Source organism: Pyrus communis, chromosome 13 (genome assembly GCF_041283825.1).
Source record: "Pyrus communis isolate YQ-2024b chromosome 13, ASM4128382v1, whole genome shotgun sequence".
Lineage (NCBI taxonomy): Eukaryota > Viridiplantae > Streptophyta > Magnoliopsida > Rosales > Rosaceae > Pyrus > Pyrus communis.
In genome coordinates, this window is record NC_142577.1 from 13,610,704 (window position 1) to 13,682,792 (window position 72,089).

At 36.7% G+C, this 72,089-nt stretch overlaps 2 protein-coding genes and 1 long non-coding RNA gene across 5 annotated transcripts; 1 reads left to right on the top strand and 2 right to left on the bottom strand.

The window, feature by feature from the left end:
- Window positions 1–3,088: 3,088 nt before the first annotated feature.
- LOC137737488 (mannosyl-oligosaccharide 1,2-alpha-mannosidase MNS1) lies at window positions 3,089–10,653 on the top strand. The gene is made up of 14 exons (XM_068476983.2): window positions 3,089–3,411; window positions 3,565–3,612; window positions 3,725–3,877; window positions 4,001–4,113; window positions 4,382–4,447; window positions 4,591–4,762; window positions 5,694–5,783; window positions 5,986–6,110; window positions 6,831–6,896; window positions 7,127–7,235; window positions 7,319–7,417; window positions 8,784–8,864; window positions 8,938–9,108; window positions 9,977–10,653. Exons 1-14 carry the CDS (start codon window positions 3,223–3,225, stop codon window positions 10,217–10,219), a joined length of 1,725 nt encoding a protein of 574 aa, XP_068333084.2. The 5' UTR covers window positions 3,089–3,222; the 3' UTR covers window positions 10,220–10,653.
- Window positions 10,654–15,876: 5,223 nt separating this feature from the next.
- On the bottom strand, window positions 15,877–20,372 carry LOC137744518 (uncharacterized). The gene is made up of 2 exons (XM_088682429.1): window positions 17,118–20,372; window positions 15,877–16,420 (listed from the first exon to the last, which is right to left on the bottom strand). The coding sequence occupies exons 1-2, from the start codon at window positions 19,458–19,460 to the stop codon at window positions 16,415–16,417; spliced, it is 2,349 nt and encodes a 782-aa protein (XP_088538555.1). The 5' UTR covers window positions 19,461–20,372; the 3' UTR covers window positions 15,877–16,414.
- A 956-nt stretch (window positions 20,373–21,328) lies between these two features.
- LOC148691804 (uncharacterized) lies at window positions 21,329–26,133 on the bottom strand. Of its 3 annotated transcripts, XR_015955162.1 has the most exons (7): window positions 25,987–26,133; window positions 25,291–25,364; window positions 24,612–24,766; window positions 23,450–24,072; window positions 23,155–23,256; window positions 22,520–22,652; window positions 21,329–21,957 (listed from the first exon to the last, which is right to left on the bottom strand). It is a non-coding gene; the product is annotated as an uncharacterized LOC148691804 (long non-coding RNA). The 3 variants fall into 3 exon arrangements; XR_015955161.1 differs by lacking the exon at window positions 23,155–23,256; XR_015955163.1 differs by lacking the exon at window positions 23,155–23,256 and having other exon boundaries at window positions 25,912–26,133.
- Window positions 26,134–72,089: the final 45,956 nt, after the last annotated feature.

Here is a 72,089-nt window from a genome sequence, read left to right on the forward strand (position 1 = left end):
AATGAGGGAACTACTCGAGTTTGATTTCTCAGCTGCAGTAGATAAAAGTGGTTAAGGATAAAGCTGCCAAGATTGGAGCTGTTGAAGATGAACTGTTAGATAAGCAAACTGTTGAGTGCGAAGAGCTGCATAGCCTAAGGTCATCCAAGCTGCTAATGAGTAGTCTGTTTTGTTTAGCATGTGTCAGATTTTGATGACATTCATGCAAGTTTATCAATTTGCTAGAAATTTAATAAACTATTTTCTACGCTTTACTCCATCTTTGTTTTTCTTGAATCTACTTGCTTGAAGTGTCGTGCAAAATGTTTAGCCATGGACCATCAGTTGGGCACACTACTTTGAAAAAAGCAGACTATCCCACGAGTCACTATGGCCGTGAGGTTTGGCTTCTTGGAGCATTGAGCTGTTGAGTTCATCATGAGCTGTTGCCCCTGACCATGTGTTGCTTAAGTGTTTTGAGTCTTTGATCTTTTGAGTTACGGGACCTACATCTCAACATGATAAAGATCTACAGGACATGAAAATCATTAACCAATCATATGATAAGTGTGCAATTGCATGGAATTTTACGGGTAATGATTCAAAAGAATACTTTGCACTTTATGTAACCAGTTCCGTAGGTTGTGTAGCAAGTATCACAACACTTTAGGAATCAACTGTAGTTACCCAAAGGGTTGTTCAACACTCAGCAGTATTAAACCTCATAGTCTGCGTAGCATGTCGGCAGCGGGTAAAGTTTTACATGAACACTAAGATTGCTAACTACTCACATAAAAAATGTGTAGTTGTCTAAATCTTCATGGGCAGAGGTCTTGCACTTAGCGTCTCTTTTGGTATAGACTTTGGTTACCACAAAATTAAATCCTTAAGTTAGCTAAGACTTGAAAAAGACTATTGTGGCTAATATCAGGATGACTAGCGCAGGGACATTAATTTACCATCTCCCAACATGTGAGCATTGTATACCATTTAACGGGGTGTAAAGGGATTGGTTTACCCTCTCCCAATCGGAGAGCATACCTAGATGGGTGTCGGGAAATTAGTTTACGCTCTCACACTGGAAAGCAGACCTAGTTGTGTCTCAAAAATTAGTTTACCCTCTCAAACTGGAGAGTATGGAAGCTATTGTGAGCATGTAGTTAAGACAGGCTTATGAACGACTTCTTATATCTTCGTCGAAAATAGGAAAAGTGTATCAAACTCTGCTAGAAGGTAGAAACTGCAAGACATCTTAAATAATCCTTGCAAGGTTTTGTCCGTCGATCTATTTGAGTCTTCGAGCTTTAATATGGCTGGATAGGGTTTAGGTAGTGATGACGGAATGCAAGATTCGTCGTTTTAGAGCCTTCCTTGCGGGTAGGGGTGCAGACTTGTCTTAGGGACTAAGCCTCCGAACTGAAATTGCCATATTTTGGCCGTTTTGTTGTAGCTGGAGATGATATGCTGCTGGTAGGCTGCAACGCAAGTGATAATCTTCTTGCGTTCTTCCTCTGCCAAGTCTAGGTTTGTGGCCATCTCCTTTCTGCTTTGCTTAGGGCTTGGGAGAGTCTTTATAGTAAACAAAAAATATGCACATAATCAAATTATCACATAAAATCATAACAACTTTCAAATTTAGGGATTCTACTATAAGAACTCTCTCATTGGAGACAATATTCCTTATGGGACACAAATATCCTCTTTAAGTCTTTAGATGAGTACTCAAAGGTGGTGTTGGGAGTCCTTAAATAGGGACTCCAATTAGAGATGCCCTTAAGACTAAAAGGGAATCTTTGTGTCCCTAAAGGAATATTGCCTCCAATGGGAGAGTCCTTATAGTAAAATCCCTAAATTTGAAGTTTTTATGATTTTATGTGATAATTTGATTAGGTGCACATTTTTCGTTTATGTTAACCTTTTTTTAAATAATTAAAAGCATTAATAGCATAAAGGCTTCAATCAACATTGGGGCCCTGTCTTTCACTCAAGATTATGTCTTTATACAGTACCTATATGTGGGTACATACGCTATATATCTGGTGTATCCCTATACTTTAGGGATTCAATTTCAAATTTGTTGGAGATTTGTTTTATTCCTATTTTATACGCTGGTTGTCCCTATTTAGGGACTTCATTGGAGCTGCTATTAGATTCTAAAGGTATCAAGAAACAAGATGTACCAGAAATCCAATGTACCATAACCATAAAACCAAATGTACTCATATTATAGGTAATCAAACGTACCAATATAATCAAATGATCATATAATCAAACGTATCTCTAATAAAACTATAGGAAAATGTTTAATCAAATTCTTAAAAAAAAAAAAAACATATGTTTAATCAATGTAATTAAAAAACAAGGCGCTCATATTAAAATGGCCCTTTCTTTTTTAGAATTATTATTCTTTTATTATAAATCATCCAAGAAACAAAAATTCATTTAAATCATAATAAAGTATAAATTAATTAATTTTTAATAATAGATAAACTAAAACGAGCCATTTACCACACAAGTTAGCGTGGGACAAGGACACAAGAGGCTAGTGTTTATAATAAGAGTAATGTTAGGAAGATTAGCTATCTAGACAAGGACACAAGTGGCTAGTGTTTATAATAAAAGTAATGTTAAGAGGATTAACTATTTAGACCAAGTTTTCTAAATTATATGATGTGTTTGATTAACGTGTTTATTTTCTATTAGTGACACATATCATAATTTGCAAATTTAATTTAAAAAGTTGATTACCTAGCATTATCTTTATTTAAAGTGCTTCTAATTAAAACGCTTATTATTATTATTTTTGAACAAACGATATTATCTACATTGAAGGGAGAGGGGTTGACTTAGCTTCATAATGGGCTAGCAATAATGTGGTTCAAATTCACCTTTGTTAAAAATCGAACCTAAGACCTCTCACTTACAAGTGAAAATAAATATCACTAAACCGTAATAATAAGTCATAATTAAAACGCTTATTAACAAAAGTTTTTGACAGAAACAATCGCAAACGGCTTTTCCCGGTTCAGGGTCTGGTAAGGCCCACGACAATCAGCCCAGTCCACGTAGACTCACTACGGCAACAACCATTTTTCCCACTTCAAAACCCAACCAACGACTTTTCCGTTCCTTTCCTTTCCCAGTTTGGCAACCAATCAAACTCCCTCATTTCTCCCTCCAATCTCACTCGCTCTCTTTTTTCTATTTTTTGGTTTTCTTATTTATTTAAAAAATTAAATAAAAATGCGGAAGAAATCATCATCTTCTTCGCCCTCATCACTGCCGTCGCAATCGTTGTGGCGGAGATGGTGGAGATATCTTCACCCGCGGTATCACCTGAAGAGGTCGCAGCTGTTGCCACTCATCGTCCTCTCCTTCGTCGCCCTCACATGGCTGCTCTCTGCCCTCCAATCGCTCAGCGGAGACCACCAGGTTCTTTTTTCATTTACTAACTGTTTAATTTATTTTCGGAATCATTTTATTTACTAGAATGCATGCAGCAATATGCATCAATTTGAATCGAATTAACGAGTAATTTTGTGAAAAATGGAAAATGTGTGATTTCTGGGGTTTTTATTTGGATAGGTAGCGGTGTCGAGGTTGAATAAGGAACTCAAAACTTTAAAGAATCAGGTAAAGAGCAGTTGTAATATCTTCTAGAAGTTAAAGAGTGTCGTAGAATTGATTTGAATTCGGCATTGTGATTTTTGTGGGTCGTAATTTGGTTGAAAATTGAAAATCGCAGCTAGAGAGTGTGAAGAAGCATTTAAGAGGTTGGAGCATTGTTGAGGAAGATGATGATCCTCTCAATTTCGAACGGAGAAGGGCGGTTAAAGATGCTATGATTCATGCCTGGACTTATTACGAGATGTATGCATGGGGTCATGATGAACTCAAGGTATGCTTATTAGTAATGCTTCATGTACCACATTTAAAAGCGTATTCTGCGGGTCCCTTGTGCTTTGCTTATTAGTGGATTGGAATACTGCAACTCTAACAACTTAGCACTCATTCTAAACAGCCACAGACAAGAAATTCCGTTGATAGTTTTGGCGGCCTTGGTGCAACTCTAGTGGATTCTCTTGATACATTGTATATAATGGGTCTTGACCAGCAATTCCAAAGAGCTAGAGAGTGAGTTTCTAATGGTTTTACTTGTTTTCGCCATAGATCGTAGTTTCTCCATATGCATGCCTGACATGTAACATAAATATGTAACTGTAAAAATACACATTTAGATTGTGAAAACGCAATTGTAATTTCAAATGGTTTTCTTGACTGGTTACTTTTTTCTCAACTAGTCTTAGCTGTAATATTGTATCAGTTATTTTGGTTAAGGCTCTACTTTATGGATTAGGTTTGTTTTGAGATGACTAATACTGTTGATCTTAAATAATTGCAGGTGGGTTGCAAACTCATTGAATTTCAACAAGAATTATGAGGCTAGTGTTTTTGAGACAACCATAAGGTTGCATTAGAAGGTTTAATTGTGTTTTTCATAATTACTATGTTACTTATTTCTTTTCTCACAAATTCCCGAATATTTCAGTCCATTTCTCCTGGTCATCTCCAGTGACTGACTCTTATTGTGGCTACTTTTGTTGATTATAGAGTTATAGGCGGACTTCTTAGCGCGTATGATCTCTCTGATGACGACATTTTCCTTGAAAAGGCAAGAGATATTGCAGATAGGTTGCTTCCTGCATGGAATACACCTTCCGGAATCCCCTATAACATAATAAACTTGATGTATGGGGATGCCAAGAACCCTCGGTGGACAGGGGTGAGTTCCATGCTTCTTTTTGTTTGTGATGGGTGTTCTTACACTGTTCTTCCCTGGCCATCGTTGGCTTTGTTCTGCCCCTTGACATTTTTACTTTTTAAGTCAAACCATCAAGTTGTTCATATTTATTTATCTTAAAAGTGTAGTTTTGATTATTAACAACTGAGTAAATTTACAAGATTAAAGAATGCTCAAGTAATAGTTCAGCTTTGTATTTTATGCTGCCTCTTCCCAGGCTAAATGGGGACTCTATTGTGAGTTTGAACTATGAATTGATTTGATAGAGGGTATCAACGATTGTGTGCTTTGCTAATTAGACTGCTTATAGTTGAGCTGTTTTCTCCTGTGATCTCTACTCCTTTTATCCTCTACTCCTTTTATCACGAATTGTTAGACAAGTTAGAACTGTTAAACTTCATAGCAATATCTTTCTGTCAATAAAAAAAGACTATTATGATAAGTTCTAACGTGAAAAACTATTCTTTATATGAAATCAGTCTAATGCTTCATAATGAAAAACATGTTTTACACATTGTTTGATATATCTGCTGTACATCTTCTTAGGGGTGAGGGTGTATATTTTTAAGTTGATCTGCATTTCTTCATTACAAGGGCTAGTAAAAAGAAATAAATGTTTCAACGAGTGTTTCATGACTATATATGTGCTGTGTAAATTCCCTTAACTGTTCTAGCATGCTCTCTTTCTTATAGGACAGTAGAGAATTCTTTATGAGAAAAATTCCTGAACTTCTGTAATCTCTGAATTACTACATCTCCACTTGGCATTACGTAGATTGTGATGTCTGTGTTCAAGGGTTGCAACCAGTGTATGTTGCTATGTTGAAGTAGGCATCGAACTGGAATCGGTTAAGTATCTATTTACAGCATCATACATTATCTTTCTTTGAATTTATATACTTCTTCTTGCTAGGGAAAAAGTATTCTGGCAGATGCTGGTTCAGAGCAGCTTGAATTTATTGCTCTATCTCAAAGGACGAAAGATCCCAAGTACCAGCAGAAGGTGCTCTTTAATGTTTTAACAATGTAGCTCAGAAATTAGTTATATATGTGCCTATCTGATGAAAAGAATTATCAGTACCATGGCATCATTGTTAATATTCCCATCTCAGTTTAATTTCTTTTGACTGCACAGAAATTGTAAATGACTGAGACATAAATCTTTGCTTCCTTTTCTCTATGAATTGTTTGCATGCTGATATCAGGTGGAATATGTCATCAAAGAGCTTCATAAAATATTCCCCACTGATGGATTGCTTCCCATATATATCAATCCTCTCACTGGAGAAACTTCATACTCAAAAATTACATTTGGTGCCATGGGTGATAGGTATGAAACTTAAACATCACTGTAATCTGTATTTGGTTAGTGTCATGGATGATAGGTATGACTTCAAATTAATGTTAAAGGAAGGCAATCACAGTTATGTTTCTAGTTCAAGCTAGCGCTTAGTTCCCTGATCTGCAGTCCTGAAACTGTACGTTGTGAATTAAATATAATAATTTGGACTATTATTTGTATTCTACTTTATGACTTGAAATTGAATGATTATTGATAGAGGTTTCTATTAGCAACCTGAATACGAGCTATTGAAGGAAGTTTTGGGTTGCGAAGGAAAACCGTTCATTTTGAACAATTTTAGTTGCTGAAATATATGAAATCACAGTATGGATTTTGTCTGCTAAAAGGTTCATTTTAGAACACCATGACGGTTTTGTCAGTTTCAGATGTCATGATCTTTTAGAATTTTTTCGTGTTTCTTGTTTACAAATTGTTAGTAGATTAGAAATTTAAAATCCAATTCTTTAAATAAATAATATTGGCCTTGTATATCTGATCTTCTTCTACGTTTATTATTTTTGGATAAGAAACAAAAATTATATTGAAACTAGTGGAAATGTACAACGTATTGAAAGGAAACCCAATAGCCCATTATTTATCTGATTAATTGAAAAAATATATTTACCCGGAAACTTTAGGAGGGTTGATAATGTTATATCCACATGTATGGCTGGCCAATTGATTTGCAGAATGTCTTTTTGGATGCAGTTTTTATGAATATTTACTTAAGGCTTGGATACAAGGGAACAAAACTGAAGCAGTAAAGAACTACAGGTGAGAAGCTGTAGAACATCAGTATGATGTAATTTTATAAATTATATTGACATAGTTCAGCACCCTGTTATCAACATTTCCCGTTAGTAATGGTGACGCATGTCACTCTTTTGCCTTTGCTCTTTCCTCATTTCTTATGATGATATGTTATGGCCTTTGTTAATGTAATCTAAGGCAGTTAGTTGAATATTTGTTGTGACAAAATCTTTGCCTATGAATACTGGAATTAGAGAAATGTGGGAGACGTCAATGAAAGGTCTGAAAAGCTTGATTCGGAGGACGACGCCATCCTCATTTGCATATATATGTGAGAAGACTGGAAACTCACTGTATGATAAGGTAGTGTGTTCATTATCAGATTATTGTTTGCCAAATACATTGTGAAAAAAAATTGAAGGGATGTGTCGCCTTTGTGTATGCAGATGGATGAGTTAGCTTGCTTTGCTCCTGGCATGTTAGCTTTAGGATCTTCTGGCTATGTCCCTGATGAAGCTGAAAAGTTTTTATCCCTTGCTGAAGAGGTACACACCAGAAAGTATTTGATGTCATGTTTAGCTAGAGCAGGCTTAGTGTAGCCTGTTATGCATGCAAGCTTCGAAGCACCCAAGGTTCTAAAAGGTGCTAGGCGGGCAGAGGCCTAGCATCTATGCGGGGCCTAGAGCCTAGGCGTCTAGGCCTAGGTGGTTTGTTTTTTTTTTTTTTTTTTTACCTTTAGCCAAATTTATTATACAATATATAAATAAATGTTTACTTATACATAAACAAATATATAATTTTATCGGAATTCATAAATTGCAAAATAGAATGACATACAGATTATAAAATACCAGAACATATTGAATACATGGGGAACAAACATATAATGAGTGTTCATCCAAGTATCCAAAAAGTCTCTTACAATTTGTAGAAAAAATAAAATGCAAAATGGAAGTTATCTATTTTCTGTCTAAGTGAGAGTCGCGACCTAAAGTAGTTTCGACGGGCTAGGCGAGTGCCTAGGCAGGTATAGGCACCCTTTCTTATTTTTTAAACGTCTAGGGATTAATCGTGGCTGTGGCTAACCACCTAGCGCGTAGGCGGGGATTTTTAGAACACGAGAAGCACCTGATTAATAGTCATCCTATCACCCCAAAAACTGAAAATAAAAACCAAAAATATATTGAATTAAAAACTATAATGCAGTGTTCTAAAGACTGAAGCTCTTTCTTGTGCTCCACTGTTCTTATCGGTTAATAGAATAAGTTTTTGCCCTATCTTGCATAAACATTGTAAGAGGTATTGCTTATATTTGAGACTCGCACAAAGATTAAATTGAGCACTAAAGTTGAAATGTTTCTTTTAAAACAGTAATGGTTTGGGATCAGATGATAAGATACAAAACAAAACAGTAATTTAGTTTAATACTAAGAAGTCCATGAAAGGCTGTGTACATAGCAGAATCAACCGGAAACTTTTTTCATGGATTAGGGAGGGATTTTTCTATAGAAGCCCAGAGATGGGGATAAAATGTTCTCTAGTAGTGGACTGGAGATTAGAAGATTGGCAGCATAAACAGGAGAGTAAGTGTGCATCATTATCATACCTTGGTAAACTCCACTCTTATGTCTTGGAATTTGGATCATCAAGCATTACTGAAATTGGTCTTACTTTTGTCTGAGAGTTAGAATAAAAGATTCCATTTCGGAATGAAGTCAAACACTGAACACCGAAGTTACAGTATCTACTATCTATTAACCACCCAGACTAGACAACCTGCTTTCAGATTGTAAGCAAACAGAGTTTCGCAGCTTCTCAGCCTATACTTCAAGTTTGGATCATTAAATGTCAAACAATTATTTTATCACATATGAAATAGCTAATCTCGTGAATAACTAATTTTTTATGTAGCTTGCATGGACATGTTATAACTTCTACCAGAGAACTCGTACAAAATTGGCTGGAGAGAACTATTTCTTCCCAGCTGGACAGGTTTTATACTTCCATTCTTTTACTTTCCAGATGTCGTAGATAATTATAACTTGATATCAGAAAATTTATGCAGGACATGACTGTTGGAACATCGTGGAGCATTTTGAGGCCAGAGACAATTGAGTCACTGTTTTACCTATGGCGTTTCACTGGGAACAAAACTTACCAAGAATGGGGTTGGAATATTTTCCAAGCATTTGAAAACAACTCTAGAGTAGATTCAGGATACAGTGGGCTGAAAGATGTAAGAACATGTTATTAAATGTATTTTTATGTTATTTTCTCTTTGAATTTTGAGGTAGGTACAATAGCGCAAACACGCACACACTTGGAGTCATGGCTCACGTGATGAATCATTTTCATCATCTTGTGACAACATTATTTTCGTTTTGAAAACTTTATTCAGTTGCCTCCCACTGCATCCCCACTGTGCTCGTACAGAAACAAATTAAAGCTGAACCCTTTGCTACTCTTCACTCCCATGGCATTAAGTGTATATATGTGCACTGTGGGTGCTATTTAGTAGACTCTGAAGTTAGGTATTAAGTTTTGGGTTGCATGCTCAAATTTGAGATTGCAATTTCTCAGGCTGGTCAGTTTGAATGAGGTTTCCACACCTGACATGTCATCGTTTTTAGTATTTAAGCTTAGGCAGCAACTAGCTTCACCGTATCCCTATTGAGAGGTTATTGGAACCAGGGACATTCTTGGGGCAGGTCAGGTTATATAAAATTGTTAGGGGCCCATGCCTATCTTGATCCATATAGAGAGCATTCCACACTTGAAGACTTGCTTTAATGTAATCATCTTTGTTTCAACTGTCAACAAAGAACCTGCTTAGAGATCACTAGATATGCACGTTGTTTTTCTTCTCCAAAGAACAGTCTGCTATTATTTGGTGTTAAATATTATGGGTTTACAGTAGGATTGAAATATCAACCGAATACAGTTCTGCGACTGGGTTTTAAATCAGTTGGCCGTGGCATATATCTTGATGTGGTTCCAAAATGAGTAGCCAAGTTGTTTAATTGGGAGTCTCTCCTAATATGTCTATGTTTGAATACTTGAATACATCAATATTTGGCTGAAGTCTTTTATTCAATTTTTCTCAGGTGAGTACAGGCGAGAAAGATGATATGATGCAGAGCTTCTTCCTTGCAGAAACGCTCAAGTATCTCTATCTCCTATTCTCGCCTCCATCATTCATCTCTTTGGATGAATGGGTATTCAACACAGAAGCACACCCTCTAAGGATCATGGATCGACATGCTAGTGGAGAGAGTGATAGTACAACTGAACAAGACAGATTACCTGAAACATTCCAAGGCAGGAAAGGACGGTCAGGATCTACTTAGTTCCCATACTTAATAAACTTCAAGTCCTTCAGGGTCCCCCTTTCAACCATATATAACATCCCGGCCATATTCAACTGTGTTTGGGTATTCAACAGCATTAGTTGCTTGAACTTGATACTGAAGGCAGTCGAGCAAGCCAATTGCGAGAGGTGACAGTGAAATGGCTGTGCTGGAAACAGATGGGGACCGTCTTCCTGTTGCTGCTTGGTATGTAACAATAGATTGGAAATATTAGGATGGATTCAAATTCTCTGTATTTTTCTCTGCTGACAATGTGCTATGGCCAAGGCACATGATGTTATTTCAGCCTTGAATCTCTTTCCCATATAAACCCTAAATATATCCTCTTACCTTACATTTAAACGATCTTGTTTTGGCCATAAGCATTGTATCTTCGGAGAAAATTTGAATTGAAGGTCCTATTTCCGTTAGAATTTTGTACAAACATTTCTGTAGTAGCAGAGATCTACATCTCAGGATCAGAAATTTATAAGGATGCCATGTAATAAACATCCGGTTAACTACATTGTATGCTGAATCAAGTGTGAGCAAACACTATCGGAAGGGGCAAGAGTTTAAATCCGGAACGCACTGAGTTGATAATCAACCACTTGCATTTATGTAATCATTTTTTGGGTATATGGATGTGTGAGTTAACAAACATTATGTTTGATTGTTGACATTGTCTCATCATCAGCGGATTATAATACCAAATAAGTGTCCAATCAGGATGAATATTACATACCACCGGAGCCAAAAAGTGTACAATTATTATTATATGATCTGAAAGACATTCAATATAGGAAGGGGGAACAATCTGAAAAGGAATGATGTACGAAGTACTTCAGAGGAGATTTTCTGGACCCTCTAAAACACAAATCATCGTTTTGTAACGGAAATAAATAAATAGAAGTGGTTTTCGTACTTTCATTTAATCTTTTTGCACTCTGAGAAATAAATTGAATAAACCATTTGCACCTCATCACCTTCCCTCTCAGAAATCATCTCAGGTCTGCTTCGAACAACCATTTGAGAAACCTCGAAACCTCGCCTTCCCCCTCTCTCTCAGAAACCTCTTTCTCTATCTCTCTTCTTGCAATTCACTGTCTCTTCCAACTCACTCTCTCTTGGCGACTCACTCTGACTTGTTCAGCGAATTTCCAGACGAATCTGTGCACGATGGGGCTCCAGATCCCAACCAATTGATTTCTATTGAACTCAATTACATCCTACAACAATTTCATGTGAGTTTTTATCTCAATTTTTTGTTGATTCGGACGAATTTGGGTTCGTGCATATGGGGTTTTTATTCTTTTTATTTTTGTTGTGTGATTATGATAGGATTAAAAGCACACCACAAAGTAGCACACAAATGTCCTATTAATTTTCCTTATTAACAATAATATTTGTCAATTGTAGCATATGAAAATAAGGGTCTTTCCCGCAGAAGATTGTTTTATCTAACTACTTAAAATGTCACAAAAACTGGGCTGCTGTCCCTACTGACCAGCCACCGAAAAATAATTATTAGACTGACTTACACTTATTTAAAGTCTACGAAATTTTATATGCAGATACTAGACACACAGAGCTACACTCACACAAATTTTTAGGATTTTTGGAGTTGATTTGCTATTTAAATTAAATCGAACAAAAACAGAAAAAAAAAAACAACAGATTTTAAGTAGTTCGCAAATTAAGAAAAACAAGTTAGGGGAATAGCTATCCACCACCAAATAATCATGCAAAAATGTTATGTTTCATTCAAATTCCTTCTATTTCCGGATGAAGATGCTTAAGTTGGCTCAATGTTAGAACTCAACCTATTACTCTTTCTTATGTAGTATGTTAAGAGAATGGCGTTTTCAACTTAACTTATTCCCTAACATGCAATCTAGAATGGTGTGTTCATAGATTTAACAAGTAGAAATCATTAAGAATGAAAAGAGTTTGAGTCATCACAAGGCATCGTAAGTATTGGCGTTGTCTTACTTATCCTAGAAATTGGTTCACATGTTAATCGCAATTAACAAGTACTATTCTAGAACATATGTAGGTCCTCATTCGACAAGGGCAGACACACACATATTCATAGCATTAGAATCCTAGATATGCTTACTAAGTATGCATCCATAGAAAACACATAAAAAATTCATCAATGAGACAAGTAGTGAACCAATTTTCATCCATTATAAAAGTAATTCAAACGAAATGTCATAACAAACTTGCAATCATATTCGGGGCTTCAAACAGCCCCTAACTACTAAAAATTTGATTACACAATTCTTAAGTTAAAACAAAAGATAGACATGAGTTTGAGAAAATAGAACCGAAAGAAATCAACTAAGGCTCTCTTCTCCTTTACTTCCTTCCCCAATGCTCTACTTTTAAACCAATTCTTGCTGCCTCATTTTCTTCTCCTTAACTCACCCACTAATAGCCATTTAGTGATGACAATAAGTGAGAGGAAATGTAAAACAATTGTAACTCCTTGGGTAGCCTTTATGCCAATTACTCCCTCTTAATCCTCATCTTTAATTCCATTTCCTGTCAGCTGGTTTGTTCTTGATTGCATCAGTTTTGGCTGCTAGAATTATTGGATTTATTGCTATCAATGTTTTATTGTCAGTTACAAACTGCTCAGCCTCTTGGGAACTTTTCAGTGTTAAAATGGTCATAACTTCTTCTAGAAAAATGATATTAACAATCCGTGAAATGCTCCATAAAATAGACATCCGTAGCTTTCCAAGCATATAAGCCTTGTTCTCTAATTCATTCTGAGCTGTCCGTAACTTTATTCCAAAGTCAGCTGACCTGCACAGGCAGTTTTGACAAATTTATTACTTAAAATTCCACTTGTGTTATTTTTCTTTTCTTTGCTTGACAAATCTTACAAAACACAAAAACAAAGTAAATAACTCAAAAATATAAGGAACTAACTAAGAAAAGACAAGTGAATTTGATATAATATATATATAAATATGAGCTTATCAAATACTCCCACACTTAGCTTTTGCTAGTCCTCGAAAACAAAGAAAACATGAAAAAGTAGCAACATGAAAAACATTAGCTCCCCACTATGTGACCCTTATAGAATTTCATTCAAGAAAACGAATCATCAAGAACCTTAGCAAGCACCAAACAAGCTAATTCAAGCTCTCTTCCTTATTCAAATGTTAACAGCGACCTTTTAATCATCCTTGAAGTGTAGTGTGTGTAATAGCCATGCTAATGCAATTTCAAGTTTTGTTTTAAAACACTACATGCAAACTAGTGGCCTTCTCACGGGACATCCACTCAATCACATATATGTTTAGTTTAACGTGTTTCGCTCAAAGAATCAAATGTGAAAGATCTACCATAAGCTTGCATAAAGATCTCATCTCCACAATCATAATTGCAAAACTAAAATCAAGAGGACTTTTATTGGTTGTAATAAGGCTTAGGGAGAGGGTTATAGAAATGAAAGGATAGGTAAACACAAGTTCCAAGCTACATTGCAAGCAATTCTTTTGTTGAGATTTATAAGAACTCAAGCTCTCCAACCACTCTACTAATACCTCCAATCACAACCCTAAACTTTTTATTTGCTTTGTATATAATTTTTCTTTCTTCTTCTTCTTCTTCTTCTTTTTTCTTTTTTTTTTCTTTTTTTTTGTTTGAAAACCTAATTTTCGCACATAACTAAATACAAACATGAAATACCCCCACACTTATTCTTTTGCCAAACTCCTTCAAAGTACTTCACAAACATTTCTCATAAGACAATCTCACATTGCTCACTAGCTAGCTTGGAAAGGGTAAGGAAAAATGTTTAAGGTATAAACGTAGACATATCTGGTGATAAGAAATAAAAGGCTTAACATATACGGCTCAAATTGGCAATCTAATGATATCATTTTTCTTTAGGAAACATGCTTATTTGGGCCATGGTGATAAACCTAATGCCTCTATCCTTTTCAAGTTCATGCAATCAATGACAAACATTTCGAATGATCGCTACACAAGTTCTAGAGATGTAAGTCACATAAGTTCATCACACATGAAAGAATATGAGTGTATGAAAAATGCACACACTTTCAATAGGCTCAAAAACTCACATAGGTTGTATATGGTCACTATGTTCACATATGAAGCTTTAAATCATGCTTTAGTTTCACATCAACAACGCTATGTGCTTTTGGTTTTTCAAAGATGATTAAACATGTACAAAGCTAACAAGAGAATAAGGAATTTCACACAATACATGCTTACTAAGTTCTTGATCACCATGGTTCAAATTCAATTCAGTTATATCATTGGGTCGGGAAACTAACAAAAATCTAATTCAAAACAATAAAGAAAATAAGACTATTTTTGGATTTTTCATTTTTAGAAATTTCTCTTTTTTTTTTTTATTTTTTTTTAGGGTAAACAAAACTAATTAAGAAAACAAAAAGCAACAACAAGGAAACAAATTAAACCAGTTCTTAGTCAAAGGGACAAAAAATTTCAATTTGGTCATTTTTTCAATCCTTACCCCCAAACTTAAACTGGACATTGTCCTCAATATCAAAAAAACACAATAATGCATAAAATAAAAATAAAATAAAATAGTAAGAAACAAAATAAAGCATTTGGATTGAAAACTTCCCCAATTTGCAATAAAATCAAGTGATGACCTCCAAACTTCAATTTTGTAATCAACTCCAAGGGTGGACATAACCAAAGATTCCTACAAAGAAAAGAAATAATTCAGCTTAGCACACAAGAAAACTCAGAAAACAAAACAAACGAAAAATTGAAAATGACATAAAAAGATAATGATTAGAAATATTGGGTTGCCTCCCAATAAGCGCTTGCTTTTTTGTCCGCAGCCGGACGGTACCAAGAGTAATCATTCAAGGGAAGCTGGTTCTTGGAGGGGTACAACCTCCACATCATGCTCCGCAAAAGACTCGTAATATGGTTTGAGTCTATGTCCATTCCCTTTGAACACGTTTTTGGTCTTTGCACTTTGGATTTCCACTGCACCATGAGGAAAAATATTAGTTATAACAAACGGACCAACCCATCGAGAACGAAGCTTACCTGGAAATAACCGAAGGCGAGAATTAAATAGAAGAACTTTTTGTCCAATGGCAAAGCTCTTCCTTGATATCATCTTGTCATGAAATGCCTTTGATTTCTCCTTGTATATTCAACTAGACTCATATGCATCATTCCGGATTTCATCTAACTCATTCAATTGAAGCTTCCTCTGCTGTCCAGCAACACTCATGTCCATGTTGTAGGCTTTGATTGCCCAATAAGCTTTGTGTTCCAATTCTACTGGAAGACGGCATGGTTTCCCATAAATTAACCGAAATGGGGACATTCCAATAGGAGTCTTATAAGCAGTCCTATATGCCCACAATGCATTGTTCAAGCGCATGCTCCAATCCTTCCTACTAGAACTCACAGTTTTCTCCAAAATTTGCTTTACCTCACGGTTTGATACTTCTGCTTGACCACTAGTTTGCCGATGATAAGGTGTAGACACCTTATGTGTGACATTGTACTTCCTAAGCAACGCTTCAAATGTTCTATTGCAAAAGTGACTCCCTCCATCGCTAATGATTGCTTTAGGTGTCCCAAATCTTGCAAAGATGTTAGTCTTAATAAAATCTGTTCGTTGACAACGATCACATGTTGCCCAAAACTCGTACGCATCCTTAAACAAACTAGGCCAATAAAAATCACTCTCTAACACCTTAAGGGCTGTCCTCTTTGCTCCAAAATGGCCGCCACATGCATAAGAATGACAAAAAGTTAGAATAGATTTAAACTCAGATTCAGGGACACACCTTCTAATCAATTGATCAGGGCAATATTTCCACAAATAAGGATCATCCCACTCGTAGTATTTGGCGATTTTGACAAGCTTATCTTTCTGAGCACGTGTAAAATCATCCGGAATCTTTTTGGTGACCTTGTAATTGTTAATATCTGCATACCAAGGGTCAGTAACCTTTAATGAAAACAATTGCTCATCCGGAAAACTCTCACGTAAAGGGATGAAATCTTCCTCTATGTTTGAGTGCACAAGTCTGCTAAGATGATCTGCTACAACATTCTCACTCCCTTTCTTATCCTTGATCACCAAGTCAAACTCTTGAAGCAGAAGTATCCATCGAATGAGTCGCGGTTTTGCATCTTTTTTTGTGAGTAAATACTTCAAAGCTGCATGGTCAGAAAACACAATAACTTTAGTTCCAATCAGATAGGATCTAAATTTTTCTAAAGCAAATACAACAGCTAGAAGCTCCTTCTCTGTTGTTGAATAATTCAATTGTGCATCATTGAGTGTTCGTGATGCATAATAGATGGCATGTGGTACTTTGTTGACACGTTGTCCTAGAACTGCACCGACAGCATAATCTGAAGCATCGCACATTAACTCAAAAGGTAAACTCCAATCTGGTGGCATGATCACAGGAGCCGTGGATAACAACTCCTTAAGTTTGTTGAATGCTACCACACACTCTTCATTCATATCAAATGTTACATCCTTTTGAAGCAAACGGCACAAGGGTCTAGAAATCATTGAGAAGTCCTTCATAAACCTAAGATAGAAACCTGCATGTCCAAGAAAAGAACGAACCTCCCTGACAGTAGTAGGGAGAGGTAAAGAACTAACAAGTTCTACTTTAGATTTATCAACTTCAATTCCATTTTCAGATATGATATGCCCTAAAACTAATCCATGTGAAACCATGAAATGACATTTTTCCCAATTTAAGACCAGATTAGTTTCTTGACAACGTTTTAAAACTAGGGACAGATTATGTAGACATGTATCAAAAGAATCACCATAAACTGAAAAATCATCCATAAACACTTCAATTATTTTCTCAATCATATCAGAAAAGATACTTACCATACACCTTTGAAATGTGGCGGGGGCGTTGCAAAGTCCAAACGGCATCCTCCGGTATGCAAATGTGCCAAATGGACATGTGAAAGTCGTCTTTTCTTGATCCTCCGGAGCAACTGCAATTTGATTATATCCATAATAGCCATCAAGAAAGCAATAATGAGAATGACCAGATAACCTTTCTAACATTTGATCAATGAATGGAACTGGAAAGTGATCCTTGCGTGTGGTGCTGTTTATCTTCCGATAGTCTGTGCAGACTTTCCAACTATTTTGCACACGTGTAGGCACTAGCTCACTAGCTTCATTCTTAACAACTGTGACTCCAGATCGCTTCGGAACTACTTGAACATGGCTCACCCACTTGCTGTCCGAGATAGGATATATGATGCCAACATCAAGAAGCTTGATAACCTCTTTCTTGACGACCTCCATCATGAGTAGGTTCAAACGGCGTTGAGCTTCCCTTGTAGGTTTTGCACCTTCCTCCAGTAGAATCCTATGCATACATGCAGCTGGATTTATACCTTTGATATCTGCAATGCTCCAAGCTATAGCAGTTTTGTGATCCTTCAGTACCCGGATCAGTTTCTCCCCTTCTTCAGCTGTGAGTTGTGATGATATGATGACCGGTAATGTTTCATCCTCTCCCAAAAATGCATACTTCAAATGTTCAGGAATCGGTTTAAGCTCCAATCTGAGTGCCTGAATCACCGAAGGAAGAATTTTTTCGTTAGAAGTAGAAAGAGAAATAAAATAGGAAGAAAACTTACCACGAATTGGTGAAAGAGACTCAAGGGCTGCCACTGTCTGGATTAATTCTTCTTCAATGTGCTCGGAATAATTAAGTTTTCCATGTGTAATGCTATGCACTAACGCCTTTTCTAAATTGTCTTGTCCTACACTTTCATTAAAACAATGCTGCACAAAATAGTCAAACGCATCAATAGACAAACAAGATTCAAAATCACTAGGGTACCTCATAGCATTGAAGATTTTGAACTTGACGCTTTCTCCATCAATTTCCATGGTTAAAGTACCATCGTAGACATCAATCTTCGTACGCGCCGTTCTAAGGAATGGTCTTCCCAATATAAGAGGAAGTACAGTAGGCATAGGGTCATGTTCCATCTCAAGAACAAAAAAATCAGCGGGAAAAATAAGTTCATTCACTTGCACAAGTACATCCTCCAATAGGCCTTTGGGATATCTATTTGAACGATCTGCCAACTGGATTACTACCTTTGTTTCCTTCAAGTCTCCAAGGTTTAGTGATTCATACACTGAATATGGCATCAGATTGATGGATGCCCCCAGATCACACAATGCTCTCCCAAACTCTTTCCCTCCAATTACACATGGAATGGTAAAACTACCATCATCCTTCAACTTCGGTAGTAGCTTTCTCTGCAAAACAGTTGATACTTCCTCGCTTAATGCCACAGTTTTTTTATCATTGAATCTTCTCTTGTTCGTACAAAGCTCTTTAAGGAACTTTGCATACTTGGGCACTTGTTTTATGGCATCTAAAAGAGGTAAGTTCACTTGGACTTTTCGGAAAGTATCCAAGATTTCCTTATCAGTTTGCTCTTTCTTAGACTTCATAAACCTACGAGGAAAAGGAATAGGGACACATGAGTTAAATGAATTTTGAACTTCTTTACTTACCTTATCAGAATCTTTTTTGTTCAATTCTGTATTTTTAGGAGACTTTTCAGTTTCTGTTGAACCCTCATCTTGCTCAAGATTTTTGGTTTGTTGCTCCCCTTGCTCATTTGTATCTTTTCTAGTCCTCTTTTGCATCCTTGGCTGCTCAAAAACTTCTTTTCCACTCCTTAAAGTCACAACATTCATCTGCTCCGCATTTGGATTCACCACGGTTTGGCTAGGCAACCTTCCTGGTTGGTGTTGTTGCCCCATCAAACTTGCTAACTGACTCATTTGGCGCTCAAGGTTTTCAATTGCTTTGTCTGTTTTCTGTTGATGAGATTGAGTAAAGTTAGCTAAAGAAGCAATTAAATCCTCAAGAGACTTACTTGGAGCTTGTTGTTGTTGAGGCTGAAATGGTGTCTGTGGTCTTGCTTGAAAGAAGCCAGGTGGACGGTTATAGTTGTTGGGAATAGATTGTTGTCCGTTGTCTTGATTGTTCCACTTTAAGTGTGGATGATCGCGCCACCCTGCATTATAGTTGTTGGAGTATGGATCATACTTTTGTCTTTGTTGCCCCTGAAACCCTCCTAACGCATTAGCCTGCTCAAGACCACCTTGATCCATTAACGAAGGGCACATATCTGTGGCATGTCCCATCATTGAACAAACACCGCACACCTGTTTTGGAGCCACCATAACCTGTTGCACAAGATTAGTCAAGTTAGCTAATTGTAATTCAATACTAGAGTTAGCACTTACCTCGTTAACTTTCTTAAGAGGTAACTCATATCTCCCTCCAAATTGTCATGTGTTGCCAGCAATGTTCTTTAATAATGCCTTAGCATTTGTTGGTGTCTTGTCCATGAATGCTCCTCCACTTGCTGCATCAAGCATTGCACGATCAGTACCACACAATCCTTCATAAAAATATTGTATTAAAAGATGCTCTGAAATTTGATGATTAGGACAAGATGCAACCAAATGTGTGAATCGCTCATAGTAATCTCCAAAGGGCTCTCCATGTTGTTGTCGGATTGCACATATGTCTTTCCTTATGCTTGCAGCTTTTGTGGCCGGAAAATATTGCTCCAAGAATGCTTGCTTCACCTGGTTCCATGTGTTCATTGATCCCGGAGGTAAATTGTAAAGCCACTCCTTTGCCTTAGCTTCTAATGTAAATGGGAATGCCCTCAACTTGACTTGCTCCTCATCCACATTGGCTGGTCTCATTCCCGAGCATACCACATGAAACTCCATGAGATGCTTGTTGGCATCCTTTGTTGAGAAGCCATGGAACTTAGGCAAGTAGTGAATCATGCCGGACTTAAGCTCAAATCCTCCTTCTGCATTTGGATATGTGATGCACAATGGTTGTTGATCCGTATTAGGCGTTGCCAACTCCCTCAAAGTCCGGTTATCAGCCATGCCTTCTTGTGGTTCTTCCTCCTCTTCCGGACTCAAATGTGGTGGAGAAGATGGTGGTAAAGACACCGATGCACGCTTTTGCTTGATTGTTCCTCGAAGCTTTCGAAATGTTCGTTCAACCTCAGGATCGTAGGAAGCTAGATCAATGCTCTTGGACCTTCGAGTACGCATATACTACGAAGAGTACCTGAAATAAAAAAAAAAAAAAAAAAAACAGTAATTAGACAAGAAAAGAAAACAATAAAAAATAAGTAATTAGAAATAACAATCCCCGGCGACACGGCGCCAAAAATTTGATAGGATTAAAAGCACACCACAAAGTAGCACACAAATGTCCTATTAATTTTCCTTATTAACAATAATATTTTTCAATTGTAGCATATGAAAATAAGGGTCTTTCCCGCAGAAGATTGTTTTATCTAACTACTTAAAATGTCACAAAAACTGGGCTGTTGTCCCTACTGACCAGCCACCGAAAAATAATTATTAGACTGACTTACACTTATCTAAAGTCTACGAAATTTTATATGCAGATACTAGACACACAGAGCTACACTCACACAAATTTTTGGGATTTTTGGAGTTGATTTGCTATTTAAATTAAATCGAACAAAAACAGAAAAAAAAAAAACAGATTTTAAGTAGTTCGCAAATTAAGAAAAACAAGTTAGGGGAATAGCTATCCACCACCAAATAATCATGCAAAAATGTTATGTTTCATTCAAATTCCTTCTATTTCCGGATGAATATGCTTAAGTTGGCTCAATGTTAGAACTCAACCTATTACTCTTTCTTATGTAGTATGTTAAGAGAATGGCGTTTTCAACTTAACTTATTCCCTAACATGCAATCTAGAATGATGTGTTCATAGATTTAACAAGTAGAAATCATTAAGAACGAAAAGAGTTTGAGTCATCACAAGGCATCGTAAGTACTGGCGTTGTCTTACTTATCCTAGAAATTGGTTCACATGTTAATCGCAATTAACAAGTACTACTCTAGAACATATGTAGGTCCTCATTCGACAAGGGTAGGCACACACATATTCATAGCATTAGAATCCTAGATATGCTTACCAAGTATGCATCCATAGAAAACACATAAAGAATTCATCAATGAGACAAGTAGTGAACCAATTTTCATCCATTATAAAAGTAATTCAAATGAAATGTCATAACAAACTTGCAATCATATTCGGGGCTTCAAACAGCCCCTAACTACTAAAAATTTGATTACACAATCCTTAAGTTAAAACAAAAGATAGACATGAGTTTGAGAAAATAGAACCGAAAGAAATCAACTAAGGCTCTCTTCTCCTTTACTTCCTTCCCAATGCTACTTTTAAACCAATTCTTGCTGCCTCATTTTCTTCTCCTTAACTCACCCACTAATAGCCATTTAGTGATGACAATAAGTGAGAGGAAATGTAAAACAATTGTAACTCCTTGGGTAGCCTTTATGCCAATTACTCCCTCTTAATCCTCATCTTTAATTCCATTTCCTGTCAGCTGGTTTGTTCTTGATTGCATCAGTTTTGGCTGCTAGAATTATTGGATTTATTGCTATCAATGCTTTATTGTCAATTACAAACTGCTCAGCCTCTTGGGAACCTTTCAGTGTTAAAATAGTCATAACTTCTTCTAGAAAAATGATATTAACAATCCGTTAAATGCTCCATAAAATAGACATCCGTAGCTTTCCAAGCATATAAGCCTTGTTCTCTAATTTATTCTGAGCTGTCCGCAACTTTCTTCCAAAGTCAGCTGACCTGCACAGTCAATTTTGACGAATTTATTACTTAAAATTCCACTTGTGTTATTTTTCTTTTCTTTGCTTGACAAATCCTACAAAACACAAAAACAAAGTAAATAACTCAAAAATATAAGGAACTAACTAAGAAAAGACAAGTGAATTTGATATAAAATATATATAAATATGAGCTTATCAGATTTGTGATTTGTGTTCTTTTTTATATTGACATTGACATACGAAATATTAGAAAATGATACTGTCTAGTCTAGATTAGAGAGAATTATTTACATACCAAAAAATAATAGGAACACTGTTTGATGCATATTTATTAAAATGGCGATAATAACATATGTTCAAAAGGATGATTCATTCTTCTTTGTGCTGCAGATTGGACGGGAGAAAGTTGATAACCACATTTTGAATGATCAGAAAAACACAATATAAGCAAGAGTTGTTTCAAGTAAGAAGATAGAGAAAGACAATGAGATAACAGCATTTGACATCTATTTTTTACTTAAAACGAAGTATATGCTCATCCATTTTATCAAAAGATAAAGAGATTTAATAAGATGTAATGCCTTGTATAAATCTGGATCTAAAAAAGCCAACTCTTCAATTGTGACCTTCTTCGCTGTCTGCAATATTTGAGCTTCGCTGGCCTGTTTTGTGGAGGGTGGCAGTATTTTTAGAGGTTCTGTGCATTTGGAAAAGCTGTAGAGGTTAAAACAGAACATTAGTTCATAAATTTTGTGAGAATACCCCTTCGTTTATTGTAAGAGCATACAATATTTTTTTTTTAAACAAAGTAAACACACTTACACTGATTTGTATGAATATCTTGTCTGTGTGTTGAAAAATTAATGAAAAATTGCACGTTAAAAAACTGCTTAAATATATTAATCTAAGTATATTAATCTAATTCTAATTCTAAAACAAATACTGAGAGTGACACCAAACAATGAGAGTGATACCAAATACTGACGGTGATACCAAATAATTCTAATTCTAAAACAGGTTAAATATATTAATCTAACTCTAAAACAAATACTGAGAGTGATACCAAATAGTTTAATACTATTGTTTAATTCGTATGTATACATGCAAGAAAAGAGTTGCTAAGCAATTTCAACTAAATGTTAGCTTTTACATGAAACGCTGTAAAAAAAAAAAAAAAGTAATAGTAAATAGATTAGTTTTTAATTAAGTCAAATACCCAGGTACAGCTTGACATTTTAGACTTGTGAAAACCACAACGATGAGCGGAGAGTCGGAGACAATGCTTCAATGGATAAAGAAACAAAACTTCGAGCAACATCTGCCCACAGCGTAACTGTCAGCTCTTCTTCTTTATGGGAAAAGCAAATTCCAAAAATAATTTTAATAGGTAAGTAAAAATTGTATTAACCAATCCATCAGTAAGCGAGGTAGTTAGCAGTAAACAATCGTTTCATAAAATACACTTGCTGGACAACATTTAAATATTTTGTAATGTAGATAAAAGGAATTACCTGATTCTTTGAATCACCACGTCACACTTGGGTTCAATTCTTTGATTAACTTGTTTCGGCTCCAAATGTTGTACAACAGTTATACGACCCATGATATCTTTCAATTTGACGAAGAGTGTAGTTAGATTGTAAAAATACATTGCACAGAACATTGTTAAAAGGTTCTTAATATATGCACATATATATTATGGGGTCTCCTTTTTACTTCTCCCACACCTTTTTGTTTTCGGCCGTCGAATCGGATGAATTAAAAAAGATCAACAGACATAAATTAATAAGAGATGTGTGAGAAGTAAAAAGAGATGTGTTGATAGCACACCCCATGTATTATTATTACTCATAAGAATATCGGCTCTATTTAAGCGAGGATAGAGTGTGTTATACTCTTGCAAGAAAAACTGGTGTCGAGGGTGGAAACAAACTTGTAAGTTCTTTGAAAGTCGTTTTTGTAATAAAGACAACCTGAGTCTCATGCAGAACAACTTTATATTGACATCTGATTCTGTTGGTACGAAAGTCTGTAATTTCATAACAAGGGCCAGCCTCAATTTTTGACGCTACGACTTCATAGTCCATATCAGCTGTGGAGGCTTCGACTGCATGTTGCTTTACGATTGATGAGACTGGAAAAGCGAAAAATGAGAAAAGTTTTAAAATTCAATTAACAAACGAAATACAACGAAGATTTGATTTTTAATAACGTGAGTAAGTATCTATATTTCAAACAAAGACTTTACACACATAAAGTATATCAAGGGATCCAAATTATTTTAAGCAGCATTTACAAAAGAAAAAAACAAATTGATTGTAGAAAAATTCAATACCAAAAAGTATTCAAGATGGAAACAATTAAAAAGACAAAAAAAAAAAAAACCAACTGTAAACAGGGAACAATTTTTTTTTTTTTTTTTTTAAGTGCATAATTCGTGTACTTCTGCTGACTGTCAACACATCATACTGCTGAGATGAAAAAATTTGCAACCTTAATTTTACTAAACCAAACAATAACTTGATATTAAGTAAAGATTATTCATAAAAACATTTTATTTAGGTAAATTTATTCCATGGCACAGAAAAATGATAACAACGAAAAATGTTTTCCCCATTGTTCATCATTCTTGTTATCAGGTTTATTTAAACCAATGAAAAAATAATTTCATACCGTTTCATCAACCAATATGCAATGCAAGCCTGAATATGCACTAGTAGTTCCGGGAAACCTTGGTCTTCATACTCTGCAAACTCGAACCTTGATTTTTCTACTTTTTATGTACGGACCAATTGATTGATAGGAGTAAGAGTTATGTTTTCCATCAACTAGAGTCAAATTAAAAATAAAATAAAAAATGTTAGAAATTTAGAAATGATATGCAAGTCTTGAATCAATTAAAAAAAAAAAAAATCTAAATGAGGTAAACCCTATCCTTCTCTTATACTCTTCTATCTTCCTTCTATTTTCCTCCCCCAATTCTAAATCATTCTTCCACCCTTGGTATCTCGATTTTTTCTCATCTTAACATTTTATATCCAACCTGCAACCCAGTTCTCTTCAAATTGTATTTTAAACAATGAATTGCTTGCATAAGAATGGTGCAAAAAGGTAGAATGCAATCCAATTGAAAATCAGTCCAATAAAAAATTCAAACAAAAAAAAACTCCTCATCTCTCTCATCAAACCAAAATTTCCAAATCCAACAGAATTCCTGATCAAAACACATAACATAAACTAATAAAACATTTTACTCAAATAACGATTTAATTTTTAAAATTTAAAATTAAAGAGAACTAAATGCACATATTTGGAAAAAAAAAAAAGGAATGTTTCCTTATGTAAATCTCACCCTCAACAATTTTAAAACGGAATTATCCCAAAGCAAACAGAAGGTGGAAAATGCTGTCCCAGCACAAACACCACCTGCAAAACAAACAAACCAACACACAAAAAAACCCAAAGGATCAACGATAAAATTTAGAAACCCCACCACACAAAATCGTAAGAATAACGTAAAAATTACCAATAAAAGTTAGCAAAAAACACATGCGATCTGACAATAAACGTCTTAACGCCAATGATGGCTTCAAACCCAAACAAAATCCCAAATTAGTTAAAAAAATAGTGAAAATGAATTGAATCCATTCCTCTATCATATTCTTTTCATCTGTTTCCTATCCCTAATCCCAAATCTCTATTCCATGCTTTCTCTGCCATTTTTCCCTCACCCTCAATCCCATTTTCTTCTAAGTCTATAATAAAAACCACATGCATAAACACACTAGAAATTTGCCAAAACCCACAACATAGCCTAACTAAAAATCTCACCAATTAAAAGTTTCACCCAAAAAAACACTTTATCTCTCCGATCAAACGAAAACTCCAAAACCAAAACCAATTCAATGGTTGATAACAACCCATAACAAAATCTGATTTAAAATTGAACCCAGAAAAATTAAAAGTTTCTTACATTTAAAATTCAACAAAACACAATCCATACAGTTGCAAAAAAAAAGGTCCCAGATGAGAGATTGGAATAACTCACCGCAAAGCTATCCAGTTTGAGACTAAGCGAGACAAAGAAAGAAGATAGTAAGAGAGACCAAAGGGTTGGAAAAGCAGAGAACTAAAAATATGGGGAAGCTGCTTGACCAAATGGAGTGAAAAACAACAGAAACATCGGGAAGACTCCCTCTTTAATGACATACGTGTGGAAGCGAAGGGTAGAACCAAAGAAAACCCTAAAAGAAGGGATTTGGATCCTCTTCTAAGCCCAAGGAGAGGATCCTCCTGACCAAGACACGTGGGCTGTTGGATGAAAAACAGGGAGTTCTTTTAAAGTTATAATAATTATAGCCGTTGGATGAAAATCCAACGGCCCACGTGTCTTGGTCAGGAGGATCCTCTCCTTACGCTCAGGAGAGGATCCAAATCCCTAAAAGAAGAACCAACAAAATCGAAGCAGGATACCTAGCGATGATAAACACGTGGCTTAGGAGGGCAATTCTGTCATTTAACTATGCAACAAAGAGAAAAAAACACCTGTTAGAAAACCAAACGGAGCGCATTTTAGTCCGCGCACTATCCATGAAAAGTGCACACTGGTTTGGGTTTTAGTATAGAAATAATGTGAAGTATTTGAAGCATGTCTCTACATGTGCTCACAAGGGGTGGGTTTACCGTACCAAGTACTATACCAAACTTTCGGTTTGACAAAATCTATTACCCTTACCGTACCAAATTTTTAGTATACCGAAGTTCGGTATTGCCAAATAGTTCGGCTAGCATAATATGGCAATGGGAATTGCCGCTTTGTTTTGGAACAAAATCTGTTTTTGTTTTTTTAACCCAATTCAAGGGCAAAACTTTTTTTTGTACCTTTATCTCATACATTGGAGCCTAAATTCTCTATTATTCATCAAACACAATTTATACACACAATAATTCAAATAATGCATCAAGATTCAAGATGAAAATTAAGCTTACAATCCAAATAGAAGTTGTGAACCAAAGCAAATAGAAGTTAAAGTTTCAAACCAAATGAAAATTGGAACTAAACTTCAAAAAGAAATCCATTGATCAATTCTTCAAGTTTGAGATATTGAAGCTTTTGAAGGAAGCATTGAGCTTGTAGAAGATTGAGCTTGTATCAAGCCTACATTACAAACAAAGGAAACATATTAGTAGCAAGAAGAATTAAAGTTGAAAACCATTTAATAACAAATTTACTAAAAAAATTAAACATATTTTACTTGTTTCCACTTCTTCCATTTCCTTATAAAATTGAAGCATATCTTCCGTTGGTTCCTTGTAGAAGTTTACTTTGTCCCCCCTAAGCCAATCACTAGTACACACTAGTGCCTCTACCATTTTAGGAGTCAAGGATGCCCTAAAAGGGTTCACAACCCTCCTCCCTAGCCTAAATGCATTTTCACTAGCAACGGTAGAAGTGGGGATTGCAAAGATATCCTTGGTTATTTGTGAAAGAATTGGGAACTCTTTTGTGTTTGATTTCAACAAACTCAAGAGATCAAAGCCACCAATAACAATGCTAATATAAGGAGCGGCGAAGTACTTATCAACTTCATTGGATATCTCCAAAAGGCGTTGCTCCCTCCTTTCTTGTATAAGCTCCTTCATCATTTCAATTTTGTTCTCATGACCCCCATAAGCTTGAATTATGAACTCCTCATCTAGTTCCACATCTTCCAATGGAGCCCCAATGGTAGTAGAAGAACCCCTCCCATACTCATTATACAAATCAAGCAAGCATCTTTTAATCTCCTACACTTATACAAATCAAGCAAGCAATGGAATATTATAAATATGTGTTAATATAATTATATATTATATTATATTTTCAGTAGGTATGGTAATACCGTGGTAATGGTTTCCATTACCAATACTGTACCATGAAATTTCAGTATGGTACAATACCGTACCATTATCGGTTGGCACAAAATCGGTATGGCACAGTTGGCACGGCAATATGGCAAAAAAAAAGCCACCCTTAGTGCTCACCAATTTGTCTACATGCAAACACTATAGATTTTGCTATAGAATTTGGGTTTTGAAAATTTGATAAGGTTACTGTGTGTTTCGAAATTCAATATGTTGATAATATCATTTTGGCTTTATGGGTAGTTTAGAATATAGTGCATTGTGGTGTAAGCATAATTTACTGAACAATTATGAAGGCTATAGAGAAAGAAAGGTGCAGCAATAGTAGAGAGAAAAGAGAGATGTGTAATTGTGGGTGTGTGTTATTCCACCCCATTATGCCTTTATTTATAGTAGTAGGGAAGGTTAATTCCTTACCCTTTTAGAATTACAACTCTAATAGGTAATCAACTCCTAATAGGAATATAAGAGATATTCCAAGATATACTAGGATTTACACAATCACATTCCTAATCTAATAGGATTGCAACACTCCCCCTTGAGTGTGTAAATACTCACGTAAATGGCGCATCAGGTCTTCAGCGATGAAGTAAATACAATTGATGAAGTCATCGGCACAATGAGCGAATGCGAGTCTCAAATCAACGGAAGAATGCATAAAAAAGTAAAACTCACAAAACCTCGCTATGGTAAAACCCAAGGTGAGAGAAAAACCCATAGACTAAGGAGAAAAGTGAGAAGTTGCATTAAGTCAAAACTATACGTCTTTTGGACGCAAGTAGAAGAGCTCACAAGGGTATGATTAGCCCAAGATGGGTGCCTCATTAAAACCTAGTTAGTTAGCAAAAACCCAATGGGAAAAATGCTCCTAATCGTAGGGAAAAAGAGTACATTAAGATCAAGTGAGTATACTTCTGGATACTCCCCCTTAGTTTGACATAACTTCCAAATGAGAACTACAAGCATTGCATATGAATAGTTTGGCATACCAATTCCTCGGACAAGTTTTTGGAAGGTTCACTTCGGCAGTGACGTTGTGTAGAGGTCAGCAAGGTTGTCTGGGATCGGCTTGCATGACTTCAATCTCTTGATGCTTTGTTGATGTAGATGTGGATGCAATATGTCTTGGCGTTGACTTTGTTGATGTATCATGTCGTGGTCAGATGGTTATATGTGGCATAATCTTTATGGATTGTTGTTGGGACTCAACGATGGATGAAAAACATAACAAATACTTCGAAATATGCTCAACAAGAACTCCTAACCATGTCTCACTTGTGGCATAGTGAAGTGAGGTGAGTCTTGGAATGATTCGAAGATTTTGCAACGAATGTCATATTGTGGACCTCCAAGATATTACGATATCCCTAACGGTAAAGACATAATCATTCGGGGATTTTGCCTTGTGCGGGTTTGATAAGTAACATGCGTCAGCATAACAACAAGGCAAACATCATTCCGAGGATCATGGGGGTTGGATCAGCTCAAGATACGTTAGGATTTGCCCTCGTAGTACCTTCAGGGACGTCTTAAATACCAATTCAGTGGTTGTGTGTAGGCGCAATGCTGCATCTTCACCAAGATCAACAGCGAAGGAGATGTCCTGTTTAATCTAATGATCTAAGTATAATGAAGTGCAAAGTTGAACTTTAGATATGGAATTTCGGATTCCATAACCTCTTCAAGGGTCACATTTGCATATAACATATAGATGATCATGGGTATACTCAAAGATAACACATTCGAGGTGTAGTTCGACTGGTAAACCAAAATACCATCATAACAACGCTTGAACTTCAGGTTAAAGCATAAAGAAGTTTTCCAAAGATCCTTCATCTCAAATTCCATCTTCAAGTGTGAAGCAGTTTTCTCAAGCTCTTCCGGAATCTTAGTGAGATTCATGTCAACAACATAAACTGTAACTCTAACAATTTGGAATAAGACTTCATAGTTTAACATGCAAGGGCATAATTCATATCCCTGACTGATCAAACAATCAGTTAGACAGGTATACCACATCCGTCGAATTGTAAGTGAACGTCTCAAACAAGTTAAGAGGATGTTTTGTGGTTTTGGAACTATTTGAACAAGTCATGTAATTCTTCGGGAACTTATATGTAAATCTCCATATCTATATCCTCATAAAGAAAACACTAACCACATTTCATAATGATGTTGTCAATCACATGACGTTTAAGAGAAATCTTGCACTGTAAGACGTACATTATATCGCACTGTTTCATTCATCTCATAATGCTTCCTTTCCCATTTGTAACACAATAGGGTTGCCTTGGGCATTGTAGGAACGACAGGTCCAATACACACCTTGGTAAGGAATTTGACCTGGATTGTAATTTTAGTTGTCCAATCAGTTCTACGTTGTCACTTAATCAACGGAATACAGTTTGATATTGTCGTTTTTCATTTATGTTGGTAGCTACAATATAAGTGAAAACATCATTGATGGTAATCTCATTTCAATTCCATTTAGCTCATCCAAACTAGTATACTGGACTAAGAACTTTAAGTCTCGGGAGTAATCTGGATTAATCTCATGAGATGGAAATGATTTGAGACAGCAATCAAGTTTAGATTCATTGTTGTGTCGTGTCTTCCTCTTCCAAGGAAGTGAATCCTATGAACCGAGTGATATGTCATGCTCCAGGCTAAGACAGATTGATTGGCTATTCGTCGGTGTACCGAACCGTCTGGTAGGGGCATCCAAACCGTCCAACAGGGGTGGCACATCTTCCAATGATGTTGACTCGATGTCCATTAAGTACGTCTATCCTTGCAGGCATGTTTGCAGCTAATATATGATCTTGTCACTTTAGCTAGATCAGAGGAATGCATTTGGAGCAACATTCTGAAATCTAGGATTCATCGCACTTACTTATCATAAATGTGCGGTTACGGGGATCGAGATTAGACATAGTGGGTAATGTCCATGTAAATTCGTACTGTTATACAGGAACGTTGACGTTCTTACCTCCCTTTAATGGCGGGAAAACTGTCTCATTAAAGTGACAACCCGTAAATGAGCGGTAAAGAGATAGCATGCAAGGGATCAAAAAGAGCTAATGTGAAGGAGAATCATAATCGACAAAGATTCACATCCTTATTTGAGGACCCAAGTTGGTACGTTGCGGCGGCGCAACTTGGCACATGGAATGCACACCTAAATGAGTAAATACAAAAATCATCAGGTTCGTACCCAGTAACCAACTATAACATCATATAGGTTGGGTGGCAATAGGCCTTAAGGCGAACCAACATAACTACATACAAGATTGCATAGCCCAAGGTAAAAACTGAAAACTTGGTACGTTTACCAAAATCCGGGCGATCATTTAAATTACACTTTATGATCGCTAGACGAGGCTATTTGGGGTGAACATAGGAATTCGATGTTCAATTATAAACCCAAAATACATGCAATACTTTATCGAAAATCGTCGATGTAAACTCTCCGGCATTATCCAGTCTCCCGGACCTTAAGGGATAAGTAAGGTGATGAACCTTTAATTGGCCATAAGGTTTAGCAGCAATATGTGTGGACAAACATGTGACCAGTTTGTCGAATCATCAACCAAAACCACAAGTATTTATATAGTCCGCATTTTGGTTGGATTAGTCCACATATATTCCCTTGAATCCACTGTGAAAAGGGAGTCATTTCGTATCTTTGCGAGGTATGATATAAAAATCAAGGTTCCCAAAACGAGTGGGTTTTGGCAAAGTGTGCTTTTAGGCATAAGATCCTTACTTCGGGTAAGGAGATGTGTTGTAACATCATTGTTCGATCTAAGTGTCCTAAATGGTCATGCTAAAGCAAGTAAATTGCTCAATCACTAGGCTTCAGGCCGACCACATATGGTGTATTCCCAGTTGGGAGACAACCCATTGGCCCCAAAGCAAAATTTCAGGCTCATTTTTGGAGGTGATGCAAGGATATTTCACTCTATTTTCTTCAGTGGTTTCATTTATGATCATTGTCATCTCGAATATCCTTAAAAACTCAACGACAGGGAGAATTTAAGGTCCCTTAAATGGTAATTCAGTACCATTTATACAACGAAGAGCATGCCAATGCTCTTAATTAGGTTGAATAGACCTATAGTTGTTGTTAGAGATGTGATTTATGTATAAAGTTAGTGTGCGTAGTACGCATTCATCCAGACAACTAACTTTCCCACATTTCTACCTAACCACGTGTTTAATTGAATCGGTCACATGTATTAAGAAACATGATTCAATTAACTCATATTCGAGGACAATATCAATACGACTATCCATAAGTAAAACATACACCAAACTTGAATCCAAGAACATGGAAAAATGTTCACAAAGTAAATGGTTTACTAAGGGGATTCGGCCAACAAGGCTATCCATGTCAAAATTTGGCTCTTCCAATGGTGTTTAGTGGAGCAAAATTAGTCTCACATATTGACTACTAGAATGGTACTCCTTAACAACATTGTTAGGGGCACGAACAGGTGCATAACCAATGATCTATTCCATCAAGACGGAAGTAGATTCTGTAGGGTTAAGATTTGGGAATACTATCCCTTATTCTTGAAGTTTTAGGTCTTAGGTACCAAGGATCACGCTTCAGGCATGATGCCACACCTTGGCAGGCCCTGATTCTACCATATGTTTGTGGTAGTAATCAAATCCGAGAATTTCGTAAACTTTCGCTTTCTACACTTGTTGCTTCAAGAGCGAGTTAGAAACAAGGAGGAGGAGAAAAGTATTCTCTAGTCAAAATTCGATCGGATTTATAAACTTCAGAATCGTACTTATTCATGGACGTAATCATGGTGTGCTCCATGCAATATCTTTCATGATTAGGCGGTCCATAGGAGCGAGCAAAAGAACCATGGAATCCTCGTTCGGGAGGTACTTCCGTTTGTAATGTTTTAGGCATAAGTCTTCGAATAAAAATCATGGTGGAGGCTCATTCAGCTCTTCTATGCCATTATTGGCTACAATGGCTTCTCAGCTTCTTAATAGTCAAGTAGAGATTCACGTCTTGTACTCACATATAAAATGGTTTCTATTAGAAACGTCCAAGTAAGGGAAATTGAATTTGTGACAGTTCGACAATCCATTGAATCAAAGGGAACAAGATTGTGATTAGTGCTATGGCAATGAATCGTCCATAAGCATCAAAGTTAGAACATTCGAGTTCTAAGACATGATTTTCATGAAAAACGTCGAGTTTTCATGGGTGTATTGTTTTATGAAATCTTCAGGTTTCAAAGGTTTATGAACATTTAGTTCATAAAAGAGAGGTTCCTGCAAGAACACAGAATGCAATATACAACTATGTGTAGTGGATTTAAGGTTCTTCGAGAAATCAAGTGTGAGAGTTTCATTACCACGAAAGTATGTCAACGGTTCAAAGTATAAAAATAAATTATTGAATCGTTAATGTCCAAAAGTGATCTTCAGGTCAATAATTTTGGATTCATTATCAGATTAATGGATTGCAGGTCACTTTTAATTAATTCAATAGATTGAGACTAAACGGGGTCGATCCTAGAAGCAAAAATAATATTAAAATAATATCATGGGTCGAAAATATCATAGCCCAAAAAAGGGTTGGGTGCCGTGAGCAAAAAAAAGGGCTCAGGTTGGGTATGGTTGTAAAAATAGCCTATAGATTGGTCTTCAGGCCGTTGGCCAATTTTTGAAGCCTAGCAACAAGTGTTGCCGTAATTGGGGCAAAGAGGTAAGAGTACAGGTTAGGGCCCGGTGAAAGCTGGCATGTGGGTTCACAAATGGAGCCCAGCCGCATGGGTTTGCGACTTGCGATGTGGCTCAGGGCTGACACAAAGCCCAGCAAGCATGACAGCTTGATGGCGTAGGCTACAGGGGCCAAGCCCAGTCGTGCGGGCTGGCACCGAAATGAGCAAGCTTCAAGCCTGGGTGCGCACGGGTCAGGAGCTCAACAAACAAGGCTTGCTGGCTATGGGTTAATGGCTATGGGCCAAGGTGCAGTCGGGCTTAGGGCTTCAAGGCCATCAAAATTTACCCCAGGCTAACACCTGGTTGTGACGTGCATAGTGATGGTGCGGTGGGTGTGCCGCACCATGATGCATGAAACAAATATATATATTGACAAATATATGAACATAGATAATATATATATATATATATATATATATATATATATCGGAAGGAAAATATAACTATAGGGGGTTTCATGAATCATAGGGAATGTTTTCATGCTTCAAGGTCGTTTCAAATATCTTACTTTATTTTAAGCGTACCTGATTGACAGAAAACAACAAAAGCCTTCGAATTTGTAGAAGATTCTTCTTAGAAAGCCGGAATTGCATCTCCAACGTGTTGTATCACGTTCAACATAGAAAAATTAAATTGAATCAATAACATGTAGTTCAACTCAAAATAATATATTAATCACAAAAAGAATGATTAAAATGTAATACTCCCCTGATTGAAGATCAAACTCTCTTTAGCGCAGCATCAAGAACGTGCTGATAACGTGTTGTAGGCATAATTTACTGAACAATTATGGAGGCCATAGAAAGAGAGAAAGGTGCTGCAATAGTAGAAAGAAGAGAGAGATGTGTAATTGTGAGTGTGTGTTATTCCACCCATTGTGCCTTTATTTATAGTAGTAAGGAAGGTTAATTCCTTACCCTTTTAGAATTACAACTCTAATAGATAATCAACTCCTAATAGGAATATAAGAGATATTCCAAGATATACTAGGATTTACACAATCACATTCCTAATCTAATAGGACTGCAACACATTGAAGATATAGGTTTCTTTTTTCTTTGTTTTCTTTTTGTTCTCCTCTCATTTGGTCAAGTTTGATACACCAATATATATTGCCCATATATGGAAGATCAAACTTATCCATAATAACACATCGCGACCGAGATCAGGGCATGCTGGCCGTCACATGAAGGTGACGTAACCATGTGCACAATGCAGAAGCTAAGAATAATAATAAAAGTACGAAAAAATAAAAACCAAGCTATACACTACGTAGATAACATACAAGTGCAAGCGTAAGTGTGAAAAACAATATTCAGAGCACGGAAGACCTAATGCAGTCTGAGGGAACAAACACTAAATAAACACACCCAGAGGTGGTTCTACTTTGGTGATAATCTGTCAGATATGTCGTGAATCCCTTGAGAGCCACCAACAGAGCTATCCAAACTAGAACTTGGAGGGGCGCAAAACATAAAGCGTGAGTGGGCAAAAACAAAGCTTTTCAAAATCATTTCAATAACAAAAGTTCTAACCCCTTGCCGTAAAACATGTATAGTTTCCCAGAAAATAGAATATACACATATATATAAAACATGCTCAGATATATGCCATGTCGAATGCCTCTAAACAAAATGCAAGTACTCAGGTAATGTTAATCAATGCCATATAATCTGCCAGCCAGAGTCACCTAACGTGACCTGTACGGCGAAATCTAGAGCTCAAATCCCCAACTCACTAACTATACCTGCACACGAGTTGGAACCACCTAAAGTGGTCTGTACGACAGGACTGGGTGTAAATAAATACGCTCAAGTGCTATGATCACGTGAAGACTGGGTGAATAATCGCGGGTCACCTACGAGTCAGAACCACCTATAGTGGTCTGTACAACAGGACTGTGCACCTAACTTGGATCCAAGATGAGCGTGTGGTGCGGGAGGTGAACATCACGTGAAGGACTGTGCCCTACTCTGGGCGGGAAGACTAACATCGGGGGTGCAGGTTATGAGCTCTCTATGCATCTCAGTTCACTACTAAACATAAACATAAACCATAACTTACCTGGCACTTACCTGTGCGTCCGCAGCGCCAAACATATATATATATATATATATGCAACTACTAATGCATAATTAATTAGGCAAACGCAAAGTATGGCATTTAAAACATATAAACGTTTCATTTCATTTTCTGGGAAAATCAAAAGTATATAGGTATATACGGAAAACCAAAAACCCACTCATTGATATGTAGAAGGGTTGTAACCCCCTTGCCTCGAGTGACTGCGCTCATCCTTGGGATAGGTTTCACCTATATGCAAAACAACTATAAAAACGTTAATTTAAAGCACATAACCCAAACTAGGTAAAAACTTCTCATACAATGCTCAAATGGGGTGTATGAATACACCAACGTGATCTACTCAACCTCACGAACATCTCCATATTTTTAAAATAATTTTTCAACGCCGCACGCGCCCCCACGCGCCGGCCAAGGCATGGCCACACGCGCCGCCCACTCGCAGGCACGTGCCTAGCACACTGACGGCGTCAGTTAACGCCGTCAGGAATATTCCTTTATGTCTGACAGATTCCGTTAAAGTAACCTAACGCCGTTAGGAATATTTTGTCCAAACTGACTGAATATTTCGTCGTCTTCTGTGGCCTATCTCTGGCACCGTCGCCGTCGCTGGAAAACCGGGAAGAAATTGGTACCAAAATGAAGCTTACAACTAGAGGAACAAAACCTTACCACTTTCAAGCACAAAAACCAACGGAATCTCGCCGAAAAAACTCCACCAAATCCGGCCAAACCTGCAACTCACGATCCCGACGTCCAAAACCTTTAAACGAACCACCTCGAGCTTCCTAAGGGCCTCACCAAGCTTCCTACAAGCCTGAAATTCCCAAAAACACATGAATTTACGTGTGCATGAACAGTACCCCGATTTGAACATCTCAAGTTCGACGTGAAAACGAAGGTGTCCTTACCTGAAATGGGTATGGTTGAACTCGTATGAAGCTCACGAACACAAAGTTATAAGTCTCCACCACGATCTACCACGTTTTCGAAGGGTTTGACCTTGTCCGTACAAAGAAGAAAGGAAAGGGAGAGAGAGACAGGGATACGGGACAGGGAAAGGATGAGAATGAGTGTGGAGGTGTGTGTGTGGTCCAAAAGCAACCAACCAAAACCCCAAAATAAACACACAACGAAACAAAACCACTAGGGGCAAAACCGTCATTTTACCCCTACGGTACGAAAAATCTGGGACGGGCTGTCACACATAAAGAGCAGGTATTTTATTCTAGAATGGCTGAACAATTTCTTTGTGCAGATTTATGCTACTATTAGGATCAGTGACATTCAAACACATCTATCTCATGACTACGTGAAAGGTTTGATATAATATGCATTTTCTTTGTCATTTCAGTGTAGTCATAAGCTTGGTTTAATAAAAAGTTGACAAAAATCAACGAACTCTTGCACAATTTCACCTTTGTACCACATAAGTTCTTGAGGTTGTAAGTAACCAAGAGATGCATGATTCTTACATTTATTTGAAATTAGATTGTTTTTTCTTTTTTGTTGCATGTTGGTGCATTTTTTTTTTTTTTTTTTGGTGTGATTTTGTTTTTCAATCAGTATTGATTTTTAGCTTTTTGTTGCTTTGGCTGCATGTTGATGCAGTTTTATTTCCTGTGAGTTTTTGTTGAGGATTGAATGGGTTGTTTAATTATTTACATATTTGTCAATTTTGCTTACCAATAATTAGAACAAAGGTACATGTCAATTTTGCTTTTCAATTGTAGAATGTAGTCGGAGTAGATATATTCTTGCAGAATGTTTGGTTCCATGAACTACAGTGATTCATAACTGTTGGATCATTACTGTAAAGGACCAGTATTAATTGATAGATACCGAATAGGGGATGTTACCATTAGATCGTGTTTGTAGGATTAGTATCTTCCGATACCCAAATTATTTTGCTTTGCTTACTAGTCCAGTATTTGGTTATTTATATTCATACAAAGTTACACATATTTAGAACTTTATTTACAGTTTTACTATATAAGAGTATCTGTCCAATATTTGCTTTGCAAGTTTTTTATTTATAGGTTTATTCTCAGTCCAGTATTTGTTTCCTACAAGTTTACTCTCTGTGAGTCTTTTGCTTTGCTTACTGGTTATTTGTCATATATTCTTTCTATTTTTGCTTTGCTTGTTGGTTGTATTTGGTTATCTACATTCATATATTATTACATGTGTTTAGAATGAATATCATTAATCTATAGAATTCTAGGGTTTTGGTAAAAATTGTTCTAATCTTATTCTTCTCTCATAGAGCAATATATAAACTTATACAATCTCCTATAAATTAGGAAACAAGTATCCCAAACACATAACGATACCAATTACATAATTATATACCCAAAAATATCTCTACATTCCGTATTTTCCAAGGTTGACTCACGCAACACTCCCCCTCAAGTTGGTGCGTAGATATCACCTAGGCCTAACTTGTCAAATGAGTCCTGAAACACTCTTGCTGACACTGCATGCATTAACACGTCAGCCAGCTGGTCTTCGGATCTTACATATGGAATATCAATTAACTTAACATCCAACTTCTCTTTAATAAAATGTATATCCACCTCAACATGTTTTGTATGATCATGCTAAACTGGATTATTAGTTATTTCTCACGCAGCCTGATTATCACAATATAAAAACATCGCTCCATGTGGCTTGAACCCAATCTCTGTAAGAAGAATCCTCAACCATAATAACTCACAAATCCCATGTGCCATCCCATGGTATTCAGCCTCTGCCGTGGACCTGGCCATAACATTCTGTTTCTTGCTTCTCCAAGTCATAAGGTTTCCTACAACAAATGTGAAGTACCCTGACGTAGAGCATCTATCAGTAATGTTCCCGGCCCAATCAGCATTAGTGTACCATTTTACCTCCATATGCCCATGTTTCCTGAAGATCAACCCTTTTCTAGGTGCACCTTTCAAATAACTCAAAATCCGTATAACAGTAGCCATGTGATCCTCACTAGGAGAGTGCATAAATTGACTTATTACACTAACAACATATGCAATATCTGGTCTCATGAGAGACAAGTAAATCAACCTTCTTACTAACCTCTGGTATATTTCTCTGTTTGCTGGAACCTAGTTTGGGTAGATAGCCAAATGATAATTTTGAACTATAGGTGTTTTTACTGGTTTACATGCCAACATCCCAGTCTCAGACAAAAGATCCAGAACATACTTCCGTTGAGATAAGTAAATACCGTCACGAGAACGAGCAGCTTCAATTCCCAAGAAGTACTTCAAACCTCCTAAATCTTTCATCTCAAACTCCGAAGAAAGATACTCCTGTAATCTTTCCATTTCTTCTGTATCATCACCTGTGACTAACATATCATCCACATATATTATCAACAAGGTAACCTTTCCTCCATCGCGTTTGATAAATAAAGTGTGATCCGCACTCCCTTGTCGGTACCCATATTTTTTCATTGCATCAGTAAATCTTCCAAACCAGGCCCTCGGCAATTGTTTGAGTCCATAAAGAGCCTTTCGTAGTCTGCATACTTTGCCTGCTTTATTCTGCATTTCATACCTAGGTGGGAGCTCCATGTATACTTCTTCCTCCAAGTCTACATGTATAAAAGCATTCTTCACATCAAATTGTCTCAACGGCCAATCAAAGTTAGAGCTAAAGACAACAGAACTCGTATAATATTCATCTTTGCTACTAGGGCAAATGTTTCCTGATAATCTACTCCAAAAGTCTATGTGTACCCCTTAGCTACCAACCTTGCCTTGTATCTTTCAATGGTTTCATCGCCTTGTGTTTGATGGTGAACACCCATTTGCATCCGACTGGTCTTTTTCCTTGTGGTAGTGACTCCACGCTCCAAGTTCCATTTTTCTGTAAGGCCTCCATTTCGACTTCCATTGCTTCTGTCCATCGAGGATCCTGCAAAGCTTCTTTCACTTTTGTTGGAATTTTGATTCCATCCATTTTATTCACCAAGGCTTGGTACTTAAGAGATAATCGATGAGTAGAGACATACTTTGCAAAAGTATATCTAACTTTTCCATCCAGAGAATACCTGTCAGGTGGTTTCCCACAATTTTGTCTAGAAGGCAACACATAAGTACTTTCAATGTTAGTCAAATTATGAGCTTCATTAGATTGGGATAAACGTACCTCATGGATATCCTCGGGCACAAGGACGGGTATAACCAGAGGTTATTTTTTGAAGTGCTTGGGCTGTGAGAAACTTGGCTTGATGGTTGCAGCTCGCTACCGTGTTCATATTGTGCATAGGGCTATGAAACACCCTCATTGTTCTGTGCGTTAGGCTGTGAGAAGCCTTCTACTTCCCTGATTTCCGAGCTAGGCAAGCCCAACTCACCCATGCTGCTACTGCTAGGCCCAAGTTCATTTAAACCCACGGGCAGTTGTTGGTTCTGCTGGCAAATGCTGTCATAGTGGCTATCCACCTGCCTAGTTGGAAGATTAATCCAACTGTAATCTTCATGTGTATTCATCTCCCCTTAAAGATTATAGTGGGTGTGATCAGTGATAAAAAAACATCTCATGTTCGGAAAAGGTAACATCCATGGTGACATACATATGCTTGGTCTGCGGGTGGTAACATCGGTACCTTTTTTGCTGACCATTAAATCCCAGAAAAATACATCGAACTGCACATGGATCCAACTTACTGCGCTGATTTTTGTGGAGGTGCACATAGGCCACACAACCAAATATACGTGGCTGCAAATAAAGTGAAGATGGTAATGTCACATGATCTGCAAAAACTTCTATAGAAGTGCGAAAATTATGCACTCGGGAGGGCATTCGGTTCATGAGATAAATAGACTATCTGATGACATCCACCCAATAGGAATGAGGAGCGTGAGCACCAATAAGAAGTGCTCGAGTGGTTTCCAAAATGTGTCTATTTTTGCGTTCTGCAACCCCATTTTGTTGCGGGGTTTGTGGGCAAGTAGTCTCATCAAGAATGCCGTGCTCCTGAAAATATTGAGAAAGTTTGGTATTGAGATATTCCCCACCATTATTGGACCTAAGAACCTTGAGGGGCAGAGAGTATTGATTTTTAACCATGCAGTAAAACTGGTGAAAATTTTGACCAACATCACTTTTATGTTTCATAGTATAAAGCCATATCATTCTGGTGCAATCATCCACAAATATAACAAACCAACGAATCCCATGATTAGTAGCTACTGGAGAAGGCCCCCACACATCAGAATGAACCGGCTCAAAGGGAATTGTTCTTTTATTGAAACTCAAGTGATAAGAAGTACGATGACTTTTTGCAAGAATGCAATCCTTACACTGGAAATCAGAGTTTGAAATGCCATGAAATAAAGTTGGAAGAAATTTTTTTAAATAACCAAAAGACGCATGCCCTAATCAACGATGCCATAACCAAATTGTCTTATTCTTGTTTGGGTGGCTACTGCGCACTTGATTTACTCGGCTTGACAACATAGCATCCACATAATATAACCCTCTCCTCTTAGTACCACGTCCAATTATCGCCCGAGTCTAGATATCCTGAAGTAGGCAAAAAGTAGGAAACATTAACACAACACAATCTAATTGCTCAGTAACTTGACCAATAGAAAGTAGATGATTAGATAATGATGGAACAAGTAGTGCGTTGTGAATGGACAAAGATGGAGTAAGGGAAATAGAACCTGCTCCCGTTACAGGAGCAACGTCACCGTTGGCTATGATGACATCCTCTTTAGACGGTGAAGTCATGTGATAAAATAATCATGCATTGTAAGTCATATGGTCTATAGCTCCAGAGTCAATTATCCAACCAGTATCTCTTTTGGTGGATGCTATTAAAACAGTACCAATTTTACCTGAATCTTTCGAATTGTCATCCAATGAAATTTGGTTGATTAAGGATAGTAATGGACCGGTTTCATCAACCTTGGACGTTGCCTCCAAGGTCTGCATTGTAGATTGGGCTTCTGCCGCGACATGGTTGGATTGATTGGGCCCTGACTGACCCGCTACAACAGAAGCGACACCTCTGCCGCCATAAGCCTTCTCTTGTTGGACATTGGGCCCAACGTGGCCCCTTGCACTAGACGTTGCTCCTGGTCCAGCAGCCGCAATTTGGTTCTGTTCACCAGCCATCACAACGACTTCTTGGATAGATTTGGTTACGTTACGCAGCCTTAATGTTTACAAAGTCTGCAATTTGGATTTTCTGCTTCTAACAAAGTCTGTGGTTCAGACTGTGAGAGAGCTTATTGGCTGTTTTGATTTTTTGTTTTGGAGGAGGCAGGCCGAACCTGCTCTGGATACCAAGATGGAATTTTAGGGTTTTGGTAAAAATTGTTCTAATCTTATTCTTCTCTCATAGAGGAATACATAAACTTATACAATCTCCTATAAATTAGGAAACAAGTATCCCAAACACATAAGGATACCAATTACATAATTATATACCTAAAAATATCTCTACATTCCTTATTTTCCAAGGTTGACTCACGCAACACTCTATAATGTTGAATTTGATTAATGTGTTGACATATTACAGGTGCAATGAGTTTACATTGACGTGAAATTATTTGGCTTTAGAAATTTTGTGCTGCCAACAATTATACATATGCAAACGAATAGGTAACCTCTTTATTTTAACATTTATTTTCTCCAAAACCAAAAAAACTTTAAAAATAACTTATGGAATGATTTAATAATTTAGTTGTTGGTTTGATTCATCGGTATTTATTTTCCAGTTGAATCTTTGCATACATATAACATTTACAGGTGTTTAGAACTTTGTATGAATGTATGTCTGTCTGTCTATATATATGATGTATATATGTATATATAAAGGTGGATATTGTATAACTATTGTTTGATCGAATTGGAATTATGATTTTGCATTTGAATTCCAAATCCCAATTGATTTAATCACTGAAACAATTAAGGGGTAATTTGTTTCTAAGTACTCATTGTTGTCTTGCTTATCAATCCTACAAGCTAGCGGTTAAATAATATATTTTGGTGTCTTCCCTCTCAAAAACTTCTTGTTACATAATACATAAGTTTAGTATGACCTGATTATTTAATGTGATCTAGGTAAGACCCCTTCACTGGGCTTCAATGACAGGACAAGTATAATTGAATAAGAGCAGAAATGCAGGAGTGTCATATCTCAAAATTTACAACCCTTCTGCAAAAGACTTAACATGCATTCTAACTTAAATTATATCATTCTTACGAACATACTTGATCAGAACTCTGGTGGCACTTTTTACAGGGCAAAATTTTTTATTTATTTATTTATTTATTTATTTTTGAAGTATGAACTATTTGTTATGGTAGGATAGGACCGAAAGGGAGACTTTTAGACTTCAATAATTTTGGTGTTTGGCCTAAAAATTAATCTGAAAGGTTTTCATTACATTATTATTGAGATTATATTTTATTTCTTATTTAGACATATAAAATTTCAAAAGAAATTGATAGAAGATAACAACTTATTCTAGGAGGGGTTTTGGTAAAGGATTTAAGAAGATTGGTTAGAAATGTGAAAAAAAGAACTTCGAGGAACTAAATTGAAATTTTTTGATATTGCTCCGGACTCAGGCACATCAAATGCACATAAAATAGAGAAACATGAATGGGTTTACGTCTTTTTGGTAGATGTGTAAATCGAAACAAGTTAGTGATTCGTACTATGTACTTGCTTTCAAATCTTAATAATTGGCCAAATGAAGAAGAATTTGAATTGCCCAAATGAATGTGTCGATATAATTTTTTTTGCATGTAGATAGAAAAAAATCTATAATCTTTAGTATGTAGACTGTATCGATCAAATCATTTGTATGTAAAAATATTCCTAACATTTCAAATAAAAAGAGTATTAAGATCTTTCAGTTTAATCCCACAACAACGTGCGGGTAACAATTTCTGGTGTAATCTATATGATCAATTGGATTCGTAAATTAAATAGATTAAGAGAACTTTAATGCAAACTTCTGAAAAAAGATATATATATATATATATTAATGAAATTGGATCAGATAAAATGAATTTGGATCTTTGATTTTGCGTAACAAAACTTAATTATAAATGCAATTACTATAGCTAGCTATAGGAAAGATAAACATATATATTAATGATTAATGGCCACTAGTAAAAAAAAATCCTTGTGCAACAAAACAGACATTGCGCATGCTCACTTTGCGTGCCAAAATTTTACGCGACGAAACAAACATCATCGTTCAAAGTTACTTTGCATGACAAAATTTTAAACTTCGTCACGCAAAGTCTTTATAAAAATAAAAAAAAATTATTTTTTAAAAACCTTTGTGCAATGAAATCCAAATTTTTCGTCACCTAAACAATTTATTTTCTTTTTTTATTATTTAATTTTATATTATAAATTTTAAAATATAGTTATATTAGGTTTGGTGTGGGGTGGAGTTTGGGGTCCAATTTGGTGTAACAACCCATCCCTAATTTTACAATTTTATTAATTTTAAATGAGGGAATTGACAAAAATGCCCCTAAAGGCAAGGATTTTGACTTCCGTTGACCATCATTTAGAGAGACGTATGACTCATTCTTTTAGCATAATTGTGTAGTATGCAACGATATGAACATGTGGCACAAGCGAAATTGAATTTGGAGTTACGATGAAGATTTTATAGATTTACAAACATGAAGGGCGATTTGGTAATTTCATGTTTAGAGATAATTTTTTGGCTTGTTTTGTGAGCCACGTAGGGCCCACACCCCACTCTTGCCCTATCACGTGTTCTCTCTCTCCAAAAATCTTGGTCCCTCTCTTTCAAACTCTCTAATTTCTTTTAAACCCTTGGACCACACTCTTGTTGACACCTCACTAAGTTTATTATTTTAAAACTCTCTTTCCCCCCTTCCTTTTCTTCTTCTTCTCTGAAAATAGAAAGGCCAAAAGGTCAAAAACCAACCACACCACCATCATACCGATGCCACTCCGGCGAGATGGCCACTGTCATAGCCATGCTCGAAGACACTCGCACATCATCTCTCTCTTCTCTGTTTCCTCCTCTATCTCTCTAAAACTGTCAAACTCTCTCTACACTCTTCGTGCATAGTAACATCGAACCACCACCACTCGACCACTCCGACGAGTTAGACCATCAGACCACCATCGCATCTTGCCCTTCCCTATCTCTGTTAAGTTCAAACCGTGAACATCAAACCCAAATGTGGAGCTTGCACTGCACAGCGGCCATTGCCACTGTTCATCATCTTCTCCAATGAGTTCTCGTCGATTCCAACTAAGGTAAACCTCGGGGTTCTGTAAATCACTTTCTTTTTCGTTATTGGAGCTAATGGTGACCTTGAAATTATGTTTTGGTGAAGCTTAGCACGAATCTGACTAGGTGAACAAATTTCCATATTTTTGGAAAATTTGACCCTAATCATCAGGCCATTTTTAGGCCGTTCCCCAGATCAACTCCAGCCACGATTGGACCTCGAACTGGTATAAACCTTTTTTCCACATTCCTAGCTTCTAGTTGGCATTTGAATAATTGCATTTGGTTGAGATTCAGGCTCATTTTGAGCTCTGAAAGTTAGCCCAAAAACCTGTAAAATCTGGAAATCACATGGTGAAGGCGCTTGGGCGCATGTGGGAAGCCACATTGTGATGGTTCGTGGCGACGAGTGCGACGGCATGTGGAGGAGCCCGAGTTCCCACCTTAGGTTTCTCGACATGCCAAATCCGAATCCGCTATCTGTTTTTTGAAATTCGACAGTTTTAAAATAGTTTCTTTATTAGCCGTACTTTACGTATTTATATAAATGGTTTCGTTTCTAGGCGAAACGCATTGCAAGGACCCTCGATGCTACAAGGCGAGTTCGACTCGACGACATGATTTGTGAGTGGGTCTTTTCTTTTTATATATAGTATGTGTGTGTGTATATATATATATATATTTGTTAGTTTCCATTTATACATTTGAAAAAGAATTTCCTACATATGCCTAGATTAGACTAATGTTTATAAGAATTAGTAAAATAATGGAATTTACGAAATTATTCTGAATCTTGCGAGATGCATTAGTATGCGTGGGTTACCTTAATTAAACTTACGGCTATGATAATGTTATGTTGAGTAGAATTATCGAAACACTGTGGTATGACTATATTTATGTTATATGCTCATCATTTGCTGCACTGGTGTTAGTACTCGCTCTTGCCAGGGCCAGTCTTTCACGTGCATGTGCACATCACACCATATGCTCACTTTGGATCCATTGTAGGTGCTAGTCCTGTCCTAGATTGCTATAGGCAATTAGGACTCGTATGTGCTGCGCATAACACCAGTCTTCATGTGAATGTAGTACTAGATCGTATATCACTATTACACCCAGTCCTATTCATGTCAGAATACCTCTGCATGAACTTGTGTGTAAGCATGTGTCGATGAGCACTTGATATGATATGTTTGCTTATGTGAGATTATGTGATTACGGACGTCATGTGTTCACTTACAAAATATTGGGCCATATTAAATTCTTGAGATACTGCTGCCTTTGGTAAGTATTTTTATATTATACTTAGTATGTATATTTTGGAATCTATACTTGTTTTACAGCAATGGTTTATTATGTTTTCGAAAAGGTTTTTACAAAACTTTATTTTTAGGCCCACTCACCCTTGTTTTTCACCCCTCCAGGTTTTAGCAGCTGAACTTTTTGCATTGATGAGGATTCTTGGCAAATCTTGGTATAGATGGTTACCTTCGATGGTGTAATTCTCATCCTACTTTATTGTACTTTACTTATGCTTAGACATCACGTGTGAAATGGGTACATTCCCGCTCACAAGTGCACTCTTGTACTTAGTCACTTTTAGGTTTAAATTTACTTACATTTTCCACATCACGACACTTTATGGCTTCATCACCCTTCTGGTGTCAGCTAGCACAGCTCGATTTCGAGTCCAGGTGGACATTTCGGGTCGGTGTATGTCAGTTTGGTATTAGAGCAAAAATGTGGGCAGTATTGCGTTCATCACACGCGTGATGTAAGCATTCTTAGTTCTTGAACCTAAGTGTCGAATCTTGCCACCTCGTCGAATATGAAAAACGTGTTGGCTTTTCCCTAAGTTTTGGGCATTTTAGATGACTTATAAACGTTCTAGAAGAACATTTCAACAACCACCTCTAGACGTTAAACAAAGAACCTTACTACCAAGGAAAATCCAGATTCAGAGACGAGTTTGTGGCCCTGAAGCAGGGCTATTGTGTACCATTGAAGACTTTACTAATCAATTTCACTACCTTTACTTCATTATCATTACCAACACTTTCAAGATAGGAAACCAGAAATAGTTTTGATTCCTTGGCAGTACCCGTTAGTGTACCATCTATTAGAATTCCTACAAAGTTTTACTTTCGTCAAGATTCCAGAAATGTCTTGAGCGATAACTTGGTGCTAAAGTGGTAGCACTTGACGGAAGAACATCTGGAGACAATTATTCTCAGCCCTCGATAACACTAATCTTTTCAAACGCACTAGTGATCATTCTAGATCTTCAGGCGAAAGATCGACTTCCTTTTAAGTCCATTCTAAAGTAAATTATTAGCAAATTCATTTTTCCGCTCTTAGGACATTCCAACCAACACTAGTTCCTAGATTTCCTTTCGATATTGTACTCGTCATTTTGATGAGTTTAGGCTCATGAGTATGAGTCGTTATACCTTCGAGTAGCAAAAATCCAAAAGCAGAAATCAATTTCTCTTAGAATCAACAAAACCACCTCACATGACCAATTTCTTACCAATCATCCGAAAACATCAACTCGAGCGACCTCTAACATGTAATCAGCCTATGGTGGCACTACTCATTGACAATATTATTCGATATTCAGAAATTGTCAACCAATATTCTGGTGGTGTGATTTCTGATACCAGACACATGTACTAGTATATGGGAGTGATACCTTTATGGCAAAACGCTGGTTCACAGTTTCAGGGTAGTGAACAATATCATAATATCGTATGTACATTAATTAGTGACACGATTGATAAACTGATTAATAGTGACTACCTAAGCTGAAGAAATTAAAATTATGGAAATTTAGGAGCATGCCTTGTATTAGGATAGTAAATTCATAATTGTGTTAACCACATTACCCAGTTAGGTAACCTGAACATTCTCGATCAGTCATTTTCGTGGTCACTTTCACCGACAAACATTAGAAATGAAGCACTAGTTACATTCCCGCTATAAGAACAAATTGAGTATTGAGAAAGCTGTGAAGACCTATTAGCACGTGGCGTGGTGAAAGGAAGTAGTATGGTACGTTTCGAGGACGTATATCTCTAGCGTCATTTTTCAAAATTTTACCGGAGATACCACTGAAGCGGGAAGTTGAATACACCATTGATCTACCTTCTTGTACTACATTAGTTTTCCTTACACCTTTTAGAACGACTCATTTGACATTGACGAAATTTAGTTGCGAAAGCTTACTGATTAGGAATTTACCTAACCAAACACTTTGTCTTAGGGAACCTTAAACCTAGTCAGGAAGACAAAAGACTAAACCTTAGAATCGTATCTAGATTTTAGCAACTCCATCGGGTGACGATTAAAACCGTTAACCCCAACTTCGAATTGATGGTTTACTCAACCAACCTTTTGAGCCGAGTTTCCTCCCATATCTTGACGAATTTGTAGTAGTTTTACCGATAACTTTCTCACCTATCCCAGCAATGAGATTAAATTTTCTAAACACCGATAGTCAACTTATTACCACATTCCTCAAAGGTTAACTTGGTACTTTTCTTGTGAGATGTGATCTTAGCAGATGACATTCTTTTCTTTTCCCAAAAGGTTATAAATGTAGAAATTGGATATTTCCCCCAGATTGTTGTGAAATATGCGGTACCCTTGACCTTGTCGATTTTATCGTTAGTTTGTTAATGACTTTTCAGCTGTAGTGTTTTCTTCCCAAGTTGGTCAAAGAAAAATTAGTTTAGTTGAGACATGGAATACAATTAAAGTTTTAACAACTGAGGTGTTGTCTATTTCTTATCCTTGTTCGTACACCTTTTGATAACATTGAGAATTTCAAAATCCACGATGACGTTTCTTTGAATGATTTAGTTGCGTATCAATGTAGTATGACGAAGTATTGCTTATGTTTACCAATGCTTGAAACCATATAAAGTGAACCAACTTACTCATGACTTAGAGTGAACAGTTACCATCTTTACTTGAAACCAGCTGGCACTTCTCTGTGGAGAAACGTGTCCAAAATATTTACCAACCTTTGACTTCTCAAATACATCTTCATTTGTAATGAGCCAAATTTCTGACAGCAACGATGGAAGAACCAAATCAACATCTACAATTGCACCATCGTGTATCACCCCGGTTATGCAAATGTAATTACTGTTTACCACAGCAAAAGACGTATCTACCCTTGAACATTTTCAGCCTTTCCTATCTCATTTCAGCTGGAGTTCACAAACATCGATTTGATGTTATTTCTGAATTATCAAGGAATCGTTCTAGTGGTCATAATCACTTCCTGTACATCAATGGAGTTGGGAAATATTATCATAAACTCCCGGTACGAGGTATCTTGTACATGTGAAGATTATGATGATGTTTCGATGATTAGAGATCGAATTGACAAGTCAACTCACTTTCCATCGGTCCAAATGGACAATGTTTTAGAGCTCTAAGTAAAATTGCTTATTCTTGAATTTATCGGATTTTCTGGTGTTTCGATCAGCATTTACTCTAATTATGCCATATTCACCTATTGGTGCTGGAAGGCATTCTAGTTAACCTTGAATACATGTCAACCCTACTAAAATTTGTATTGTTCTGAAGCAAACAAACCGTTAAGGAAAATCGCTCAGATATCTAATTTTTAGTTTTGACCATTAATGCTTTAATCACCCAACAAATACTCTGCTAAATGAATTTTACCGTTAATGATTAAATCTTCTGGAAGCTACCATTGTAGTGAGATGTCATGCATTCACTCTAGTTACCTTGTATCCTAGATTTGATGGACTTGTTTTGATCCTCAAATTCTTGAGTGCTCCTTTAGCATTCTTGAAATAGTTTAAATTCTTGAGTGCTCCTTTAGCATTCTTGAAATAGTTTTTCGCTAAATCCGAGAGAAATTCAATATGAATCTACTTACTATTGCATTGTGGACTACATGGTTCGGCTACATGGTATGAATGTCATTACCGTACCTCACCGTGATACGTGTTTCACTTCCAAGTTTTGAGAAGTCTTCTTGAAGGCTATGAGTACGAAGTTGTTGTCCGATACCACACTTCATCCTCAGAATAATGGCCAGTTTGAACAAATTATCCGAACCTTCATGGCATGTTACGTTATCCATTCTATAGTTTTAGCATGATTGTAGTAGACACTTATCTTTGTTAGAGTTTCGTGTAATTGTGGTTACACTTTCGGTTTTAGGGTATGGTACCATTTAAGGCATTGTATAGAGATTTTATGCCTAACACATGATTGATGGAGGAGTATTGTGAAATGGTATTTGAATAATCGAGATTACGATGTAAGAAATTGTGTGCTATTGACGATGTCGCCCGAAAGGGTAGTGCATGAGCACAATCGAGGCTTTGATTAGTTGATGTGTGTGTATTTCCCAATGAGGGGCAAGATGGTAATATTGCACCCTTTGGAATTTATCATTCGCTTATTGAGACAATAGTGAGTTGTCGGTATTACGGTCTGCAGACCGTAATATTGAAAACTTATTCGTTGGATTAGTTAAACAAGTGCAAAAGTAGGACCGTTTACATTAGTATACTTATTTATTATATATTTACCTATTTATTGTTTGGGCTCGACCCAAGGATAGTACATACATACCTTCAAAGTACATGACGATACGATTGTGTAGGTGAAAAACTTTCTATTTTCAGTTTTAATTTCAGCACAATTATTTTAACTTTATGTTATTATATATATGTATTTTGACGTGATTTTATTATACATATATAAATATTTTCGACTTTATGTTTTTATAAAAAGTAGTATTGACGGATAAGGAAAGTATGAGTTTGGAGGTATGAAAGAGAAATCATTGCACTTCGATTACGACATAATGACATTCTCTTTTATGCAACCGCTCTAACTTGATACCTTCTTTACACACATATATTTTTTTCTGCTATCTTTTCACTATTTTATTTTTATGTATAGCAAGTTATTTCAAATTTTGGGGACGAATTTTTTTTTTTTTTTAAGGTGGGTAGATTGTAACAACCTGTCCCTAATTTTATGATTTTATTAATTTTAAATGAGGGAATTGACAAAAATGCCCCTAGAGGTAAGGATTTTGACTTCCGTTGACCATCGTTTAGAAAGACATATGACTCATTCTTTTAGCGTAATTGTGTAGTATGCATTGATACAAATGTATGCACACAAGGGAAATTGAATTTGGAGTTACGATGAAGATTTTACGGATTTACGAACGTGAAGGGCGATTTGGTAATTCTAGTTTAGAGATATTTTGTGGCTTGTTTTGTGAGCCACATAAGGCTAACAGCCCTACTCCTGCCCTGTCCCGTGGCCTCTCTCTCCAAAAATCTTGGTCTTTCTCTTTCAAACTCTCTCATTTCTTTTAAACCCTTGGACCACACCCTTGTTGACACCTCACTAAGTTTATTATTTTAAAATTCTCTTTTTTCTTCTTCTTCTTCTCTGAAAACAAATAGGCCAAAAGGCCAGAAACCAACCACACCACCATCATACCGATGCCACTCCGACGAGATGGCCATAGTCACAACCATGCTCAAGGACACTTTCACTTCCTCTCTCTCTTCTCTGTTTCCCCCTCTATCTCCCTAAAACTCACCTCAAAATCTCTTTACATTCTCCATGCACAGTAACATCGAACCACCACCACTCGACAACTTTGAGGAATTAGACCATCGGACCACCATCACATCTCGCCCTTCCCTATCTCTTTTAAGTTCAAATCGTGAACATCAAATCCAAACGTGGAGCTTGCATTACACAGTGGTAGTTCATCATCTTCTCCAACAAGTTCTCGTCAATTCCAACTAAGGTAAGCCTCGGGGTTCTATAAATCACGTTCCTTTTTGTTGTTGGAGCTGATGGTGACCTTGAAATCTTATTTTGGTGAAGCTTAGCACGAATCTGACTCGGGGAAGAAATTTCGAGATTTCTGAAAAATTTGACCATAACCATCAGGCTCTTTTAGGTCGTTTCCCCTATCAACTCTAGCCATGATTGGACCTCGACTTGGTATAAACCTCTTCCCCACATTCCTAACTTCTAGTTGCCTTTTGAATCATTGCATTTGGTTAAGATTTGGGCTCGTTTTGAGCTTTAAAAGTTAGCTCGAAAATTTGGAAATCACATGGTGAAGGCTCGTAGGAAGCCAGAATATGGTGGCGCGTGGCTGCCAGTGCAGCCACCTTGTGGCGGCACGTGGAGGGGCCTGAGGTCCCTCCTTAGGTTTCTCGATGTGCCAAATCCGAATCCGCCATCTGTTTTTCGAAATTGGACAGTGTTAAAATAGTTTCTTTATTAACCGTACTTTGTAAGAAAACGCATTTATATGTTAGTACGTTATGTATTTACATAAATGGTTTCATTTCTAGGCGAAACGCATCGCAAGGACTCTTAATGTACGAGGCAGGTTCGACTCGACGACATGATCTGTGAGTGGGTCTTTTATATATATATATTTGTTAGTTTCCATTTATACATTTGAAAAAGAATTTCCTAAGTATGCCTAGATTAGACTAATGTTTATAACAATTAGTAAAATGATGGAATTTACGAAATTATTCTGAATCCTGCGGGATGCACATGTATGCGTGGGTTACCTTAATTAAACTTTGGGCTATGAATAATGTTATGTTGACTAGAATTATTGAATCACTGTGGCATGACTATATTTATTTTATCTGCTAATCGTTTGCTGCACCGGTGCTAGTACTCGCTCAGGCCAGGGCTAGTCTTTCACGTGTATGTGCACTTCGCACCGTACGCTCACTTTGGATCCATTGTAGGTGCCAGTCCTATCCTAGATTACTATAGGCAATTAGGACTCGTATGTGCTACGCATAGCGCCAGTCTTTTCATGATTGTAGTACTAGAGTGTATATCATTGTTACACCCAGTCCTATTCATGTCAGGATACATCTGCATGAACTCGTGTGTCAGCATGTGTTTATGAGCACTTGATATGATATGTTTGCTTATGCAAGATTATGTGATTACGGACGTCATGTGTTCACTTACAAAATATTAGGCTATATTAAATTCTTGAAATATTGCTGGCTTTGGTTAGTATTTTTATACTGCACTTAGTATGTATATTTTGGAAACTATACTTGTTTTATGGCTAGGGGTTATTATGTTTTCAAAAAGGTTTTTACAAAACTTTATTTTTAGGCCCACTCACCCTTGTTTTTTGCCCTTCCAGGTTTTAGCAGCTGAACTTTCACATCGACGAGGATTCTTGGCAAATCTTGGTATAGGTGGTTACCTTCGATGGTATAATTCTCATCCTACTTTACTGTACTTTACTTATGCTCTGACATCACATTCGGAATGGGTTTATTCCCACTCATAAGTGCACTTGTACTTAAGCACTTTTAGGTATTTACTTACATTTTCCACACCACTACACTTTATGGCTTCGTCACCCTTCTGGTGTCAGCCAACACAGCTCAATTCAGAGTCCAGGTGGACATTCCGGGTTGGGGTGTGTCATTTGGGGTATGCCAATTTTAGGGGAGATTATGCCCATTTTTTGGTATTATATTATGTTGTTTTTTTTTGGTTATTTGAACATGTTTATTTTGTTCGTAGGGAATTGTCGAGACTTTGACGGTGAAAGTTGAGGATTAGGACGCTATCAGACCATATTCCCCGCCACTACCACCACATTAGACTTCTATTAGGATTTTATTATTGTACTTTGTTAATTTGTGTGTACATTTTTAATATAATATATATTATGGATAATTTGATCACAATTTTTCATATTTAATTTTATTTTGAATATGTCAATTTAAATTAAGGTAATTAAAAAAAAAAGATACAATTAAATTAAATTAAAAAAAATAAAAGTACAAAAAATCTTGCGCTACCAAATATTTCGTCGCCCAAACAATTACTATAATTAAATTAAAATAAGAGAAATAATAAAACAAAAATAAAATACCTTGCGCAACAAAATATTTCGTCTCACAAACAATTATTTTTGTTGCGCAAAATCTTAAATTAATTTAATTAAAGAAAAAAAAATACTAAAAATTTTGCGCGACGAATATTTATTTTCGTCGTGCAAACCCTATTGTAACGAGCTTTGCGCAACCAATCATGTGTGACAAAAATTTCGTCTCACTAGGTTTTGAGCAACGAAATCATACTTTGCGCAACAAATCTTATTTCGTCGCGCAAAGTGTTTTTTGTAGTAGTGGGTGTAGATAGAGCTTTATGTATGTTTTTAGGTGTATAAAGACTAAAGTTAGAAAATAATCAAAACAGTTAATTTGTAATTAATCTGTACATGACTGACTGCATGCATATTTCACAACTGTAACTGCAACCAAAGGAATCACTTTCTTTGATCCCCCTCCTTTTCTGTTGCAGAAAGGAGTGATCACCTACTTTGTGCTAGCTGATCACACATTTCAACTATAACCTTAGTTCTTATACCATGTTATTATGTTAATGATGCTCCAAATTAATTAATCCTCTCAATTAAAGAGATCCATGTAGCTAGGGAAAGGCGAATATATCCAGATCTTCAACCAAATTCAATATGAATTTTTTTTTTTTTTTTTTTTTTAAGGATTTGTTTCAAATTTGTATAGAGAAATATCAGTAGATTACAAATTATTATACAGTGTCTCATTAGAAATAAGTAAAATGCAGATTTTAAGTATATAAATGTGAGCAAAATGAAACACTGCATCAGAATCGAATAGAATTTGATAAAAATGAGAGAGAAGTATCACGTTTTCTTTAGTGCTAGCGCAAATGATGATACTTAATTGTGTATATGGATGGTGCTGGAAATTAATGATTTATTAACTAGGTAGCGACGAGGAGAGGTTGTGCCTGAATGTTCCTCCATTTCACACAATGGGTGGTCAAATCCAAGACAAGTGGAGGCTTCAAAGATAAAATCGAGAAAATTTACAAGCCCAAGCAAAGAGACATTCCCTTCAACCCTACCAATGAAAAAGTATGATCGAACAAAGCAAAAGGCACCCCCATCCATCCCCACCCACCTCACTTGCAATCATGACTTCAAGAGTGGGAGTGTTATGTTAACTCTCTCTCTCTCTCTCTCTCTCACATATTTACTCAAAAGGGTCGTCGATCACTAGCGGCCCTTATATTCCCATGCAAAATAAAAGTAGACAATAAAATATAAAGTTTATAAACCTCTCTCTCTCTCTCTCTCTCTCTCTCTCTCTCTGAATATTTGTTAATATCTCTTGAGAGGGGGGTGATGGGTTTTGCACTGGCAAAGAGAATCCATGTTGGGAGCTTGAAAAGGTGCGCCAATATATATGCATATTACATGCATATATACATACATATATGTGTGTGAGAGAGAGAGAGAGAGGGAGGAATGTGTGTGTGTCAGCTTGAGATGCGTTCATCAAACTTCAAAGGAACTACTTGTGTTGTGTGGCATATTATTAATCAAAGACATTAAGGAATGTTAAGAGGATTGGGTTCTTTTCCTTTGGCGTTTTCCCACATTCCCTTCTATTCTCTCCATTCTTGCATTCGTGCCAAGGTTTTATTCATCTTGTATATATACATTTATAATTGATATTCATATATGGAACATTTATATAATAAAATAGGTAACGTTACGCAAATATTGTAAACAAATATATATATATATATATATATATATTTTAATTGGTATAAGTTTGTCCTCTTTCGTGGGAATTCGTGTTTGAGACAGAGAAAGGGAATTAACATAGCAAGGAGAGCCCAATTGTCTTAATTCTCGAACACATAAAAATGTGAGATCCGGATAAAACTTTTTTTTTATTCGATCCTTTACCCAACCATTTAAACGAAATAAAAATAAAATATTTATTCATGTATTATTATTTACTGAATAAAGAGATCCAAAAAGGATGTAAAAGGTGAGGAAAACTTTTGACTATAATAGTGGTATCTGTACACTTACAGAGCAAGAACCTTTTTGGTCCTAATTGAATATCGTGACATCAAAAGCTTTTGCGTTGAAGTTACTGCCGCAGTTCACCACGGAAGAATTTTCGTGTTTTTCAAATTTGAATAAAACTCGACAGACAACAATTTAACATATAATTTGAGTTAGTACATTTGACATTTCCTTCATAGAATAGTAGAAACTAGAAAGTTCCCTTAAACAAGTAGTGGTTTATTACGTACCATGTCAAAATATAGGGTCCAAGCTAGCTAAATTTCTACCTCAGTCGACTAACAGAGGTGGTTTACACAAAAATTCTCTCATCGATATATATAGGTTCCAAATGTGTCACCGATCACCCCCCTCTATAGACCCGTGGATCGATTTCCTAGTTAAATTTTAGGCGTCAGTCACCGCTTGCTTTCACTCTACACTAATTTTCATGAATTTTTCAGTTTTTTTCTTCCATCTTGGCAAGGTTTTGTTGAGTGTGAATCTCACAAGGGCTCTACGTAGTGACGAAGCTACAGAGGGACAAGGAGGGTCGACCGTCCCTCCCCTAGCTGGAAATTAAGCCTAGGAGCGGTGGTTTTGTCCCTCTAATCGTGTCGAAAGTTATGGATGCTTGGCCTGCTTTCTGGTTTCTGAGTTCCTACTGCTGCTGTACAGCAGTGTTTTATTTTATTTTATTTTCTGAAAAATCTTTAACCAAATGATGCCGTTTCATTTAGTTGATTAAACAAAATAATTGAAGTGGAGACCACTGGTCTCCCGTTACCTATACCTTGACACCATTGAGTCCCCCGTTCCCTTTTGAAAACCAATCAAAAAGCAAAGATTTTTGTGTTCTACTTTTTCTTAATTTCTAAATTTATATTATCTCTAACCCTAATTGATTAATTAATACAAATTTTTATTAATTAATATAGAATCATATAGTAATACACTACTATAGTTATTAATTATTGATTATAGTTATGAATCATATGATTGAGTATTGATGAATGAAATTGTTTTTTAGGGTAATAATTGAATTCTTGATGATTGATTAATTGATTTTTGATATTGATATATTGAATTGAATTTTGGTTTTTTTTTGAATAATTTAGATGATTATTGGTATTGATTAATTGAATTGTTGGTTTAATTAGTTATTAGTCATATAGTATATTTTACTCTAGGATTAAGAGTCTAAGACCGGGAGGAACTAGTGATCTTGCAAAGAAGTTGGTGAAGATCATGAGGTTTGCAAGCTATATGTTAGTGTATAAGCTTCTTACATTGGTTTTAGTGTTACCGGTTGCAACCACTTCAGTGTAAAGAGCTTTTTTTTACTATGAATATTGTGAAAACACCATTGCGTAACAAATTAAAGTGGGAGATCAATGGTTGAGTGATGGCATGATTGTTTACATTGAGAGAGATGTATTTGTTTTTATTGATAATGAGTCTATTATGCGACGTTTTCATTGCTAAAGTACGAAAGACATTACTATATTGATAAATTATGGAAGATATATATATATATATATATATATCATTGTTTTCAAAAAATAAGGATTAGGTGTGGGGGCCCACTCTACATTGAATTTCAACGATCTAAACCGTCTATTTTGTAGGTCTCATTTCATAGATCATCCTTACAAAAATTCAATTCAATCCAAAGTCATTTGCCTATTTAATTATCAAGATAAAATTTCATTATTTCTTATGTATTCGTTAATTTCTTTGAATTCAATTAGATGTCTTAAACATTTCCAATTTGTCTAATACTTTGCAAGAATGATCTATGAGGTGCAACTTGAAAAATAGACTGTTCGAATCGTTAAAGTTTGATATAGTGTGGACCCCACAACTAATCCCCATTTTTATAAAAAAAAAAAAAATGGAAATCCCTTCCTCTAAAGGTGGGTGTGTGTGTATACAGGCCCTTCATGCAAGGGAATCCCCATTTTTTTGAAAAAAATGGGATTAGTTGTGGGGCCCACTCCACATAGAATTTCAACGATCCGAACCGTCTATTTTGTAAGTCTCGATTCATAGATCATCCTTGAAAAAATTCAATTCAATCCAAAACCATTTGCCTATTTAATTATCAAGATGAAATTTCATTGTTTTTTGTATAACAAAGTATTCGTTCATTCTTTGAACCCAATTAGATGCCATAAATATTTCCGATTTAGCTAATATTTTGTAAGGATGATTTATGAGGTACAACTTGAAACATAGACGATTCGGATTGTTCAAGTTCGAAGTGGTGTGGACCCCACAACTAATCCCCTTTTTTTATAAAAAACAAAAAATGGGGATCCCTTCCCTTAAAGGCTTCCTATATATATATATTGTTCACGTGTTGGGTTTAAAATGTTGCCACATGTGAAGGGGCACGGGTCATATTGAGAGTGAATCTCGTAAGAGTAATTTGACCGTTTAAAACACAAAGAAGATGAAGTCATAGCCGACTTCAATAGTAAGCTTCTTCTCTATTGCAAAAACAATATGCTCGACTTACAATAGGTCTAAGTTCAATAATGTGCCCTTTTTCTTTTATGTGATAGAACTAACCACTATTTCTACAGACAAACAATCCCTACAATCATCCTATTAGAATCTTTGTAGAATACCAAAATAGTTTACTTGTCATATATAAGTGGTAGAAACCAATTTACATACTAAGTCCAACTACATATAAAGTAGGACAACTTTTCTAAATCAATTTGAAATCAAACATCCACCCAAAATACACCAACATTGATGCTCATATTCTAACAAATCTCACATGTGTAACCTAGTCACTGTTCTAAAAATCCCCACCTGGCACCGTCTAGGCCCCGTTGAGGCGCCGTCCCGATTAATCCCTTAGCGTTTGAAAATTAAGAAATGACGCTTAGACCTCATTGGGCGTCCCCTTAGCTCGCCTAGACCAGCCTAGGCACCCACCTAGGTGGCAACTCTCACTTAGACACGAAATCGATAACTTTCATTCTGGATTTTATTTTTGTTCAAGTGACTTGTTAAATACTTGGATGAACACTCATTATATGCTTGTTTACCATATTTTCAATATGTTATGATACTTTAATCTATATGTCATTTTATTTTACAATTTATGTATCCCAATATAATTATGTATGTTTGTAAAATATAAATTTACTTAAAACTATCTAGTCCGCCTAGGTCCCCGCCTAGGTGCTAGGCCCTAGCCTAACGCCAAACTAGCGCTTAACATCTTTAGAACCTTGAACCTAATGAAGAAACAAGCTCCACAACACCAATTCAATCGTTCATGTGTTAAGCTTGAAAAGTTAAAATGACCTTATAAGTTGAAAGAACTTACAAGAAGCAGGTCACCATATTGCCTACTGATTTTGAGTTACAACCTCAACTTCTATCACTTTTTTTCCTTTTGGAACCTTTTCCACGAACTTAAGACATCGTGCGTCCTTGTTAATTTGTGGATTCACCATTAGTTAGCCCATGACTCAATTTGCATTGCCATTAGTTTCATTACAAAGGAAGAGGTGGCATCATTGGCTATCTAGCATATGTTAATAGTTGACTTTGTAACATAACTGTTTGCCTATGGCGCATACACGTAATTAGTTGGAGATATCTTTAATTACTATGCAATAATCTCTAGAGAAATTATGTTAATTGTACATCCTTATCACCAATACAATTAACATAATGAAACTAATAGAAGGATTGGGAGGGATATGTTTCTGTCATGACTATTTTTTTTTTCATCTTTAATTTGGACAAAGTTTGAGTTGACATCAATCTACTTCGACATATGTTGAATGTAGTGATAATGAATCTAATACAATCCTATGCTTCAAACAGGTGTCCAAGACACTTTTTAGGTTGTGGGATTGAGATTTTCAAGCCTTCAAATGCGTGGAGTAGTGGACCTAGAAGCATAGATCAACTTAGATCAAACCTTAGGGTCAGAGAGGTCGGATGAAAACAATCAAAATGACCTAATGGATCCAGATTGGATCATTGTTGGTACTATTGGACTAAGTCAATCCAATCGATAGGCACCATAATGGTAGGCAAGGCCTGCGCTTGTTGAGAATGACCTACATACTTAATCCTCAAGAAATGTATCTCTAATCACATCTTGATTAGAAAGAATCTTAGGAATTCCAATTGTTATGAGAACTGGCCTTAGGTCCAAGTAATTACTATCCTTACAAAGACTCTCATTAAGCAATATAAAAACATGGTTCAAAGTAAATGTATCACATTCTAAGCTCTAGCCTCCTACTTGAAGTATTATACATCGCACTAACTTGATCATCAAAGAGTTCTTGGATGCGATCACACCAATGCCTAGGTTCTTTAACTATCTTTTACTTCTTTTTTGTAGGTTCATCAGTGGTTGCTTGTATAATGGTTCTGTGAGAAATCGATTCTAACATAGATATAAACAAAATTTTCTTTTGGGTTCGGGGTTTTAATACAATGGAAAATGTTGTGATCTTTATAAAATTAATTCATGGATTCAAGGTTTTAATACAACCACCATTCTCCCTCTTTCACAAGGGATTAAAAAAAATTAATTAGTTTGAAAATGAGGACTACTAGACTTGTTTGATAACGTTTTATAAAATGGCTTTTGAATAACTAGTTTGTAAAACGAAAATGACTGATAGAATTTTGTATTTTTATGATTTGAAATATGTCTAGTAATTTATTTTCAAAATGATTTTTCGAGAAATTATAAAAAACATGTTTGGGTACTAATATTCAAAAATATCACAATATAATATATATAAACTCATGTGGTAGTGTTTGGACCCAAAATAATATTTTTGGGCCAAGTGTAGGTTTATGTTCGGCCCAAAGCTTTTCCAAATGTACTATGGGCTACCTAATGGTCCTAGGCCGCTCGGTGAAGGTGGTCGAGTCCTATCGCAAGAATGAGTGATTTGGATAAGAGTGGATGGGTCGAAGTCCCAGTACGATAAGGGGTCCTAATGCAATATGGATTCCTGGTCGGAAATGAATACGGCTTGAAAAAGGGGGTGAGTTCATAGTCCTAATAGGAGTAAGATTAGTCGAGATAAGGTTGGATCAGAATAAGGAGTCCTAATCCGAATATGATTTCAACTTGATCTTAAGGAGAATTTGTTGCTATAAATAGAGAGCAAAGGGCATCATTCGAGTGCCCCTCTAATTCAACACACAAATTGCCCTGCGCAAACCTCTCAAAGATCTTGAAATTTTTTACTTTCTTTTTCCACCAACTCACCTTCAGTTTGGATAAACAGCACTGTGGAGGCAACTGGAAAACATCTTCAATTTGGATAAACAGCATTGTTGCCATAGAATCAGCCGACCGAGGAACACCTTCAGTTTGGATAAACAACATTGCGTCAAGGCCGACTAGTTACCTATCCAAGTCTCGATCAAGAAGGGTTTCCGAATCCTTATTGGCAAAGGTCATCTTACTAGCCTTCTAGGCGAAGTAAGGTGTTACAAGTTACTGCATTCGGCGCATTGAACGTCGAGTGATTTTATGATTGGATACTCCCAAGTGAGTTTCAGAGTTCGGCATTCTAACGGCCGAACCACATTCACCATCAAGACATACATCTCATTTGAGTACTTGTGTCCATATACTCTGATGTCGATTCAACGTGCTTATACTCTTATGAATATAATCACTGTGACCGAATCCGGCGCCGACGATTCGTGAACTTCATAGAACTAGCAGCCTTGTCTTCAGGCTCGAGAACCCGAAGGTCGAGATTTGTTCCTTCCTCCGCCACAATCGCAAGATCAAGAAGTCAGCAAAGCACTCAACACAACATCAACAAATTTTACTCCTCGGCCCAACTCGGCCGACTAGTTGGCACGCCCCGCATCAACCGAATGACATAGTTAGCTTATTAGTTACCGACTTACGCACCACGTAGGCTTTGTAATTTTTAGGGTCAACAGGTAGTAATATTTTGCAATATATTTAAGATGGTGGTAATGACTAAGGCAAGGGTGGTGCTTGTAACAATGATGGTGCCGATGGTAGTGATATATGGATGGTGGCAATAGTGAGGAGGATAATTGTAACAACCCGTCTCTAATTTTACAATTTTATTAATTTTAAAAGCGTGAATTGATGAAAATGCCCTAGAGGCAAGGATGTTGACTTCCATTGACCATCGTTTAGAGGGACGTATAACCCGTTATTTGAGTGTATCCTTGTAGTACTTAATGTTACAAACGCATAGGAGCAAACGAAATCAAATTTGGAGCTACGACGGAGATTTTATGGACTTACGAAGTCCAAGGACATTTTGGTAAATTTATTATTCTAGATAAATGACCCCTTTATTATTTTAATATTTTTCTTGTACGATTTTTCTGCATGGTGAGACCCACCCACGTAGGTCTCCTATCCCCTTTCTCCTTGTGTTCTCTTCTCCCCACTATCTGGGACATCTCTCTCTTCCCTCTCACCTTTCATCTCTCATCTCAAAACTCTCTATCCTCAAGCTCTATCCTCCTTCTATAACATCGGCATTGAGGCGAAGAAAACCCCAAGCTCCTCAACTCCGGTGAGAGGTAAAGACACACTAGACCACCATGTCATATCCTTCTCTGTCTCTCTCATTTCACTTTCCCTTTTTCTGTCTGTACTCTCCCGTCCCTCAACTCACTATCACTCTCTCTCTCCGAGCACCCCACAATCATAACCACAACACTACCGCTAGCCACTCCTTCCGGTGAGCGTCACAACTCGGACTATAAATGAAAACCCGAGCCTTGGACTATCACTTTCTTTCTCTTCTCTTTGCACAGTGGCACCGCCACTGTTCCAGATTATCTCCGGTAATTTCTCGCCGTTCTCGCCGAAGGTGAGCCTCGAAAAACCCCAAAAACTTCTTAAATCTTGTTTTGGTGTACGATTAGGGTAAATTTGAGATGTTTTGGCGATGTTTTAATGCAGTAATGCCTTGAGAGAAACTTCCCCAGTTTCTGAGGAAGATCCTACGGATTTCGAGCCTTTTTTCAACCAAATTTGGCCACGGTTGAGGAAACCAATGGTATATTTTGATTCCTTGTTCTCTGAGCTTCAATTTGATATATTGGATGGCTAGGTTTAGTGAAGTTTTGTGTTTGATCGGAGTCGTGGAATTTTCCTGGTCATATTTTCCAGAAATCAGCGAGCGGACCCGCGAATGGGACTGAGTCAACCCGAACCAAAAAAAGTATCTGACCAGGCTAGTTCCTAATTGGATTTGGAATAATCTTGAAATATTCCTAGAATATTCATTGTGTTGACTTTTTTTAAATTTTCTCGAGAACCTTCCTTGGCTAATTTCGATGCCCCGAGTTCATTTTTTGGCATCCATTTAGTAAAATTCCGAAGTTTTAATGTAGTAGACCCCCAAGACGGTTTGGTTGACTTTTTAGGGTTGGTTGTTGACTTTTTCGTTGACTTTTTACAAAATATGCCTAGAATCCTTCTTGACATATTTTGATGCCCCTGATTCCAAATTTGCGCTCTGTTTTTCCAATTTTAATCACTTTAATTGAGTTTTACTAACGGGTCCCAATATTATGTGCCATTACTATCGGAGACTCCGACTTTCCTAGTTCGAATGGCTGTGACCTCGCAAGTATATATGAGTGGGTCATTTCTTTTATATAGTATATATATTTGTTTAGTTTTCACATATATATATATATATATATATATATAATAATGAAGTTTTTATGTGATTGCCATAATTAAATTAAAGTTTATAAGAAAGGTCGTAATGTTGAGAATTATGAAATTATTCTGAATCCTGGGGGATGCAGAGGTATGCGCACTATTATGGGATGCCTTAATTATATTTGCGACCATGAATAGTGTTATGTTGAATAAAATTATCGATTTACCGTTGCATGATCATATTTACATTATCTGCTCATCGTGTGTTGCACTGGTGTTAGTACTCAACCGAGGCCAGGGCCAGTCTTTCACGTGTATGTTCACACCGCACCGTACGCTCACTTTGGATATGTAGGTGCCAATCATGTCCTAGATTGCTATAGGCAATTAGGACTCGTTGATGTGAGAATTATACGCACACAAATTAAACCCTCTTTTTATCAATTGTAGTGAAGAATGTAAGTAGGGATCGTTCTGGACCGGGGATTAGGAGGGATTGTTAATCACTTGGAATTGACTCAAAAACGTAGAAACACAATATAAAACACTTTACTAGACTCAAAGAATGCAAAACTAAACTTTAAAACACCAAAACAAACCAAAAGACTCAAAACTGCCCCAAAACACTCAAAACTGCCTTAAAAACACAATCTGGGCAGTTTTGAACACTAGACACAATTTTGGACGAAAATTGGTTTTAACTTGACCTAAGACACTTAAAAACACAAACTAAATTGATTTCTAACTAATTTGACTCAACAAAGTAAGGGGGATTGGTTTTGGACGAATTTAAAAACAAAACTTAAAACTTTGTAAAACGAACAGATTTTGAACGAATTTGGATTTAATGAATGGATGGGAAGCTAGCTAAGGGGTTCATCTCCACACATGTTATACTTGCACACAAAACGATTTCTAATTGCTTTTCAATAAACCATGAATTCTCAACGCCCCAGATTAACCGTGAATTGCACTAATTAACCCTCAGATTTTCCTAACGTTATTGAATTGGATGATTGCATACGACAACCCAAAACATTCCCCACAAGTCCCCTACATGATTGCATAATAGAGATACAAGCAAGAATCATTAAGTTCTATGAAAACCATAAGCATTGACGAAGCACTTGTTACTATGATTGCATGAAACTTATGCCAAGAATTTACTTAACGCGATTGAGATCATCAACCTTTACTACTTGTGAATATAATTCCATAACGATTAGGTGAAATTTCCTTATATCCTAGCATCCAATTTATGCATGATAATTAAGCGTGCACTCTCAACCAACACACACAAATCAATGTAATTCACATAGATAAGTAAATTGAATTCACAACTTATGAAACGCAATTAGAAGTAATCAAATCATATTGCAAGCATAAACATGTGTTTCGAATCCCCCCCTAGCCAAGGGGGGGTTTAGTTCCTCATACGCACAAAACAAAGAGAATTGAAATTAAACATTGAATTCAAAGGAAAAGAAACACCTAGAAATTCCAGTGACGCGAACTCGAATTGCATGAACTTCCGAGCTTCCTTCTCCTCCTCCTTGGTGCGGCAAGGGTCTAGGGACAGGTTTTAGGGCCTTAGGTGTATGGATGTATGGTTATGGAGGGATGTAGTAGTGTTTAGGGGAAGGGGATGGTGCGGCAAAGGTCTAAAACTAGGGAGAAAGGTGTTTGGTGGCTGCGGCAAGGGTGTGGAGAAGTTTGGACGAATTTCTGGAGTGAATGAAGGTGTATGAGAGGTGGTGCTCTGATCTAGGGGTTAATATGAGTATATATAGGCACTTAAAACCCTAGGGTAATCAGATATGGACTTGAATAACCCAAATCCACCAGGAAATAGGCTTAGAAATCAGAAATACAAAGGGATAATGCTTCCTAGGTGTGGCAGGTATGGGATAAGGTGATAAGGTTTCTAGAATGCCTTGCAAGGCAAGGGAAATCAGATTTCTAGAAGGGTTTGGGCGCCACCTTTGTAGGAGATAAGATAAGGTTCCTAAAATCATGCTTTAAGTGCCAAATTTGTAGGGAAAAAGGGATAAGGGTGCAGCACCTTCTTAGGGATAATGTTTAGGGCTTCTAGAAAGCCTAAAACTAAGGGGAATTGGATAAAACCCACAGCAAGGATAGGATAGGGTGTCCTAAATGGATAAGGTGCCCTAAATGGATAAGGACTCCTCATTGTACTTGGAAACTTTGCCTATTAGGATTAGGAAACCTTGTCTTCATCATTCCTTCTTCATCTTGGACTCCTTTTCCTTCTTGGACTTGGAAAACTTCTTTGTTGCTTCTCTTGAAACCATTTGGATTTTGACTTTCCTACTTCAAGTAGGAAACCTTGTTTGAGTAGGAATCTTCATTCTTCTAGGAATCCTAATTCAACTAGGAAACCTATTTCCATTAGGGGTTTTCCTACTTCAACTAGGAAACCTTGTTCAAGTAGGAAACATCATCTTCAAATCTTCAATTTCGTCCATCCTCTTGGCTCCAATCATATGATGTCCATTCCAAGCTCTAATTTGCTCCTAAAGGCTCCAAATGCATCCTTTTGCATACTTTGCCCTTAAAACCTGAAAATACATAAAACTAGCTTAAAAGACTACTTTACTAAGGAAAAACACTTTAAATGCACAAGAACAAGCTAAACTAAGGTGCATAAATATGCTCCTATCAAATTCCCCCACACTTAGCTTTTGCTAGTCCTCGAGCAAAACAAAATGAAACAAAGTAAATAAACGAAGTAAAACGAGTAAAACACAACCTACACCTTCCAACAATCGCCTCAGGGATTTCCAATGCACATGACATGTTAAAAATCATCATTCCCACAGATTTTAGCCATCTTTACGCTTAAGCATTTACTTAATCATAGTCACTACTCATTAGTTCACAAATAACCAATTTAAAACATGATTTGAATGTAGTAACATGCCTTAGAGAATTCCCTCAATTCCTTACTAGATATGCACTCAATTTTCACACAGATTTTCTGACCACACACCCTATACTAGTTATATGTGAGAAGATAGATGTAAATATGAAAACGAATGCTCACATATATGTATGACAAAGAAAGCACTTTTCGGAGTTAAATAGCATGTTTATCAATATAATCTCATGAATGGAATGCTACTACTTAGATGCGAGAACCAGTGACACCATATGCTCGTACCAATTTTAAACTCCACAAATTGAAACACATAACACTCAAGATTAAAGTCAAGGATTGTAACGGGGCTAGGGATATTGGCTAACAAAGAAGGGTAAAGGATAAACAAAAGTTCTTTAAACAATAGTAAGCAAAGCAATGAATTTGACACTTAAACTCTCTTCAAATGGCCGAAATCAATTAGTACACACAAGGGAAGATTCATGCAACATTTAGGGTCTAATTCACTCGTTTGGAGCCTTCCTTCAACAACCAACGCTTGTGAGTTCATTCTCACTTATTTTTCAACTCTTTTTCTTTCTTTTCAACACTTTTCTATTTTCTTTTGATTTTTCTACGAATTTCTCTTCTTTTCTTCTTTTTTTTTTCTTTTCTTTTCTTTTTTTTTCCGTGCCCTATCATCTTCCCCCACACTCGTTTCCTGCCATATATTGACCAAAGGAGTTCACCCTACGTCGTGCTTTACTATCCTTTAAGAACAAAGGTATGGAAAGTCCTAATCTAGGCTAGGTGAGGATAATGTGGCTAACAATGAAAATAGGCTAAATAAGGCTCAAAGGGGTTTAAACCTACAATACAAATGACAAGGGTGGATTCGGCTATTTGGCTATGGTGGTGACTACTACACAACTTCATCTTGTTATTTGTTATGCTAATCAATTTCATGCTTTGAATAAAATGGGTATAAGTTCTAGTATTTGGAACTATAGTGATGAAACGCCTTCTAAGTAGTAACCAAGCAAAGAATAATGAGATCATGCAACGACTTTAGAAAACAAGAATGCACAGATTTGAACTCTCCAAATAAACGTTTAGGCTCAAGTCTCACAAGGTTGTAGCATTTGTTTGAGTTCCTTCCTTCAAGCATGTTACAAAAACTAATTTTTTTTTTTTTTTTCTTTTTGATTACATGTGAAGTCATAAGTTATAACCACAACCAAGCATAAACAAAGAGTAAATCAAACTTTCATCCATGTTAATCATTCTCTTTAACAGTCATGCAATTACAAACCGAATCCTCATCATTGTGTTGGAAGGTACCCTAAGACACAAACAAACACACAAAAACAACTTAAAACAACTCTTTTTGGGTTTTCAAAACAATTTTTTTCATTTTTTCTGGGATTTTCGGATTTTTAGATCAATAAATACTAAAACACACCAAAACAGCCTAAAAACACCTAAAAACAGCAAGAAACAACATTTGAAATTATGGGTGACAAAACCCTACGAATTTGCATCAAAACACTTGTTTACCCCCCCCCCCCCCCACACTTAAATCAAACATTGTCCTCAATGTTTCAAGCATAGACTCACACAAATAACAAACAAACAAACAAAACAACAACAAAACAACCTAACAAGGCAGAAACGAAATAGCAACAAAGAGAAGAGTTTAGGAACGCAAATCTGGAATTGGAGTGCTTTCTCGGTCTTCCTTTGTTGAATGCATGGGTTGCTTCCCAAGTAGCACTTGCTTTAACGTCGTACAGCCGGACGAAGACCTCATTTTAAGCTCCCTTAGTGCCCACGGCATGGAGGTGATCTTTGAATGGGATGTGATACTTGAAATGATCCAGTAATGGTTTAAATTCAAGATTGGGTGCCTGAATCATCAACAACCTATTAGTATAAAACGAAATTGAAATTGGAGGAGGTGGCTTACCTATGTCCTCCAACAAGAACTCAAGGATAAACACATCTTCTTTGAATGTTTCAGGAACTTTGCACTTGGCCAGATTTGGTGTGAGGATTGTTCCTTGTCCTGTGTCATAAAATTCAACTTCTTTGGGGTTGTTTGTCGTGAGAACATCCTCTTTGATGAATTCTTGATATTCCCTACTTTTCACCTTTTGAAGGGCTTCCAATATGTCTTTTTCACTTTCTTCTTCCTTGGAATTCATGAACCTGCAAGGAATAGGGACATTTGGTGGAATGGGGTTAGAAATAATTAAATTTGGAACAACCTTACCTATGGTGGGCGAATTGGGATCTTGAGGTGGCTGCGGCAAAGGTGTTTCCACCCTTGTCGTGGTTTTGTCCAACTCCTCTTCCTCAAATTGTAGTCTTTCATCTTCCTTGTGATGTGATTTTGATGGTTGAGGGTCCGTTCCAACCTCTTTGCCACTTCTTAACGTGATAGCATCGGTGGTTTCAAATCCTCCCTTCGGATTTACAATGGTTAAACTAGGGAGTTTGCCTTGGTCACGAAATTGTCCTACGAACTCCGCTATCTGCCCAATTTGCTTTTCCAAGTGGTTCAACCTTTTGTCTCGATTTTGCATTGCTTTCTTTTGATTTTCTTGCCCCTGAGACAAATTGGTGAGTAACTTAATAAGCGTATCATTATACAAAGACGCACCTGAATTTGTTTGGGCAGGTTGTATATGAGGTTATGGTGGCTGCATAGGGCTTGAATAGAACTCCTCATATGGCTGCCAATATCCTTCTTGTTGGACGTTTTGAGATTCCCACCACATAGAGTTTGAATGATCACTCCAATCTGAATTGTACATGTTGGAAAACAAATTGTTCCTTGATTGTTTATGATCTTGATAACCCCAGGTATTGAAATTCTCCCAACTTCTTTGTGGACATAGATTTGCTTGATATTCTTGCCTATAAGGAGCACCAAATGTAGGGACAGTTTGCATTGTGGACCCTTCATCATACTGTGATAACTGACACGTAAGATTTGCTATTTGAGCTTGAAGGTTAGCAATTGCCATGTCTTGCTTCTCTAGTACCTGAAATCAAAGAAATAAAACTAAATCAAATATCAAAAGAAAAATAAACAAAGTCCAAGATATGTTCACGAATCGGATGAGAACTCCGAGTCACAAACAAGAAACAAAACAAGATTAAGAATCTGGAATAAAATAAAACAAACGAAAATAAAACAATCCAAGGGATTAGCAAAGTTGCTAATCCCCGGCAACGGCGCCAAAATTTGATGTGAGAATTATACGCACACAAATTAAACCCTCTTTTTATCAATTGTAGTGAAGAATGTAAGTAGGGATCGTTCTGGACCGGGGATTAGGAGGGATTGTTAATCACTTGGAATTGACTCAAAAACGTAGAAACACAATATAAAACACTTTACTAGACTCAAAGAATGCAAAACTAAACTTTAAAACACCAAAACAAACCAAAAGACTCAAAACTGCCCCAAAACACTCAAAACTGCCTTAAAAACACAATCTGGGCAGTTTTGAACACTAGACACAATTTTGGACGAAAATTGGTTTTAACTTGACCTAAGACACTTAAAAACACAAACTAAATTGATTTCTAACTAATTTGACTCAACAAAGTAAGGGGGATTGGTTTTGGACGAATTTAAAAACAAAACTTAAAACTTTGTAAAACGAACAGATTTTGAACGAATTTGGATTTAATGAATGGATGGGAAGCTAGCTAAGGGGTTCATCTCCACACATGTTATACTTGCACACAAAACGATTTCTAATTGCTTTTCAATAAACCATGAATTCTCAACGCCCCAGATTAACCGTGAATTGCACTAATTAACCCTCAGATTTTCCTAACGTTATTGAATTGGATGATTGCATACGACAACCCAAAACATTCCCCACAAGTCCCCTACATGATTGCATAATAGAGATACAAGCAAGAATCATTAAGTTCTATGAAAACCATAAGCATTGACGAAGCACTTGTTACTATGATTGCATGAAACTTATGCCAAGAATTTACTTAACGCGATTGAGATCATCAACCTTTACTACTTGTGAATATAATTCCATAACGATTAGGTGAAATTTCCTTATATCCTAGCATCCAATTTATGCATGATAATTAAGCGTGCACTCTCAACCAACACACACAAATCAATGTAATTCACATAGATAAGTAAATTGAATTCACAACTTATGAAACGCAATTAGAAGTAATCAAATCATATTGCAAGCATAAACATGTGTTTCGAATCCCCCCCTAGCCAAGGGGGGGTTTAGTTCCTCATACGCACAAAACAAAGAGAATTGAAATTAAACATTGAATTCAAAGGAAAAGAAACACCTAGAAATTCCAGTGACGCGAACTCGAATTGCATGAACTTCCGAGCTTCCTTCTCCTCCTCCTTGGTGCGGCAAGGGTCTAGGGACAGGTTTTAGGGCCTTAGGTGTATGGATGTATGGTTATGGAGGGATGTAGTAGTGTTTAGGGGAAGGGGATGGTGCGGCAAAGGTCTAAAACTAGGGAGAAAGGTGTTTGGTGGCTGCGGCAAGGGTGTGGAGAAGTTTGGACGAATTTCTGGAGTGAATGAAGGTGTATGAGAGGTGGTGCTCTGATCTAGGGGTTAATATGAGTATATATAGGCACTTAAAACCCTAGGGTAATCAGATATGGACTTGAATAACCCAAATCCACCAGGAAATAGGCTTAGAAATCAGAAATACAAAGGGATAATGCTTCCTAGGTGTGGCAGGTATGGGATAAGGTGATAAGGTTTCTAGAATGCCTTGCAAGGCAAGGGAAATCAGATTTCTAGAAGGGTTTGGGCGCCACCTTTGTAGGAGATAAGATAAGGTTCCTAAAATCATACTTTAAGTGCCAAATTTGTAGGGAAAAAGGGATAAGGGTGCAGCACCTTCTTAGGGATAATGTTTAGGGCTTCTAGAAAGCCTAAAACTAAGGGGAATTGGATAAAACCCACAGCAAGGATAGGATAGGGTGTCCTAAATGGATAAGGTGCCCTAAATGGATAAGGACTCCTCATTGTACTTGGAAACTTTGCCTATTAGGATTAGGAAACCTTGTCTTCATCATTCCTTCTTCATCTTGGACTCCTTTTCCTTCTTGGACTTGGAAAACTTCTTTGTTGCTTCTCTTGAAACCATTTGGATTTTGACTTTCCTACTTCAAGTAGGAAACCTTGTTTGAGTAGGAATCTTCATTCTTCTAGGAATCCTAATTCAACTAGGAAACCTATTTCCATTAGGGGCTTTCCTACTTCAACTAGGAAACCTTGTTCAAGTAGGAAACATCATCTTCAAATCTTCAATTTCGTCCATCCTCTTGGCTCCAATCATATGATGTCCATTCCAAGCTCTAATTTGCTCCTAAAGGCTCCAAATGCATCCTTTTGCATACTTTGCCCTTAAAACCTGAAAATACATAAAACTAGCTTAAAAGACTACTTTACTAAGGAAAAACACTTTAAATGCACAAGAACAAGCTAAACTAAGGTGCATAAATATGCTCCTATCACTCGTATGTGATGCGCATAGCGCTAGTGTTCACGTGATTGTAATACTAGAGGGTATATCATTATTACACCTAATCATGTTCATTTCAGAATATCTCTACATGAACTTATGTGTCAACATATGTTGATAAGCACTCGATATGATATGTT

Coding starts and splice junctions, on each gene's coding strand:
- LOC137744518 (XM_088682429.1), bottom strand. CDS start 19,460: ATGGTGGCTCCAAAACAGGTGTGCGGTGTTTGTTCAATGATGGGACAT.
- LOC137737488 (XM_068476983.2), top strand. CDS start 3,223: ATGCGGAAGAAATCATCATCTTCTTCGCCCTCATCACTGCCGTCGCAA. Junction 4,763..5,693: donor AGAACCCTCGGTGGACAGGG/GTGAGTTCCATG, acceptor TCTTCTTGCTAG/GGAAAAAGTATTCTGGCAGA. Junction 6,111..6,830: donor TTTGGTGCCATGGGTGATAG/GTATGAAACTTA, acceptor TTTTGGATGCAG/TTTTTATGAATATTTACTTA.